This window comes from Carassius gibelio, chromosome B1 (assembly GCF_023724105.1).
Source record: "Carassius gibelio isolate Cgi1373 ecotype wild population from Czech Republic chromosome B1, carGib1.2-hapl.c, whole genome shotgun sequence".
In the NCBI taxonomy this organism is placed as follows: Eukaryota; Metazoa; Chordata; class Actinopteri; order Cypriniformes; family Cyprinidae; genus Carassius; species Carassius gibelio.
Window position 1 is genome coordinate 6,956,469 of NC_068396.1, and position 72,089 is coordinate 7,028,557.

The window sequence follows — 72,089 nt, forward strand, 5'->3', positions numbered from 1 at the left end:
CCTTTGTTTGAATGGGGATAGTTAATTTGCCTGACAAAAGTATGACTTCCAATAGAGTGCCTTACAAAATGTTTGCAGAAGTGTCCTCCTGATTCACCTTAGTCACAGGTTCCCATATCAGTTGTCAGAATGACACACTTTGGTCTGTCAGAATTAACGTTGTGTATATATTTCCTTTTTCCAGGGCGATATGATCTGAGATTGCCTCAGATTAGATGCAAAGCATGTGAAGCCACTTGGAGTCCTGGAGTGGATGACCTGATCAGTAATGACTACTGGCCGGCCACTTCTCACTATTCAACTGTGTATGAAACAGATGTCCTTTTTTCTTTTGAAGAGCTGAAGATGGCAGCACCAGGGATATCTAGCCAAGCATTTCTTAGAATGCTGGATCAACGCACTGTTCGCTTTGGCCGTGTAAGTATTTGTGGTAATAATTGCTTAAATCCATAAATTATACCATTAGGGCATGATGGTGATCATAGTACACTTTAAAGGGGGGGTGAAATGCTTGTTTTCACTCAATATCCTGTTAATCTTGAGTACCTATAGAGTAGTACTGCATCCTTCATAACTCCAAAAAGTCTTTAGTTTTATTATATTCATAAGAGAAAGATAGTCTGTACCGATTTTTCCCAGAAAAACACGAGCCGCTGGAGGCGTGACGTGTGGGCGGAGCTAAAGAATCATGAGCGCCAGTAAGCTTTTGCGTTGAGAGCATGTGGAAGCTGTGACATTACCGTGCACAACTCCGTTGATGCTCTGTAAAAATAAACTCCATCCACTGGTCCCTTAATGCTGTTTTATTTTGGTAATCTGTGCATGGTTGTCTTGCCCTGGCAACCAAAAACACACTTCTTTTGTGACTTTTCGCCACGCTCTCGCTCTGATCAGTGAATCGCTCTGATCAGCGAATGTCTGTGCTCAGCCTCGCTGTACGGGAGCGCGCGCTCTTCCGGGAGAAGTGCCCTTAGGACCCATATAAGGAAATTCCGCTCCATCTAACGTCACACAGAGCCATATTTGAAAAAAAAACTTTTCGAAACTCGTGACAAACCGGAAGGAGTATTTTGGGAACAAAAATACTCCTTCAAACGTACAACTTAATTTTTGAAACTTTGTCCATGTTTAGCATGGGAATCCAACTCTTTTAACAGTGTAAAAAACTCAGTATGCATGAAATAGCATTTCACCCTCCCTTTAACATTTACACTGTTTAGGAAACAAGTTGTTAAATTTAGACCCTTTATAAACAACCATAAACTCATGTTCTCTTATCAGCAGTTTGCACTGAGACATTTCTGAAAAAAAAAAAAACAGGTCATTCTGAAGATCTCAACTTCAACTCCATTGGCTACAGACTTTGACATCTCCTCAATTTTAATTCCTGATCCCAGAAGTGTTCCCTTTGATTAATGGCCCAAACATTGCACAGGCTATATGGAACAATATGGAAGCTGTTGTTGCTCTCTTTGTGTATAGATTTAGACTGAATGTCAAACAATATCCTGTATTTTTAATGGCCAGGTCCCCCAAATACATCAGTGTATAGTGTATGAGTGAAGTCTACACATTGTTTATTTCCTTTGATATGTAATACAAACATTCCAAAATGTATCCATTTAGAACATTTTACTTCAGTGTAGTAGATTGTTTAATTTTGATCTGTTTTACTGTTCTCCTTTGTTCTCTTTTACTGAACTCTTCTTTAAAACAGAATGGAAACATCACAGCAGACAGCGTCCGGAAAAGCTTTTTGGAGTGGGAAGCTGTCCGATTCGAAGTAGACAAATTATGCCAGGAGGACCACTTTGACTGCCCAGCATGCAGCCCAGACATGCTTGCAGTATCCGTTGATGGAAACCGTAAGCACTACAGATTCAAGAGTGCAGCTAGGTACTGTGTGTGCATGGACGGTCCATTACTTTGAAACTAACTGCTGTGAATTGAAAATCATATGAATATTTAAACTTAACATGTATCTCTTTTATTTAAATCGGAGGAAAAAGCCATCTTTGATGGCGTGTTCATCGCGAATGATGATGACGTCGCAAGATTCGTGGACTATGTCCATACCTCGACCAGTCATGTACACTTGCTCAACTTCACTATATTTACCCATAAACACCAAGTCCTACAAAGTACTTTGTTTGAACAAGTTTGGACCGTTAACCATCTTCCGGTCCCATTGCCGCGGCCGCGATCTGGGGCTCGTTCTGGCGGCCAACAGACGAGAACCACTTCCGGCAGTAGCACGAGTGGTTTGAGGGTCACAGTGGTGGCAAACCCTGCAGGGAACCAACCCTCTGGGGACCACCACTCCTCTAGCACGTCCGATCCAGTGGAGCAACCAGAGTGTTCGCGTTCTCAACTACTTAGACGATTGATACTAGCACAGTCTCGAGATCAGTTGTGCGAGCACAGGGATGTGGTGCTCCGGCACCTGAGCCTGTTGGGCCTCGAGGTCAGCTGGGAAAAGAGCAAACTCTCGCCATTGCAGAGGATCTCTTTTCTCGGTATGGAGTTGGATTTGGTCGAACAAACAGCACGCCTCACAGAGGAACGTGCGTGGTCGGTGCTAGCCTGCTTGAATACGTTCAAGAGCAGGACAGCGGTCCCACTGAAACTCTTTCAGAGGCTCCTGGGGCATATGGTGGCCACAGAGGCGCTTACACCGCTCTGCCTATTACATATGAGACCGCTCCAGCACTGGCTTCATGGCCGAGTCCTGAGGTGGGCGTGGAAGCGCAGCACTCACCGGGTCCAAGTTACACCGGCCTGTCGCCAAACCCTCACTCCGTGGTCAGATCTTGCATTTCTCTGGGCAGGGGTGCCCCTAGAGCAGATATCCAGCCATGCCGTGGTTTACAAGCATGCCTCCACCACCGCCTATGGGGCCACGTACAACGGGCATGCAGTCTCAGGAGTTTGGACGGGCCCGCAGCTGCAGTGGCACATCAATTGCCTAGAGTTGTTAGCAACGCACCTTGCCTTGAACCGTCTCAAAGGTCTCTTATGAGGCAAGCCTGTGCTGGTCCGATTGGACAACACTGCGACTGTTGCGTACATCAACCGCCATGGTGGTCTGCCCTCTCGTCGCATCTTGCAACTCGCCCGCCACCTCCTCCTTTAGAGTCAGAAGGTTCTGAGGTCACTTCGTGCCGTTCACATTCCAGGCCTGCTCAGTCGTACAGTCTTGAGCAATGCTCCCGGGAGAATGGCGACTCCATCCCCTGACGGTCCAGCTGATTTGGAGGTGGTTCAGAGCCGCTCAGGTAGACCTGTTAGCTGCTCCAGAGACCTCTCACTGCCAGGTTTTCTACTCCCTGACCGAGGGAACTCTCGGCATGGACGCACTGGCACACAGCTGGCCGCGGGACCTACGCAAGTATGCGTTTCCCCCAGTGAGCCTTCTCGCACAGACATTGTGCAAAGTCCGGGAGGACGAGGAGCAAGTCTTGCTAGTAGCGCCATATTGGCCTACTCTGATCTGGTTCCCCGAACTAGTGCTCCTCTCGACAGCCCCTCCTCGGCCGGTTCCTCTGAGGAGGGATTTACTGACTCAGAGACGGGGCACCCTTTGGCACCCGCGTCCAGACCTTTGGAAACTCCATGTTTGGTCCCTGGACGGGACGCGGAGGTTCTAGGTGACCTACCCCAAGAGGTAGTTAACACCATCACTTTGGCAAGAGCACCGTCTATGAGACACGCCTATGCCTTGAAGTGGAACCTGTTCGTTGAGTGGTGTTCTTCTCGCCGAGAAGACCCCCGAAGATGCCTGATTGCGGTAGTGCTGTCCTTTCTGCAGCAAGGATTGGAGCGAAGGCTGTCTCCCTCCACCCTCAAAGTCCAGGTTGCCGCTATTGCTGTGTACCATGACCCCGTGAATGGGAAGTCTTTGGGTAAGCATGACCTCATCATCAGGTTCCTTAGAGGGGCCAGGAGGTTAAATCCATCCCGGCCCCCCTGTATACCTTCTTGGGACCTGTCTCTAGTGCTTAAATCACTACAGCAGTGCCCATTCAAGCCTTTGCATTCAGTTGAGCTAAAGTTTCTTTCATTGAAAACTGTGCTCCTGCTTGCACTGGCCTCCATCAAGAGGGTAGGGGACCTGCATGCATTTTCGGTCGACGATTCGTGCCTAGAGTTCGTGCCCAAGGTTCCCACTACACCCTTCAAAGACCAAGTGGTGAACCTGCAAGCGCTGCCCCTGGAGGAGGCAGACCCAGCCCTGGCTTTGCTTTGTCCTGTTCGAGCATAACCCTGGCTTATGAGGCTCAGGATGTGCCCTGCCCATTCAGGTTGTGAGCTCACTCAACTAGAAGTGTTGCATCCTCCTGGGCGCTGGCTTGTGGCGCCTTGCTGACAGATATTTTATAGAGCTGCAGGCTGGGCGACCCCGAACACGTTCGCTAGGTTCCATACGTAACCGAGACGTTTTTTTCTTCAGAAATGTAATTAAGTCCAAGTAGTCAGTTTAAACTGTACATGAGTGAAGTACAAATCCCCCCAAAATAATACTTAACTGTAAGTACAGTAATCAAGTAAAATTACTCACGTATTTTACACCTCTGCATACTTGGCATGGAGAATAAAAACAGAGTTAGGGTTAGAATAAGTGGGGACTGAGTGTATTTCATGTATAATGCAACATTTTCCTGATAATTAAGATCAGAAGCCTTTGATCATGAAGACATGAGGCCCACATTGCACAACCAGGCCTTCGATTTCCTACCACTGTCATGGGCCTTAGTAAACCGGCCCACAGTCAAGTCATTCAGTGTCAACAGATTGATGTCCTTAGTGTCCTGGAACGCTCCCTATTGTCAGGGTAACATAGGAAACCTACCTCTCTCCCTGGTTTTATGACAAGAAAACATTTTAACAGTAAAAAAAATGTTTTAACAGTTTCCCAGGCTCATGTCTCCGGTCTTTCTGATCTCTTAAGTCTGATCATCTTATGTCATGCACATACTGTATGTTGATTGTTGACCCAGAGGAATGATGAGGAAATTATTTGTGAAATTTGACACCAATCTGTCTTTGTATGAGGCAAAGGATATGAAAAAATGCCTGAGCCTGAAAAATTAATTGCTGACCCAGGTACCATTGATGAAAATTGATAAATGTGCCTCTTCTCTTCATTGGGAATGTTTGAAATGTCTTAAGAACTCTCTTGTTCTGAAAAGACAACCATGATAACAAAAACAAACAGTGTTGTATGCTAGCGTTCAGAGGTAAAAAAAGGATTCAGTAATACATCCTGTCACCAGGGATAGGAGCCCATTTACTTTGCTCCAAAATTACCATCAATACTAACTAAAATTTTCAGCATAAGTTAGTATAATGCCAATTTGGTACTTGTTCTGGTTGCCTTGGCTTTAGCTTTTTTTAGTTGCTTAGATTGGCTTGCTAATCTGCCTTAAGGTTGACGAGGATGTAATTTTCTTCTAAAAAGAAACTTTGTTGTATTATTTTCCTGTTATCACTGTGAAGCTGCTTTGATACAATCTGTATTGTAAAAAGTGCTATAAGCTGTAAATAAAAGTGACTTGACTGTCACTACATGCAACTTTCATCTCACTTTTCCCATCAAATACAGCACAAAGTCATGACACATTAATTATTCAGTGCAGTCAATGATTGACAGACAAATCATAAAATGTAACAATAGTGAATTTAATTATTGAGAAATATATACAAAACAAATAGTAAAACAGTATTAGTCATCAGGCGAATTTGCTGGCCGGCTCCCAGGTGTCCTCCCAGACTCTGCCACTGTAAAGAGTCCAAATGTCATCTTACACACAGCATATACAGTACAGCTCACAACTAGTCTTCTGGCTCAAGTTTGAAGATATGTCATCTGAAGCTGAAAAATAAAGGTTTACCCTTTTTCTGTGGGATAATTTATTTTGGTTTATTTTATATGGTGTTTGTCAAGCAGCAGTCATTTAGTTCAAGTGAAAACTGGACTCAGTCTCTTGGACACAGTCATCCCTACAGTCAACCATTTTTAAATGGTTAAGCCGCTTTAAAATTGGCTTAACCGTGTTGCTATACAAATACTCACCACAACGGGGTGGGAACAGAAATGTGATTAAAGGCCTCTATGTCGGCCGCAGAGGGGGTCAGCAAAGACGCAATGTTACAACAAAGGCATCTGCGTCGCATCTACATGTAACTATGAATTGGGATTAAGACCCCCTCAGAGCTGAAGTGGACTAGAAAGTGATCTGCATCATCTCTAAGTGAACTCATAATGTGAACACAAAGAAAGAGTTGTTCACAGGCCTTTTAAATTGTACTACATTTGGTTCAAAATGGGAGGTTTCACAAAAAAATAACTGTATGCTGTTTATCTAACTGTATATCAAACACTGTATAAAATAACCCAAATAGAGTTAGCAAATGTATAGGGCAAACAGGTTAGAATGTATTTGCTTCAGATGTCATATGACCAAACTTGAGCCAGATAACTACTTGAAGGCTGGTGTGCACATGTTCTCATGTTTTTAGCTCAGTTCACTTTAAAAGGGATCTGAGTATGCTTAGATAGTTCCTTGTGCCCAAAACAATTAGCAGTCCCACTTTTACTTCAAAATTCACTTTGAAGGCTGAAAGGGACCGGGTTTTAAAACACTAAGACTGTGTAGCTATGGACTAAATTACATCAGCCATCACTTACCAGGAAGAGCAAGGTAGCCAGCGCACTTTCACCTCTGCTGCCTTCCCCTGCAGAAACACGCACACACACACACACACACACACACACACACTTAATCAGTATAGTGAAGTTACTGTAATGGTTTTACCATTCAAATAATGATGTTTTTACTTAGCTCTCTATACTGCCGTTCTTTGGAACATCATTTAGTTGACAAGAGTACTTATGTATTTTTTGTAAGCTCAATTAAAAATAAGAATATGCTGTTACATTCCATTTGCATTGTTGTTTTTGTTTAGGATTTACAGTATGTCCCTTACAAATAATAAGTTAATTCAAGTTTTCTATTAGTATAGTTATTTTAAACAAACAATAAGAAAGTATACTTTATGCTTAAATTTTATAATTCTCAAAAATATACTTTATGTACTTTGTAGAAATACAATTATTACACTTAGGTGTACTTGACTTATACTGAGAGAAAAGTCCAATTATATTTGGCCTTTACTTGTACTCTATCTTTTGATCGAGATATACTTAAACGTATAAGTATTCAAAGTATAATTGGCTTTTAGTTTTGTTAACGGTTTTTATCTATTTCTATCTAATATTTTATCTATTATCTATTTCTATTAAATAAACTTTTTTTCTTTACATAGTTTTCATATACAGTCTTATGAAACTTGTGAAAATATCATTTAGAATATTGATATAAAACAGATATGATTCTTATTCAGCATATCTGAAATTTTGTCTAGGCTAGTCCACTGGCATCAGTACATCAGAATTTACTTTAATTATACTTTACTCTTTCCCCACCATTGACTGAATTTTCCAGCTATCCATGTTTTCACTGTCATATGATAGGATCCGCTATGGCACATAATTTAGTAGAGGCTCCACATGCTGCTGAGCCTGAGAGACGATTGTACATACCCTGTGTGCAGAATTATTAGGCAAATTAGTATTTTGACCACATCATCCTCTTTATGCATGTTATTCACAGGATGCGCATAAGTGCTCTGTGCCGCTCTGTTGTGGCACCTTTGGTATTATAATAATTTTCTGAGCAATCAAAGATTATTAATATTCTTTCCTGTTCTGTCCTGTTACTGTCTTTATTACTGTCCATTTAAAAGAAATGTATTTTATATTTCTATATACTTGTTTTTATTTTAATGCATTTTACAACAATAAAAAGAGCAATGTGTACATTTTACCAGATTTTAGACTTACTAACTTTTATTTGTAAATAAAATATTTTAAAAAATATATTAAATTTATATAATTTATAAAAAAAAATTCTAGAATCTAGAGTATCTTTAGCTGGTGAATTATCCACTTACCAAGTTTATAATAGCATTTTTTGTCATAGATTAATATTTTTTTTTTCATTTGTTATTTTTCATCCAAATGAAGTTATGTATATGTAGGAGATTGTGTTTAATACACACACGAGTGAGGATCAGGTCAACACAGAGAAGTATAGAAATTATACATTGATGAAAAAAAAACATTGCTGGTATAGGATTGCATCGGTATCGGCAGATACTCAGAATTTTTGGTATCGGATCAGTCCTTAAAAAATGGTATCATTGCATCCCTAGTCCTATCTGCCACACCTCTTTCTTGTTCCACCTGGGTCTCCGGCAGAGGAGGCAGATGCACTAACAAAGAGGCTAAAGACTGCAGTCACTTTAAATTTTAATATTTACATTTTTAAATGATGTGCGGCTCACACACAAATCAATCTTTAGAACCGGTTCTTATAGTGAACTGGATGAAACAGTTCAGCAAATCGGATTGAAATTTCTGAAATGGTATAGAGCTCCGTCAGTGCAAAACTCTTGTTCTATTATTACTAGTATCCTTCCTTTAAGAAGCAGTGAAGAAGTGTTTAAAAACATTTTGAGATTGGATAAAAAATTATTCTCGAACCACTACGTTAGTTTGGTATTGGCTAACCAACAAGTGAATGCAAATACATTTTCATCTTGGAACCTTTATTTTAAAAACATCTTTTTCTTCATCTCAGACATCCTAATTTGCAGTTGACCCATATGCTGCTGTTTTAGCCTCTGTTTGACTATTACTGTAGGCTACTAGTCTGTGCCATATACTGTATATGGGAAATCACTGTAGACACTGGAATAGAGGTTCAGGCTCAGTTTGCAACATTGAAGTTTATTTACTGAAATAAGATGCACATGCCGGTCAAAGCCAAAGACTAAGATACTCACAGCTAAATTCTGAATCCAGAATTTAAGTTTACATTTATGCATTTAGCAGGTGGTTTTATCCAAAGCACCTTACATTAGAGAAACATAAGCAATTTGTCACACAGCCAACAATATTCATGGTGAGCAAAGACAGGTTTATTAGAAAGCTACACTGGGAAATGCAGAAATTACTTTGTGTCAGTAGCTATCAGTATCCTCCAAGCGAGCTGAACAATCTGTTTAAGAGCCTTTAGTAACAGAACGTCAATGTTGTCATCTGTGTCGATTTCTTTGTTGTAGTTCTTCACAGGGAATATGTTTGTCAGTGGCAAACCTAATTTAGCACTGCACAACTCCATCTGGACAGAAACAGAATGATAGAAAATAAGAAAATCTGAAAAAATACACATGACTATCGATCAGATCAACATAGGCTATTATGTAAAAGTCACAGCAAGTGTCACATGAATGTCTTTGAATGATATCACACACATTCTTCTTGATTTTCTTACTAGTGTACATCTTCCTCAGATCTTTTTCGACCAGTGGACATGCTTCATCCATTTTTGTCATGACAACCACTTGAGGAATCCCTACAGGAAGTGTAGAGACAATGTAAAACTTAAATATTTTTCTAAAGATTTTGCAAAAGTGTGGCAGCATTTGTTAAATGCTTATATGTTTAGGCTATAAATGTTCCACATACTGGGCCATGGGCAATGTAAATAATCAAGCTGGAGGGTTACATCATGCCCTGTTTGTACTTGCCATGAACACACAACTTGTACAGTATGTGATGTTGTCCACTTACACAATGATAAATCATCTAACCCAAACCCAACCCACTATCATTATACTGACTCCTCTCTCCAATGTAATGTAATGTATGTGAGTTCATGAGTGAAAATCATTTAGGGGGCAGTTTTACCCTTATCACTGATTCTCTGGCGGATGATCTTCAGCTTGTCAATAAGACGATCATCTGTGTATTGGAATACATGTGCAGGTATGATGTAAACCAGGCAGAAACACTGGTCGGAGAGGTTGGGGTTTTGGTTGAATAGTTGATCCTTAAAATTGAGTTGCTGCTCTTCGTTGAACTAAGTTTGGAAATTCAGCTAAATGTGTTATATATTACACACATACAAATCTGTAATTAGATCAATTAATTAATAGGTTTATTACTTTATAGCCATCCTTCACGTGACCAAACACAGCACTGATGATATCTTCTGTTTGCGACCCTTGAAATGCTTCAGGTTCCAAGCCCATGATGTCTTTGAAGATGAAAGGCAATGTTTTTTTCTCACTTTTGATGTTGAATTATTTGAGCTGCAAATCATGACCAAACATATTTGTGAAAAGTTTTGAAGAAATCCTCATACGTTAAGCCAAAATGCTTACAATGCCCAAGTGTGGGTCAGCTGGATATTTCTGATTCTTTTGTAAAAGACATGCAGCTATAGGTTGCAAATACCTACGTTTTGAGTGAAACTATGACTGTAACCATCAGCTGAATTAACTAGTGCTCTAGAGGAGATCCGTCCTTGAAAGGCGCTATTGACTGAGTTAATAAAGCTGGATTTTCCGGCTCCAATTGGTCCAGCTACCAGGATCTTGATGTCCTTTACATCTGGATGACTTGGAGAGAAGTTTTCCAGCTTTTCTTTTAAGTATATCTTCTGTCTGTTAAAATAAAACACAGATGTTTTGTTATGTGGCACAAATGAGTCATATTGGCTGTCTAGAATATCGCCATACTTTGCTTAATTTAAAGAAATTATATAACACTAATTGTCCATAAGAAGTAAAAATACAATTCTGCACTTATTTATAGGTCATTTTAGGTCATTAGACCATATTTAGATCTTATTTGTTTAAATGTTCATTTTCCACAACCAGTGTTTGGGGTAACGAGTTAGAAAAGTAACGGATTACAGTAACTACACAAGACTACTACAGACAGACAACTTGGATATAATAACTATAATACAATACAATATTATATTATATTATAGTGTATAATATTATACTCTACATAATAATAATGTACTTATACAGTAGAGAGAGACAGAGCTAGAGAGAGAGAGTGGGGGGGGGGGGGTTACCGGATCTAATACATACATAGCTGGTTTTCGTGCACTTCAGCAAGTCATTGACATTTTTACATGCATAAAGACAACTTAATTTGTTTCTTCTTCTTTAAATAGCTTCATGAGCATTTGATGATTTGATTTAAGTAAAACGTACTCTGTTACTAACGTAACCTCGGTTCCCTGAAATACGGGAACGAGTACTGCGTCGAAGACGCATATGGGGAAAAACCCCTTTTTTCTCCTGAACTGAAGCCTTATTCAATCACGCAGTGAAACTGCACAGCCATTGGATCGTGCAGTGCTATTAAAACAAACCAATGGCTTGGCAGCGGTGCTGCACGAACCTATGGCAGCGAAGCCTGCCAAAGCCCGCCGAAATGGGCGGAGAATCTGGCTATATATTGGCCGCTTCGCCACAGGAATTCAGGTTAATTCGACTGAAGCGACGACTGAGTTGTGCAGCCTATTTAGCATGGCAAGGAACGCAGTACTCTTTCCCGTATTTCAGGGTACCGAGGTTACGTTAGTAATCGAGTACGTTCCCTTTCAATACTTCACTCGTACTGCGTTGAAGACGCATATGGGAACCCAGTTCAATCACGCCATGCTAAGAAGGGAGGACGACCAACGCAATCACACTTGATTTGTTAAACCAAGATATGACAATAGCAACTAGGGGCAGAATAAGCTCAATGAGGTTACGTCTGGCCTAGCCTGATCATCCGGTGTTCGTATCGCCTCACTACCCAAGGGACCGAGTGCATACGAGTAGAGTTTGAGCCTTGGGCAAGAATGGCCAAGAGCATGTAAATGAGGAACAAGAAGATGACCTTCACACAGAAAGTACCCTAGCATGAAGCACCGGGACGTCTAGATTGTAAAATCTAGCAAATGTGGACGGCGAGCTCCAGCCAGCCGCCTCACAAATTTCTGCGATAGTCACACCACTAGACCATGCCCAAGACGAAGACACTGCTCTCGTCGAATGGGCTCTTACTCCAATTGGGCTTTGCAGGCCCAGAGAAGAGTAGGCTAGCTGGATTGCATCAACAATCCACCTTGAAAGTCTTTGCTTAGAGACCGGTAACCCTCTGGTGCGGTTTCCAAAGCATATGAAGAGCTGTTCTGATCGTCTTATTGGCACAGAACGCTCTATGTAGACTTTTAAAGCCCTCAATGGGCAAAGTAGATTCAGCCTTGGATCCTCCTCTGTGTTTTGTAACGCAGAGAGGGTGACCACTTGTGCTCTAAAGGGTGTGGAGAGCATCTTTGGCACATAGCCATGCCTCGGTTTCAGGACGACCCTCGAGTCATTAGGCCCGAATTCTAGGCAATTAGTGCTTATCGAAAGTGCTTGCAAATCACCCACACGCTTAACAGACGCTAGTGCCAACAGCAGAGCGGTCTTTAGCGACAGGGCTTTAAGGCCTATGGACTGTAGCGGTTCAAAGGGGGCCCCCTTCAGGGCTCTCAGCACCGTGGGCAGGTCCCAAGAAGGGACGGTGGGAGGGCAAGGCGGATGAAGCCGTCTGGCACTTCTCATAAATCGAAGTAGTTTCTGCCCACCGACTGGCCTGCTATAAGGGCGTGTGACGCCGCTATAGTTGCTACATAGACCTTGAGCGTGGAGGGGGATCGTCCCTTCTCCAAGAGCTCTTGCAAAAATGACAGTTTCACTGATATGTCACAAGAGGTCGGGCTTTCACCATGGTCTGAGCACCATGTGGAGAACACAGACCATTTGGAGGCATAGAGGCGTCGAGTAGACGGAGCTCTAGCCTGTGAAATTGTGTCTGGCATACGCTCAGGGAGTCCTGCGGGCTCCCGTCGAGCGACCAAAGGTGCAGAGACCACTTCTCTGGGTGTTGATTCCAAATCGTCCCATCCGCCTGAGAAAGGAGGTCCCGTCTCAGGGGAACGGGCCATGGGGCTGCAGTCAGCATCTGCGACAGGTCGGCTATCCAGTGCTGATTTTTCCAGAATGGGGCTACAAGCAGAACCCTGCATTTCTGGTCCCTGACCCGCCTGATTACTTGGGGAATCAGAGGAACCGGAGGAAAAGCATAAAGAAGACGGTTGGGCCAGTCCAGGGACAACGCGACCTCGATCTTGGAAAAATATATTGGGCAATGAGAGTTGTCTTTTGAGGCAAAGAGGTCTATTTCCGCTCTGCCAAAGACCTTTTTTATATCTTCTGATCCGTCTGCGGGTGGAGTCTCCACTCTTCTGAGGAGACTCCGCTTCTTGACAGCATATCCGCGCCCTTGTTCAGCTTGCCCGGAAGATGCACTGCTCTCAGGGACCCCAAATTGCTTTGGGTCCATTCCAGCAGTCGCGACGTTAGTCTGAAGAGACGCGTCGATGACAGCCCACCTTGGTGATTTATGTAAGAGACCACCGTCATGCTGTCCGATCTGACCAGCACGTGGTGGCTCTTTAGGTCTGACAGGAAGCTCTGGCAGGCTCGTTGAACTGCAATCCTCTCGAGGCAGTTGATGTGAAGCCTGCTCTCCTCTTTCGACCATTGGCAGAAAGCGGGTTTCCCTTCACACAGCGCGCCCCAACCCTTGTTGGACGCGTCTGTGGGGATCACTTTCCTTCTGCAAACCATACCAAGTGGAGCACCCCGTTCTTTCCTGTCGATCAGGATGACGGCGGCGGCACAGGGTCCAGCACTATCTTGGGCCGGGGTCCCATGCGCTTAGGAAACTGATACCGTCTGGCGGCCGAGCGAGAACGGTGTCGAGGCTCGGGTTTCACCGGCTGGGCTGCAGTGGTAGCAGCGGGCGCTTGCTTAGGAGGCTGACGAGTCGGCACCTGTCTGGGGTGACTGGCAGCAGCAGATGAAGCGCGCTTCTGCAGGAAGTGTCGCATTGCCTGGGACGACTTCTGCGCCTCTGTGAAACACTCGGCGAATCCCTCTATCGCCGGGCCAAAGATGCCGCTGGGGGAGATCGGTGCGTCTAGGAACTGGGCTCTGTCAGCATCCTGGATCTCCATAAGGTTAAGCCATAAGTGGCGCTCCAGGATGACCAGGTTAGCCATCGAGTGCCCAATGGCCTGGGCGGTGCTCTTGGTAGCACGCAGCACCAAGTCTGTTGCACTTCTCAGCTCCCTGAGCGTGGGGACATCTGGGCCAGACTCGTCGGTGGCGGCGAGAAGTTTGGCCTGGAGGACTTGCAGCACCGCCATAGAGTGAAGCGCCGCAGCTGCTTGCCATGCCGATGAGTAGGCACGCCCGGCGAGCGCCGACGTCGTACGGCAGGGTTTGGACGGATGGTTGGCCTTGGCTTTCCATCCAATAGCTGCTGGTGGGCAGAGATGCACGGCCACAGACTCGTCCAGCGGCGGCAGCCGTTCGTAGCCTCTTTCATCAGCGCCGTCAATTGAGGTGAGGGCGGATGAAGATGAAGTACGCAGGCGCGCTGAGTAGGTGAGCTCGTCGTGGACCTCCGGGAAGAATGGAGCAGTTTGCTGACGAGGAGCTTGCTGGCGCCCCGGCAGAAACCATTCATCCAGACGACTACGGGCTGGTTCCTCTGGAGGAGACCAATCCAGACCCAGCTCATCCACTGCCCTGGAGAGAACGCGGATAAGCTCGGCGTCCATCCCGAGTTTCGAGCGGTTTGGTTCAGATGACATCGAGGGGGCGAGGTCCGGCGAGCCCGACAGCTCCTCAGCATCTGAAGCGGCTAGAGACATGCTATTCTCTAGCAGTTCCTCCTCAGTCCCTCCAAACAAAACCAGATCACTCGCGGCAGCAGTTCAGCGGAGATAAGCGAAGCGATGTGACGTCGTCGCTGAAGGAGAAATAATCTGAATTCCTGTGGCGAAGCGGCCAATATATAGCCAGATTCCCCGCCCATTTCGGCGGGCTTTGGCGGGCTTCGTTGCCATAGGTTCGTGCAGCACCGCTGCCAAGCCATTGGTTTGTTTTAATAGCACTGCACAATCCAATGGCTGTGCAGTTTCACTGCGTGATTAAATAAGGCTTCAGTTCAGGAGAAAAAAGTACGAGTGAAGTATTGAAAGGGAACTCGCTTCATATCACCAGTGGTGGACGAAGTACACAAATCAAGTACTTGAGTAAAAGTACAGATACATATGGTACAATATTACTCCAGTAAAAGTAAAAGTACTCCTTTTTCAATTTTACTCAAGTGAAAGTACAAAAGTACTCAATTTTTTATGTGCTTAAGTAAAAAAGTACTGCAAAATAGATGTTTGTAATTTTATATAGGCTACTTAATTGTATTTTATTTTAGCACATTTTACATTTCCCATCCTACTGCTCAAAATACTTTTTTTTTTCAAAATAACCACTATATTGAGTCAAGATATATTTTTGTTGTTGATGATAACTTTTATCCAAAGAGATAGAACTATTTGCACTGTATTTATCAGTGGGACAATATTCACACAATAATTTAACGGGTTCTCTTGCAGGTCTCAGCAGCACAAATTATGTGCCCAGCTACTATATCTGATTCAAATATTATGCAAATTAACAGTGAGCGGTGGTTTCAGACATTACAGTGCTTCACTCGCACTGACTCTTATTCTGCCTTAAAGAATAAAAAGACCTAGCTGAAAGCGGAGCGATTCGACCAATCAGATGAAAGCAGCGTTTCAGCTCCGCCCACAAGTGCGAATAAAATATTGAAGCCATAAACCGAAAGGATCAAAACGTACACGGGCCACTGTCTTGTCCATGTTCTCTCACTTGAATCATCTTCTTGAGATGTGAGTCTCTGACCTTCTGTAAGCCCTGCCTTGTTCACGCAGTGATTTACATGGCGGGAGGGGGCGGAGATGTGATCGGCTCGGAAAGCATTTTCAATGTGCACATTGAATTTTGCTACATTCATTGCAGGACATTGAATGAAAATGCAATCGTAAGTGTCTTGACCATGAGTGTTAATGCATTTAAGAAAAATAGCATTTAAATTATCATTTTGCAACAGTTTTTGCTTGAACGTGTTAGACATATCTAATCATATCTGTAACACATTTTAATTTTGCAACTTATAAAGCGTTAAAATTAGTATTCATTTTACATATTAAAACTGGTGTATGAAATGGCAAATTCAACTTATGTAATTTAATTTTCATTTTCATTTTGCACCAAACGTTGCACAAATGTATTGGAAAATGTAAATATAAATACAGAAATGCATCGCCATTTTACATATTGCATATTACATTCCAAATTGAATAATGCTACCCATATGCTTCCATATTTCATAGGGCTATTTGTAGAAAAAAATTGAATAAATTAAGTCTTTTTATGAATTTAAATAATTAGACATGCTAAAACACTGAATTTGGTAACAATAAAACATATGGTGAAGAAAAAAATAAAACATATAATAGGGCCCTAAACATGTAATTTTTGTTAAACTTTTAATAAATTGTTGTGAAAATGTTATGTGGAAGTGTTATGATTTAAATTAATTAGACATGCTTTTTGATTAAAAAATGGAATCGAGAAAAATTAAAATGGAAAACTGAATTTGGAAAAAAAATTAAACTGACTTTGGGAAAAAATAAAACAGATTTAATAGCGCCCTAAAAAGTAAAGTAATAAGTAGTGAAGTTACTTTTCAAATGCAGTAACTAAAGTAATCTAATTACAATTTACAGAAGTAACTAATAACTAATTACTTTTTTGCGTAACTACCCCAACACTTTCTGTTGTGCTCTCAGTGCTCTGCTATATGGGAGTGCGTGCTCTTCCGGCAGAAGTGCCCTTAGGACCCATATAAGGAAATTCCGCTCCATCTAACGTCACACAGAGCCATACTCGAAAAAAATTTCCGAAACTTGTGACAAACCGGAAGGTTTGACTGACACATTCTTGTCCCATGCTGTTCATTATAATCTACATGGGCTCACAAAATAAATAATAGCATATGAAGTGAGTTCTAGTAAGAAAGTATTTAGTATTATGCATGTGTTTGTAACGCCTCTTAATATCTATTTTATTTTAATACACTATATGAAATGAGGATGAATAATAATTATTAAAAAAAATCACTTTTAAATTATTCAATTACTGTCAATAGTCAATGAAACTGCAAAACCAGTTACACATGAATAAAATGCATTAGTCAAAAAACAATTGTGTATCAAATTTTTGGTAGTTGATGCACCATTTGATAAGCTGGTTCAGGTCTGTTTGGGGCTGGAGCTGAAGCTAAGGTTGGAAACCCTGGAGAGCATGCTGTACTACAAACTGTCGTTTCCACATAACTAAGCAGGTTAACAGTTCTATTATGACAACCATGCAACATGAGCCAATCAGCTTGTGGCAAGTAGATTAACCCAGTGAATAATATCAGTTTGCATTAGAGACCCATCAGCCTTTGCCACTCTAGAGTTTCATGACAGAACTTGGTATTTATTATTAAAGCCAATCAAATAAACGTAAAGTGAAAAGAGCATTGAGATTTATGTGCTTACATATTGTTTCTAAGGTCGGCTCGGATCACAGGAAATCATGCTGCTAGAGGATCTTTTTTTTGCTACCAAATTCTGTGTTTTAGCATGTCTAATTATTTGAATGTATAATAACTACTTGTATTTGTTAGACTGAAAAGCAGAACATCCTGTGTCTGCTGTTCTTTGCTGCGCTAGCTATTTTTTGGGACATAGTCATTACTCAGTGGTCATAAGACGTAGCCTACCACTGCCATATTAGGATATTTTAGCTCTTGCTACATTTTCTTATTGCTCAATATTTCACTTCTGCTTGACTCTATACGCATCGCATAACCAATAAAATGGAACCTAATGGAAAAAGCCGGAGAAGAAAGAAAAAAAGAAACATCCAGCATTGAAGAATCGGAAAGTGAAGGAAGTGAAGAAAGGGAAAAAGAATGAGACAGGATATAATGAATGTAGTTGTTAGATCTGAAGGATACGAAGGAATAAAGAAAACTGACCTGATTAAATTAACAAAAATCAAAAGGTGAAATACATGTATGTTAGAATTCTAAGAGAGGGGAACTTGTTAATTGGGTGAAATAATAAAGACCAAATGGAGAAGGCTAACATATGTTGGAAAAATAAAAGTTCTTAAGGTTGTAATAGTGGGAAAAAATGGATGCAAGGGTGTGATCTATGGATATCCCACTCATGTTAATGTAAGATGAATAGTGGAAAGCATTAAAGTGGAAACTGGAAAAGTGAAAAGTGTAAGAAGAATGACGAAAGGGGTAGAGAAAAAGGAAACAGAATCTGTACTAATCGAATTTGAGTAGAAAGAGATACCAAAGCAGGTTTGTGTTGATTTTGTAAGATATAATGTTAGAGGCTACATAACAAAACCAATAAGATGTTACATATTGTGAAGAGTTTGGACACATAGTCAAAATGTGCAAAGGGAAGCAAAGATGAATATGGGAAATGTGGTGAGGAAACAAGACCAAAGTGTTGTAAATGTGGAGGTAATCACAGTGTAGTGTACTTGGGATGTGAGGTACTTAAAAAAGAAGTGGAGGTGTAACAGATAAGGTGAAAAGAGAAGGTATCATATGGGCACTCAACGGCCAAGAACTCCCCAAATTCACCCTCACCACTGGACCCATAACTCTCCTTACCTCCAGAAAACACACTGAAACCATTTCCCTTCCTCCTCCTGGACTCCCCCGTGGCACCCATTGTCCTAGGTCACACTTGGCTGGTTAAGCGCAATCCACGAGTACTCTCTTTCTATTCCTGAGAGTGAGGCCATGGAGAAATATATTTCTGTTTCTCTAGCAATGGGGTTCATCCGCCCTTCTTCTTCTCCAGTGGGAGCGGGATTCGTTTTTGTTGGTAAGAAGGATGGAAATCTGCAACCTTCTACTAATTTTTGAGAGCTGAACAACATTACGGTGAAGAATACTTATCCGTTGCCATTGATGTCTGCAGCCTTCGAGAGGTTACAAGGAGCATCCATCTTCACAAAATCGGATTTATGAAATGCTTATCATTTGGTCTGCATCAGGAAGGCATTTTGAATATTTGGTTATGCCGTTCGGGCTTTCCAACTCTCGGTCAATCCGTCATTATTGACGTGTTGAGAGACATGGTGGATCAGTTCATATATGTTTACCTGGATGACATATCGATTTTTTTGTGCAACATGTCAGGCGAGTACTCCAGAGGTTGCTAGAGAATGGGCTTTTTGAAAGTGAAGTGACATTCAGCCAAGTATGGTGACCCATACTCAGAATTTGTGCTCTGCATTTAACCCATCCGAAATGCACACACACAGAGCAGTGAACACACACACACACACACTGTGAGCACACACCCGGAGCAGTTAGGGGTTCGATGCCTTGCTCAAGGGCACCTAAGTCGTGGTATTGAAGGTGGGGAGAGAGCTGTACATGCACTATCCCCACCCACAATTCCGTCCGGCCCGAGACTAGAACTCACGACCCTTCGATTGGGAGTCCTACCCTCTAACCATTAGGCCACGACTTCCCACAATGTGAAGGCGGAGAAATGCATTTTTCATGCAGACATTGTCTAATCTGAGGAAATACGTATGAATCCTGACAAGGTTGAGGCTGTGGTATATTGGCCAAGTCCAAATTCCGTAAAGCCCTACAGAGTTTTCTAGGGTTCGCCATATTCGATCGCCGTTTTATTCGCAACTTCAGCCAACTAGTCGCGCCTCTGACCGCCTTGACACCCCCCTAGAATGACGTTCAGGTGGTCTGATACACCCGAAGCTGTATCTACCAACCTCAAAAGTTGCTTAATTTTGGCTCCCTGATCCCACATATTAGTTTGTGGTTGACATGTCAGAGGTGGGAGTAGGTGCAGTGCTTTCCCAACGCGCTTCCTCAGACAACAAGCTGCACCCTTGCGAGTTTTTGTCCCATCTTTTATCTCACGCCAAACTATGACATTGGTAACAGAGAATTGTTGGCCGTCAAGTTAGCGCTAGAGGAGTAGCATTGGTTTGAAGGGTCGGGGGTACCTTTTATTGTCTGGACTGACCATAAGAATCTAGAATATATTAGAACTGGCAAAAGACTCAACTCCAGGCAAGCTCGGTGGGCACTTTTTTCAGACATTTTGACTGTTCTCTATCATACCGCCCTGGTTCCAAGAACATCAAACCCGATTCTTTGTCGCACATTTTTAATCCACTCGAATGCCCGGTGACTCCCGAGTGTATTTTACCTGAGAAATTGGTTATCTCATCACTCGTATGGGAGATCGAGTCGAAGGTCAAGATGGTCTTAGAAAGGGTAATGCCTCCGCCTTGGTGTCCACCAAATCGGTTGTTTGTTCTGGAGGGGTTGCGATCTGACATTGTTCAATGGGGTCATTGCTCCAATGTCGCTTGTCATCCATGAGTAAGCCATACTAGGTGCTTAGTAAAGCAATGATTTTGGTGGTCACTTATGGCTCGCAACATTCACGAATTAGTTTTGGCCTGCTCAGTTTGTGCCAGTGGTAAGACGTCTAAGCGACCTCCAGATGGCTTACTCCAATTGCTGTCTGTCCCTTCAAGACCCTGGTCCCAAATCGCACTAAATTTTGTTACTGCCCTCCCGCCCTCTAATGGCATGACAGTTGTTTTGACTATAGTGGACCAATTCTTGAAGGCGGCACATTTCATTCCCTTGCCCAAATTATATTCGGCCAAGGAGACAGTGGTTACTGTAATTGATCACGTCTTTCATTTACATGGCCTAACAATGGATGTTGTCTCTGACAGGGGTTTCCAATTTGTGTCAAAATTTTGGCAAGCATTTTGTAAATTATTGGGTGCTATGATTAGCCTGTCTTCGGGTTATCATCCCCAGAGCAACGGTCAATCTGAGCGTGCCAACCAAGATTTGGAGAGAACGTTGTGATTGTTTGGTCTGCACGAATCCTTCATCCTGGAGCCAACAACTCTCTATGGTTGAGTACGCACTTAACTCGTTACCAGTGTCATGCCCGGGCGTCTCCCCGTTTGAGTGCAGTATAGGTTACCAGCCACCAGTTTTTCCTTGACTGGAATTTGAAGTCGCGGAGAGGAATTGGCTGCCTGCTAGGGATAAACTGCATCACTCCCTTATTGATGATTACAATAGACAGGTGGGATCGTCAGGGAAAACCAGGACGCTTTCCTAGAGCGGAGGGTACTGTCTCTGTTAATCACTATGTGGGTGGGGTTTTGTGTGTCTCTCGTCAGCAATGATCATTTCATGTGGGTGTCTCCGTTAATTGTTCATCAGCCAAAGCTGCCAATCATTACCTGCTCCCTATTTATTGCCCTGTCTTTCATTTTGTGTCTGTCAAATCCTTGTTTGAAGCTCCCTGTTCCATGCCTGGTTTCTCGTCCCTGTTTGTACCCATTCTTCCCAACGCTGGATCCTAAGACCTCTGGAACCCCATCCACTTCTCTCAACACTGGATCGCTCATCTCGGTTCCTGCGTCACACTCTCCTGCTGCCTCATCTCATCACTTCTTTCTAGACACCTGTGACATCATCTCTCTTCATTCCATTTGTTCCTGCTGTTTACCACTGTTTCCTTTTGTGCCTCTCATTAAACATACTATTACTACTTGCAATTGCTTCCTCACCCTCCTTACCAATACACCTCTTTATCAGTCTGCATTTCATTCCATAACCTTACAGTATTGATGCTGTTTCTTGTCAGATGATTGTGTTACATGTCTCAGTCCCTCCATTGAAACTGTGTGCACAGTATACTGTCCACGTCCAGAAAGGTAAGGAAAACATAATCAAAGTAACGTTAGTCCATGTGACATCAGAGGGTCAGTTAGAATTTTTGAAGCATCGAAAAACATTTTTGGTCCAAAAATAGCAAAAACTACGACTTTATTCAGCATTGTCTTCTCTTCCATGTCTGTTGTAAGAGAGTTCAAAACAAAGCAGTTTGTGATATCGGGTTCGCGAAATGAATCATTCGATGTAACCGGATCTTTTTGAACCAGTTCACCAAATCGAACTGATCTGTTTTAAACGGTTCACTTCTCCAATACGCATTAATCCACAAATGACTTAAGCTGTTAACTTTTTAATGTGACTGACGCTCCCTCTGAGTTCAAACAAACCAAGTAATTCAGTAATTAATTTACCCAAACAGTACACTGACTGAGATGCTGTGAAGAGAGAACTGAAGATGAACACAGAGCCGAGCCAGATAACGAACAAAAGACTGACTCGTTCATGAGTCAAGAACCGGTTGCATTGGTTTTCGGATCACCAGTAGTTCTTTCGGACAGTTCAATTCAATAAACCGGTTTAAGAAAACGGTTCAACGGTTCTTTTGCGCTCGACGTTATGGCGTCATTGGCGATGATTGCCCTTGATTCAAGCCTTCGGTTTAACCGTATCATCAGCTCCTCGGTTCTCGAATCGGACGCGTCTGACAGAAATGGTTCTTGACTTGAGAAAACGAGTCAGTCTTTTGTTCGTTATCTGGCTCGGCTCGGTGTCCATCTTCAGTTCTCACTTCACAGCAGTTCAGTCAGTGTACGTTTATTACCCCGGAATATTTGTTTGTTTGAACTCAGAGGTAGTGTCAGCCACATTAAAAAAAGTTAACAGCTTAAATAATTTGTGGAGTAATGCGTATTGGAGACGCGAACTGTTTAAAACAATTCAGTTCGATTTGGTGAACTGCTTCAAAAAGATCCGATTACATCGAATGATTCATTCACAAACCTGATATCACAAACTGCTTTGTTTTGAACTCTCTCAGAACAGACACGGAAGAGAAGACAATGCTGAATAAAGTAATAGTTTTTGCTATTTTTGGACCAAATTGTATTTTCAATGCTTCAAAAATTCTAACTGACCCTCTGATGTCACATGGACTACTTTGATGCTGTTTTTCTTACCTTTCTGGAAAGGACAGTATACTGTGCACACAGTTTCAATGGAGGGACTGAGAGCTCTTGGACTAAATCTAAAATATCTTAAACTGTGTTCCGAAGATAAACGGAGGTCTTCTTGGAACGACGTGATGGTTAGTTATTAATGACATAATTTTTGGGTGAACTTTCCAGTCTTTTGTTAGTTATCTGGCTCGGCTCTGTGTTCATCTTCAGTTCTCTCTTCACAGCAGTTCAGTCAGTGTACTGTTTAAGTACATGAATTACTACAGGATATTGGTTTGTTTTAACTCAGAGGGAGTGTCAGCCACATTAAAAAAAGTTAACAGCTTAAGTAATTTGTGGATTAATGCGTATTGGAGATGCGAACCGTTTAAAATGATTCAGTTCGATTTGGTGAACTGGTTCAAAAAGATACAGTTACTGTACATCAAATGATTTGTTTGCAAACAGGATGTCACAAACTGTCTTGTTTTGAACTGTCTCACAACAGATACGGAAGAGAAGACAATGCTGAATAAAGTCGTAGTTTTTTTGTACAGTGGCCGAGAGAGCTCAACGTGCTGCAATTTAAGAAAAGACATGCAAATTGAAAAAACAACAACAGCAAATAAAAAAAACATCTTCATCAGTTTGACAACACAAATGTTGCAAATCCTCACAGCCAGTAGCATAGCCAGAAAAGAGACTCTGGGTGTGCGTATGAAAATCTGGGTGTGCCACATTTATTGTCAGATTACTGTGCAAAATTATGGGATAGTATTTTTGTCGCACTGCTTCCGTCCAACCATACTCCTAGTGGTAATTTGCAGGTCGTGTCAAAATGTAGTTAATTGCTAAATGTAATAATTTTCTTCCAAATACAATCATTTTGAACTTCTGGTACGATACTTAGACATTTCCAATCTGGCAACACTGTCTGTTGATGTTGGGCCCGGGGAGGGAGAAACATCCTCATCAGGGCTGCGTTCAGCCCCAACAAAACGTTGCACAACATTTTTTAAACAGAAACGGTGATGCGTAGAACACACTGTTCTGATGACGCAAGTGTTGCATCTATGGCAGCTGAGAAGGCCATTATTTGTGTTCTTTAGTGAAGGATTTTCGGAGCCATCTATTTAGCCTCACATACTGACTTTATTTGTAGTTCAAACGGTTTTAATACCCTGCATTTTCTTTCTCATTTGTAGGAAAAGCACTTAATTAATATTGTTTATTTCTTTACCAAATGTCATACACTTGCAATGAAGCTAAAAATATAAACAACTACATCATTATGTTGATATGCTATATTTTTACAATAAAACTTATGACAAACATGTCTTCTAATATCCTCAGTTGTTGCGTATACCGAGCTGCAATGAACACATTTGTACATTATTTTCCTTGAAGCCATTGTGCGAGTTCACTTTAATACCGCGTGCTTTATATACATGTTGCTGCTGATTGGACTGCAGTTCTGACACTCCCACCAAACAAGAGAAAACGCATCTCAAACCCCGTTGCACAGGTTGTACACAAGGGGCAAGGAACTCGACCGGAAGTTGAAGTCGGGTGGGGGCTGCCATCTTTTAGCAGAACTTCACTTGCGTTAGCATTTCCATTGACTCCCATTCATTTTGGCGTCACTTTGACAGCGAATAACTTTACATCTGAGGCATTTAAAGACTCTGTTTGTCCATTATTTATTTCTAAAGATACACGACAATGTATAAAGGGCTCCATTACCTTCTATGTTACATTATGGCCCCGTATAAACAGTTTTTGTAAAAAATAGGCTAACGATTGCGTCATAACCACTCGGCTCTCTGTCGCATTACCGTACAGACAGGAGGAGAAGCTCGCAGGCAATTAACTTAATATGGCGTACTGGCGTTACATTTTAAAATACTATACAAAATAATTAATCAGAATACTTACTCCTGCTCACTCACGACAAAGAACTCCCCGCTCAAGCTCGCCGTCTCTGCAAGATTAACGATGGCAGTTTGCACGCACAGCCACTTAGAAGATTTACATCTGGCAGACAGGTTGCTGACGTCGTCAAGCTTCGTTTGAGTCTGCGCGTCAGAAACGGAAGTGCTAAAAAACGCTAAAACTGGGCTTCACTTATCTCAATTGAGTTCCAATGGGGTCGCTGTGTCCATTTCTTTTACTGTCTATGGTTGTACAGCGGTGCAGGCCGTTTCCAGGAAACATGACGTTCAACCCGGAAACCGTAGCAAACCGTTGCAACTTATATTGGATTCTTATTTCTGTGCACTGAGAGTATAGCCGCGTCCGAAATCGCATACTTCCATACTATATAGAACGTACTTTTCTAACGGTCGAGTAGTAGGCCTACGTTCAAATTCAAATGTAGTACCCAGTACGCAGTATTCGATTTCGGACACAACTCATGATTTAGAATGTTCAGTGGCGTCACTTAACTGCCAGATTCAAACAGCTTTTGCGCGTTGGCTTCACTGAGCCAGAGACGGACGCGCTCAGCGCTTGTCATATATCACAATTAATATGCAGTGTTTTCAACCACATAAAGTTAATTTTAGGTTTCATACATTTAATATACATAATCACTAGTAAAACAATACATTGGTAGTTTGTAAAATACACACTGATGTCTATGGAAGCAGCAAAAACTATCTAATCAAATGTAATTTGCCGACATGTTTTATTCATATATCAGACACACATAGCAGAACAATAAAGTTTACTCTATTCTTCGTCCAGTTCAACAGCCACTTACTTTCATGTATTTCGGGAGAAACTGGGGAATTCAAGTGCTGTATGTTAAATCCGGCTTACAGGATTCTGAACTGCAGTGCTCATCTCGTTATAGATCAAGACAATTTATAAAGGTTTTTAAACGAAGAATCGGAATATCAGATAGTTGACATGGTAAGCAAGTTTGTGTATATATTTTAATAAAAAATGAAAAACTAAATAAAACGAATACCGATACATCTGTTAGCGGCTGCGGTGTGTCACCTGACAATCATAACGCGTCGCCATGGAAACAAATTAACATTTTTGTAATTTACGCGTGAATGGGTTGATTTAAAAATATGATATATATTCTAAGCAAAAAACAATAGCCCAAGTTTAGTAAACATTTTTTTATTGAGACTATAAAAATTTATTCTGCATCTATTTTTAGGTGTGCCAGCTGCCACTGTGGGTGGCACAGGCACACCCTGGCACACCAGTGGCTACGCCACTGCTCACAGCACATGCATATAACGAAACACGCTGCAAATCCTTCACAACACATGCATTAACGAAATGCGCTGCAAATCCTCACAACACATGACAATGGAAATGTTTCAAGGAGACCCCAAAAAGTGTTGGAACCAGCTGGGATTTGGTTATCGTGCAGTGCCTACTGGTCAGTGGAGTTGTTGTTGAACTTTTTTTTTAAAACACCCTGATTGCATGATTCCTTTATCTTTTGGATATTATTAGCCCAAATAAAGCTGAATAATTATATGATTAAATGTAAAACATTATTTAAGATGGCTAATTTTAATATCTTCAGCTAAATATAATTTCAAAGTTAATGAAAATAAATTTGCAAAGCTTTATTAATCTTAATGTGCATGTGTTTTGAGGATTTGCAGCGTTTCGTTATATGCATGTGCTGTGAGGATTTGCAGCACATTTCATTATATGCATGTGTTGTGATGATTTACAGCATTTCTTAATTTGCATGTGTTGTGAAGGATTTGCAGCGCGTTTCGTTATATACAAGTGTTGTGAGGATTTGCAGCGCATTTCATTATATGCATGTGTTGTGATGATTTGCAACACGTGTTGTCAAACAGATGAAGATGTTTTCTTCATTTGCTGTTGTTTTTTTATATTTTCATGTGTTTTCTTAAGTTGCAGTGTGTTGAGCTCTTTCGGCCACCATAGGGCAGGCCTGCATGACATGTAAATTTGAATGTCATCAGCATAAAAGTGATAGTTTAAGCCATGACGCTGTAGTATTTGACCCAATGGTAAAATATAAAAAATAAACAGCAAAGGCCCAAGAACGGAATCCTGGGGCACACCTTGTTTCAGGGGGGCTGTGGGGGATCTAAAATCCTGAGTAGATATTTAAAACTGTCTATCACATATGAAGAGACAGGAAAGAACAGTACCAGATATACCCACAACTGAAAGATGAGAGATAAGCAAATCATGAGAGATGGTATCGAAGGTAGAGCTGAGATCAAGAAGTAAAGACAAATAGCCAGTCTCACAAGAGGGTAATACATGAATCACTACCTTTAAAAGGGCAGTTTCAGTACTATGTTGCAGACAAAAGCTGTACTGGAATGGGTCAAAGAGATTATTTGCCACTAGGAAAGACTGAAGCTTGGAAGCTACGGTACTCTCCAATAATAAGTTCTATCATGACAACCATGCAACATGAACCAATAAGCTTGTGCCATGACGGAACTTGGTATTTATTATTAAAACAAATTAAATAAATGGAAAGTAAAAAAAAGCATTGAGATTTATGTGCTGTCATAATGTTTCAGTTCATTGATTCAACCCAGGCTGTCATCAGTGAATGAAAATAATAACTTCAGCACTGCTTTTGACCAACTAAAATGCCTTTAGTACAAAAATATTGTTCCAATTTAGCAGACTTTAAGTATAAAAATCTATAGTGTGCCACAAATATATTTAGTTATACTAAAGTACATACAAAGAAATTAAGTACACTATTTTTTTTTCACTAAGGTAAAACTGACTACGTTTACATGCAGCCAATAACCTGTTCATTAGCAATAACCCGGTCGCGCACGGCCATGTAAACACCGGCAAAAACCCGGATTTGCTCATATCCCGGTTTTTAAAAACCGGGATATTATACCTGGGGTACCCCTTTTCTAACCCGAATATTTGGTCTTGTAAACGTGTTTCGGCATATCCCCATCAAAATGTGTGTTCTGCGCATGTTCTATTCGCAAGGAATCTCGGTCTTTTGAGTCTTTGGATACAGGAAGAAGAATCGGAAATGACGCATATTGAGTCTTACGTCCAGACGCTAACTGTGCGTCGCCGTTTACATCGGGATATTGGCGACTGATTACACATTCCATGTATACAGGAGTAACTCTCTCTGCTCACGCATGTAAACGGGTTATTCCGAATGTTTCAGAAACCCAAATAGTGACCTTAACCTGACTATAACCCGAATTTTAACAGCTTGTAAACGTAGTCACTGTTATTTTTTATTTTGTGAGCCCAACTGGATTTTAATGAACTGCATGAGACAGGAATGTGTTCAACGAAACTAATTTAGGTTTTACATCTAAATCCCTTTCAGTTTCTATTTACAGTAAATGCAGCCTCATCTTGTAAAACTTATGAACAACTTCTGTTTACAGGAAATGTACTCTGATCTTGTGTATTTGTTAAGAGCAGTTTGTGTTTCTGATTATGCTAAATGCTGCTTTTGTGGTTCATCTGCATAAGTGTGATTTTTTTAGTTAGGGTAAATGTATATTAGTAAAAGTTTTCAAACCTACAATTTTTTTTCACATTTTGTTATGTTGCAACCTTTATGCTAAATAAAACCAAAAAATATTTAAATGTATACATTTATAAACATGTAAATAAAAAAGAAATTACAAACAAAAGTAACTTATGAGCATAAAAATGAGCATAAAAAAGAATCAAAGCAAACAGACAGTGAGTAACTTATGGACGACTATATATATATTTTTTGGTTTTTACTTTATTATGGGGTATGGAGTGTAGACTAAAGAGGGAAAAATTATCGAAACCATGCAAGAATAAGGCTGCGACACACACACAAAAGTGCACTGGATGTCATTTAAAACTAGTTTTTCCACCTAATGGAGACATCAAAGCATGCAAACGTTACATAAGGCTTGCAAATATTAAAGTAATATTAAAAATGATACATGTATGACGGTTCTGGTGTGAGTCTGATTTTAGTAGCTTCAGCTGAGACAAATCAGATGTGCTCCACACTGTAAAAACTAAAGGTTCCTGGAGGCACCTTTTGGAGTTATTCACTTCGCCACACCAGTGGAACACTCTGAAGAGCCTCTAGGCACCGCTCTAAATGGGGGTGGTTCTCTGAGGAACTTCAATGGTTCCTGGAGGAACCCTTTTATTAGGATGGTCAGAATGGGTGCTTCAACGCACCATTTCCATAATTTCAGTTATTTAATATTCACCCACCACACCGGTTTATTTTTCCTGCTATTGACATTTATTTTTTTTAAACAATCTGAAAAAATAAAACAAATGCGAATAAAAACATAGTTTATTGATAAACAACAACAATATCCATAATCACCTTAAATAGTCGATACTGCACATCACAATCCCATTCATGGAAACATCAGTGTTAATATTGCTATAAACAACAACAACAACAACAACAACAAAAAACATTTACACCTTGGTAAAAATTATAAACAAATAAATGTGACTCAGTTATCTTAGAACTTTAAAAAACATTTAATGTACCTAAAACAATGATACAATTTAAATTAATAAATTAAATAAAATTTTAGACACAATGTAATTAATAGTAACATTTTCTTTCCTGTTCTAAATAGTGGTAACTGATTGGGAAAATTCACACAGGACATTTTTAGAAATTGAAAAGCCTCAAGATAGCTGTATTTAGCTTCATAAACCAGTTTCTCAGCAGCGTAAATTGTTATAGTTGGGTAAACTTCGAGAGCAGTGAATGGAAGAGTATCACAAATATGTGATACTCTGTGTGACGTTAGATGGAGTATCACAAACATCATTGACACCCTTAAGCGAGAGGGTAAGACACCGAAATAAATTTCTGAACAAATAGGCTGTTCCCAGAGTGCTGTATCAAGGCACCTCAGTGGGAAGGAAAAAGTGTGGCAAAAAACACTGCACAACGAGAAGAGGTGACCGGACCCTGAGGAAGATTGTGGAGAAGGACTGATTCCAGACCATAAGGGACCTGCGGAAGCAGTGGATTGAGTCTGGAGTAGAAACATCCAGAGCCACCGTGCACAGGCGTGTGCAGGAAATGAGCTACAGAGAAGCAGCACTGGACTGTTGCTCAGTGGTCCAAAGTACTTTTTTCGGATGAAAGCAAATTTTGCATGTCATTCGGAAATCAAGGTGCCTGAGTCTGGAGGAAGACTGGGGAGAAGGAAATACCAAAATGCCTGAAGTCCAGTGTCAAGTACCCACAGTCAGTGATGGTCTGGGGTGCCATGTAAGCTGCTGGTGTTGGTCCTCTGTGTTTTATCAAGGGCAGGGTCAATGCAGCTAGTTATCAGGAGATTTTGGAGCACTTCATGCTTCAATCTGCTGAAAAGCTTTATGGAGATGAAGATTTCATTTTTCAGCACGACCTGGCACCTGCTCACAGTGCCAAAACCACTGGTAAATGGTTTACTGGCCATGGTATTACTGTGCTCAATTGGCTTGCCAACTCTCCTGACCTGAACCCCATCTGAGAATCTGTGGGATATTGTGAAGAGAAAGTTGAGAGACGCAAGACCCAACACTCTGGATAAGCTTAAGGTCGCTATCGAAGCATCCTGGGCCTCCATAACACCTCAGCAGTGCCACAGGCTGATTGCCTCCATGCCACGCCGCATTGAAGCAGTCATTTCTGCAAAAGGATTCCCGACCAAGTATTGAGTGCATAACTGAACATAATTATTTGAAGGTTTACTTTTTTTGTATTAAAAACAAAAGTTAACAATGTTTCAAAAATTAAGTTGTACGTTTGAAGGAGTTTTTTTGTTCCCAAAATACTCCTTCCGGTTTGTCACAAGTTTCGGAAAGTTTTTTTCGAGTATGGCTCTGTGTGACGTTAGATGGAGCGGAATTTCCTTATATGGGTCCTAGGGCACGTCTGCCGGAAAAGCGCGTGCTTCCATATAGTGAGGCTGAGCACAGACATTTCACTGATCAGAGCGATTCACTGATCAGAGCGAGAGCGTTGCGAAAAGTCACAAAAGAAGTGTGTTTTTGGTTGCCAGGGCAAGACAACCCTGCACAGATTACCAATAAAAAAAAAACAGCATTAAGGGACCAGTGGATGGAGTTTATTTTTACAGAGCATCAACAGAGTTGTGCAAGTGTTTTTGTTTGTTCCCTGCATTTTGAAGATGCTTGTTTTACAAACAAGGCCCAGTTTGATGACGGATTTGCGTATCATTTATTTCTTAAGGATGATGCAATCCAAACGAAAAAGGGTCACGATTGTGTGTTGGAACCGCAGGCGGTGAGTAAAACTGCTTAAAATATCTCTGCCTCCTTATTAGTGCGTCCCCTCCCATGCCGGAGACCCGGGTTCGAGCCCCGCTCGGAGCGAGTCGTTTCTGCTGCTGCTCTCGTTCAGTTTCAGCCTCAGGATCTGATTCTGGATCATAAATAAACGGCTGAATCTGACTGTAAGTAGGGCTGCCCCCGACTAAAGATATTCCTAGTCGACTAACACACCTGCATTTTAGCAATTAGTCGAATAATCGTTCATTTATGATATTAATATAAAAACTTGCTTATATACAAGGAAAGGTATAGTCCAAGTTGAAGTTTAACACTTCCATATGACAGAATGTGCTAAGCATGATGTTAGCACGTTCAAAAAATTAAGTGCTTAAAACAGAACAGTAAAGCGCTTAAAGTATACACCCAGCAAACACAGAACGTTGTGAGGACGTCGCCAGTTAGTCGTCATTTGGTCAGCGCGACATTACTTTATGGCAACGTTGTGAGGACGTCGTGGTAAAGTTCCATTTTTTAAAATCTTGGCTAACTTCCCAGAAACGTCATGGGCACGTACTCAAAAGACGTCGCTAGTTAGTCCCATTGGGGACATTGTAGCAACGTGGTCAGCTGGTCTTCAGATAACTTTTAATATTATTGCACTAGATGTATTATTATTATTAAGATACCATTTGAACAGCATATTCTTTGGGAAATATACAAAAAAAATTAATCAAGCATGTTAAAATAATTATATATATATATATATATATATATATATATATATATATATATATATATATATATATATATATATATATATATATGCCATCAGTTTAAGAACAATAAAATAAACAATTTACTTAGCAAATGGTGATAATGTTTGTTAATGAAAGAGAGTACGGGACAAATTAACATTTAAACCTTAAACTAGCAGCGCACGTCACTTTCTGAATGAGGTGCGCGACGTGCGCGTGCCCGTCATTTTGTAACGGTCAACTTCCAGCGGACGGACACGGAGGAAAGGTAAGTCCTATAAATCTACTTTTATTCATAGATTTTAACTGATATAACGTTAAATGCCATCAAAGAGGAGTAGTGTTTTGTATTTTTGTAGGTTTTCTCTTTCAATTTAATAAATAAATGCTCTGTTTGGTTAATTAGCTCAAAAGCAGTCTCAGAGGTGGTCTAAGGTAACGGTAACTGTTAAAATCGAATATAACCTTACCTAGTTTAAATTATTTGAAATTTATCACTATAAACTATACAGTGTTAACTTTCTAATAATTTAATTTTTAACCGTAGTAACGTTAATTAGTTTGTTTGAATGCCTGCTGCTCGAGCTTGATGATGCTCATGCTATCCATGCTGTGAACTTGAATATAAACCGATAGAACGTTAAATATAAAGTTTAACGTTAATTAGACCGAGGCTGCCGAAATCATGTTCAGTGTAACGTTATGTGGGATTAATAATTTCCCCTTTTCTCCCTCAAGTGGCAGGCTTGTAAATTCTGTCATCTGTTCATTATTGGTGTTGATGGTGTTTTTCACATGCATGCTTTTTAATGCTAGTTTAATTCTCAAATTGATCTGATACTTTCGTTCCACAAAAAGTAAACACATTTTTCACTTTCTTAGGGCCTGACAACCACCAGTTGAGTCCATGATTCAGTGAGTTCCTTATAAGGAAATATATTTGTTACCACCTAGTAATTTAAATGTATTATTTATTGCTTTAAAATGAACACATATATTTATCATCAGGGGAAGAGACAGTCTGGGCAGCAGCAACAAGACAACTATTACAAGTAGAGATGGGTTTCAAGAACTGGTACTAATTTGGTTCCTGACTTGTTCAGTACTGAAAACATTTACATAAGGTACAGGATCAATAGTGCTGCTATCAGTATTCTTGTAACATTGATTCATTACCCTTTAGACACAACCACATATCCTCCAAATCATCTCTGCGTGGATGGCAGCAAGGATCCAGGATCAAGAGATCATTCATCATGGAGACTGTTCCACAGGAAGCAGTTTCTCCTGGGTGAAAAACTAAACCTGGTTGTTTCAGCATCACTCAGGCAAGACTTATTACTTTTAAATTGATTTCAGTTGGTTATGTGTTTCAGGTCATCCTGACCATTCTGCTGTTCTGGATGTAAGGCCGTGCTGCAACTACATTTCTCGTGGTTGAAAGATTTGTGGAGCGGTATCCAGACATATAACGCCCCATCACACGGGGCGTCAACGCCTCGCGTTTACTTTTAAATGAAGTGACGTCAAGCATGGTGAAATTAATTCTAGAAATTAATTCTAAATAGAAGTTGAAGACTTCTCAAGCGCCAATGCAGCCGTCCTCCAGTCAGAACATCCTATGCAAATACCCTAGCGCAGACGCAAGCCAATCGAGTGCATGCAATACCAGAAAACTAATGTGATTGGCTGTCACTATGAGAAGAGACAGTAATTCTGATCCGATATCAGTGTCGTTTTTTGCAAAAAAAAATTTAAATCAATGTAGAATTTTCTATACTTCTGTGTAGGGATGTCAATTTTCAATCATTTCCATGATCGATCGTTGTTTAAATTAATGAACAAATAATCGATTAATCGTTAACCTTATATATAATATAATATATATATATATATAAAACTGTAAATATATATATTTTACAGTAAAGACCAAAAGTTTGGACACACCTTCTCATTCAAAGAGTTTTCTTTATTTTCATGACTATGAAAATTGTAGAGTCACACTGAAGGCATCAAGGGCTATTTGGCCAAGAAGGAGAGTGATGATGACCTGGCCTCCACAGTCACCGGACCTGAACCCAATCCAGATGGTTTAGGGGTGAGCTGGACCGCAGACAGAAGGACAAAGGGCCAACAAGTGCTAAGCATCTCTCGGGGAACTCCTTCAAGACTGTTGGAAGACCATTTCAGGTGACTACCTCTTGAAGCTCATCAAGAGAAAGCCAAGAGTGTGCAAAGCAGTAATCAAAGCAAAAGAAGAACCTACAATATGACATATTTTCAGTTGTTTCACACTTTTTTTGTTATGTATATAATTCCATATATAATTCCACATGTGTTAATTCATAGTTGTGATGCCTTCAGTGTGAATCTACAATTTTCATAGTCATGAAAATAAAGAAAACTCTTTAAATGAGAAGGTGTGTCCAAACCTTTGGTCTCAAACTGATATATATATATATATATATATATATATATATATATATATATATATATATATATATTAGACGGTTTCATCGGATGCACGCGCCTGGACCTAAGTTAACTTCCAGTCTGTGTTGTGTATATCGGTCTGGCTGCAGTGCCTTCTACAAACACAGTTAAAGGCAAGGTGATGAGTAAACTGAAGTTGGGCTCAGGTGGTTGTGCTGCGGGAAGTGTTTCCCATACATTTATTTATTTTTGGAGACTCGCCACAATTTTAAAACTGATCGATTTTCAAAAGGGCTTCGTTAAATAAAAATGAGTAACGTTACGTACTGCACGTTTAATAATTCCTAACATTTATATGTTTAGATATCAAAACGAGGCACAGGTGTTTTTATATCGCTGTATTTCTGAAGGAAGACTTGCATGTTATATGCCTGATAAAGCAGCGTGTGAGCGTAGCTCTGCTTCGTTTACAGCTGTTACTGGGGAAACCTCAACTTTATGTCTATGCTTTAAAACATCTCCTGCTGGCAAAGAATGAATTTGCATTTTCATCAAGTCCGCCTGATCCACGCAGCAAACATTTTTTGTTTGTTATCAAAAAATATCTACTCTAGAGGGACTTGGCTGTTGTTATTGATTCTATTTGGAAGTCTACCGGTTAGGTTAGGTCCACAAAAGCGCGCATGCGCAGTAACGTTTGTTTATGTTGTTGCCGTTGAAACCGTCTATATATATATATGTATGTGTGTGTGTGTGTGTGTGTATAATGTAAGTGTGTGTAAAATACATTTCTTTTAAATTCATAGCACAGTAATGAAGGCAGCAACATGTGGTAGATGGGACAGAACAAGAATCTTTCATTGTGCTAATGTATTATAATACGAAAGGGTATGGCTCCTATACAGCGTGCATCGCGTAAACACAACCAGTGCGCAGAATGATGCACTTGAAGCAACACAGAGTCACAGCGTGTAGCATTACTCACAGAAATGTTCAAAACACCAAAGGAAGAGATATTGTTGTGTATTATATGTGTGCAATATTTTGAGCCTTTTCTTTTAACAGTTTTAAATATCAGTTATTGTGCGCTCTTGAAGAGAGTTTCATTGTTTTGACTGTAGTAACTATGATAGGATGATACGCTAATCTGCCAATTCAATACTATCCCGATACTTGTGTGCCGATTCAATATATATTTATAATTATATATATATATATATATAATTTAGCATTGTGATTATAGTTATATAACTATTGTAATTCGTGACTTATCCAAATTGTCTGTAAAATGATGTTTGTTTCTGTAGATTTGAGGGAAAGATTAAAAACAAGGAGGTCTGGGAATGACTGAAGGGATCTGACAGCAGTGAGGGAAGGAAGTTATCACCAGAATGTAAGTTCTTTGAGAATGTGTGCATTATTACAAGTTGAGTTTTCATTTAAATGTGGCAATGTACACAGCTGGTCAAAAGTTTTAAATATATTTTAAAAGTTTAATTTATTTCTATAATGCACAGCTATATTTTCAGCATTAATTACTCCAGTCTTCAGTGTCACATGATCTTCAGAAATCATTCTAATATGATGATTTACTGCTCAATAAATTTTTCTGATTATTATCAGTGTTGGAAACAGTTGTGCTGCCCAAACATTTTGTCTACACTACAGTTATATTTATTTATTATTTATTTTATTTATTTATTTTATTTTGGGGGGGGGGGGGGTGGCTAATAGCAGGAATGCATAAAATTGAAAACCAGTGGTAGAGAAGACTTTTGTAATTTTACAAAAGATTACCTTTTTTTCAATGTTTTGAACTTTGTGTTTTATAAAATAATAATGAAGAAAAAATTCAACTTTCCAGAAATGCTAAGTTTTCTTCCCCATCATTTCTAATATGCGGTGCGTTTCCCTAAAACCAACTTTGGTCACAAGTTCCTTCTTTACCAATAGAGTTCAGTGGAACTAAAAACCGTAGTAAGCTAACTGCAGATGTGATTTACATCATGTATGTCATGAGCAGATGTACACTTTGATCATAGCGCCAATAATGCGATTAGGTGCATGTAAATGCACTGATTTGTGATAATCAGCAATGTTTCCTGATCAGCAAATCAGTATATGAAAAAGATCATGTGACACTGAAGACTGGAGTAAAGTTACTGAAAAATTCAGCTTTGCCTCATAATTATTTCAATAAATATGTTTAAGTATATTCAAAAAAAGAGTATGAAAACTGTTACTTCTTTCTTTCTGTTTTCTTTTTTTTTTTTTTACATTTTTTTTTTTTTAATCAAATTAATCTAGCCTTGGTGAGTAGAAGAGACTTCTCTTGAAAACCATAAAGAAAAGATTCCAGGATGAAGAGGAGGAGGAAGAACACGTTTAACAATTTTCTATAAGCTTGCCATTAGTTATAATAAAAACAATGAACATGACTACAATAATATGCTAAATGTTATTAAAAGATTCCAGTTTGCAAGAAGTCTGAGTGTCTGACTCTACACTAGAGGAACTCTTTTCTGAAGAAGATCAGGTGCTGAGAAGAAGCCTTGTTCTACAGCAAAACACTGCATCAAACCTCCTGTCCTTCCCTCAGAAGAGCCTGTCTTCTGCTGCTGGGGTAAGAAACACCCTCTTCCTCTTCTCTATCAGCTGTCCAGCACCTAACTCTGCCTCCTCAGCACTGTCTGAAAGAGTCATCTCCACAGTCAGTAATCACAGATTCTTCTGAGAAAGTCGATATGTTCATTTTCTTAAAAAACTTTGTTTTTTCGGGTGGGACAAATAATACAGGAGAGATGCTAGAAATCTCTATATTGTTCATTTTTCATATCTTTACGCTTTATGAATGTTTTTCTTCTGAGAAGCTCAAAAATTATGGTTCTTTGGTAATTGCTTTATTGTTTAGGTTTATCCTCTGATAGTGAGCACAGAGCCCTGATCATGACATGCAAGAAAAAGAAAGAAATCATGTCCATGATTTACTAATTCATTCCCTCTATGTACTAAAACGTGCACGATTACTTTTACATTTCATTGATTTGCTAAATCGTATGCACAATTTACTAATTCGTTCTCTTGATGTATAAATAGTGTACACGTTTTAGCAAATCGAGGGAATGAAATATAAAATCGTGCGCATGAATTAGCCTAAATTTTTTCCTGCATGTCGTGTAATTAAAGCACATCACCACCAGACATTTATACCAGGAGCCTCATATACGACGCTCAGTTTTACTTTGTGCAGTATCTCTGTGCAGTATCTGCTGAATTGTTTCATATCTATTTATCATGTATTTTTCGTTGCACTAAATTATGTTGTATCAATAAGTTTACTGATAATTATTTTTAATTTTCACTAATAACGTCATTAACCATCTCCCCATCTTTAAGACAAAAATTCTCTATTGTTTATATTGTGTAATCTATGAATTGATGTGTTTAGTTTTCTGTGCTCATAACTTAGTAACATTTTGCATGGTTAAAGAACAGGTGCGATGTTCAAAATGTTTTTATACAAAGTAGTGCTGAATAAATATTGATTTGTGAATGAATGCAGTGTGTTTTTGTCTATTTTATATTAGAATGTAATGTTTTTGTATTTGTTTGCATTGCATGTATGTAATTAATGTATTAACTATGAATCCCCTATAATTAGATTACAATTAGATTTCATAAGGTTTATTTTTTGCACCAGAGATGGATTGAGTTTATTAGTTCTTTATGTATTTCAAGGTAATGGTGAGGTGAAAATATGAATTACCAATATGATCCTGTAATGTCACGTCCTCATAACGTGCCAGTTTGGTCGTCAGGACATACTCATCACGTTCCAGTGACGTTCCAGTATAACGTCGCCACGACGGATATGGGAATCACAAAGTTACGTCACTGGAACGTTATGTGGTACGTCGCTGAGACCAATATGGTATTTTATAGGAACGTCCTCATAACGTGTCAGTTTGGTCGCTGGGACATACTCATCACGTTCCAGCGACGTTCCAGTATAACGTCGCCACGACGGATATGGGAATCACAAAGTTACGTCACTGGAACGTTATATGGTACGTCGCTGCGACCAATATGGTACTTTATAGTAACGTTCTCATAACGTGCCAGTTCGGTCGCTGGGACGTACTCCTCACGTTCCAGCGACGTTCCACTATAACGTCGCCACGACGGATATGGGAATCACAAAGTTACGTCGCTGGAACGTTATTTGGGACGTCGCTGCAACGAATATGGTCTGGTCCAGTTACGTCGTCACAACGTAACTGTGTTAGCTGGGCAGGGCTTACAGACACAAAAATCAGTGGCTGGAACGTTATAGGCTAATTAACATAAAAACAGCAATCACAGCGCCTGTGCATTTAAATAATTTATTATCAAAAATACAAACTGTAACAGTAACGTCCAAAAAAAAAAAAAAAAAAAAAAAAAACAGTTTTGAATAAAATAAAATTCGTTATTTAAAATAAATTAAATAAACGTATTAGTAACTTAGGCCTAGTACAAAACAAGGCAAAAACAAAAACAAAACAAATAAATATTGTAGCAAAAACGCTGTTTGGTATAAATTCACAGTGGAAAATGAATATAATTTGTATATTGTTCAAAAAGAAAATTAAAAAAAACGAACAATTTAATAAATGCACATGGCACATCGCACAAGGCCAAAACTTAGAATAAAAAAGAAGGCGGCAAACAAATCAACAGCCTAAGTATTTGATTAAATTGTTTAGAACAACTATATTTAAGACAAAATGTGGAACAAATAATTTAAAGAACACTAATAATCAAAAATATCAGAGCAAAGCCGCAAACTGCCATTAAGACGACGAGTCTTGAACTGAAACAGCAAATTGCAAACCTCAGACTATATTTTCTTACAGAATAAAAAACAACTTCTGCATTATATGAAAACGAATAAATACAAATAATATGTATTTATTTATTTGTATAGCCTAACCGTTATAAAAATACCTGTTTTTTTAAATATATAGCCTAACAGATAGCAAACAGAAACGCTACAAAAAGGAAACTAAGCATTCTTACCTAAGCTTTCAATTCGATTTAATTTTTTTCATATTATGTGAGAGGAACACCAGCTTGTCTACATAGCCGCATTTCCACTGTCGGGCCAGTGCGAGCCAGGGCTTAAAGCGGGCCGGGCGGGGCTCATAGCCCCGGGCCAGTAGCACCGAGGCCAGAATAGCGCAGGGTTTCCACAGTGGAGCTTGTTGGCTTTTTCACAATGAAGCCGGCCTCTGAAAAGATCAGTGTTGGGTATAGTTACTTTGGAAAGTAGTTAGTTAGGTTACAACGTTACCATCAATTAAAAGTAATCAGTTATGATACAGCGTTACCTATTCATAAAAGTAACACGTTAGAGTACTCATGCGTTACCAAAAATTAAAAGCCGTTTGCAGCGGCTCACACATGACAGACACAGCCCCCGGCCCCTTTAAATGCACCTAGAAGTCGTGACTCCCGACAATGAATAACGTCAGTCATCCGACTAAATTAACACTGCAGGATAACAATAACAGGAAAGACAGTCAGCAATAGGCTATTCCACATGGCGTTTTATTTATTTATTATCACAGAACATATTATTAATCAAAATTCGCACCTAACGTTACCCAGCCCGGGTAGCCTACTGTAGCCTATATTATGAGCACCACAAGATAACTCCTGATTTTTCTTTAACTTTAAATAATGCAGTTATCAAAGTACAAGTACACAGCAAAATCAGCAGTGCTAATTCAACACCTACAGAGTTAAATTCAACACTTTAAAAGTGTCTATATTGGTCCACACTAGATCGAGTTAAAACTACACTTTACAAAGTGTTAAATGTTTAACACTTTGACAGAGTTGCAGCAACTCTCTAAAAAGTTAACATTTAACACTAGTCAACACTGGTTAGTGTTGAATTTACCCAACACCAGTGCGTAGTGTAAAAATTTAACACCAAATGTGTGTTTTTCTTTCAACACTACAGAGTTGTTGCCATATTAACACTATATAGGTTGCAAAGTTTAACATAAAATGCAACTCTTTTCTAATTTGTGATTTGTAATACTATTGGGAATCAATTTACCCCCCCCCCCCCAAATGCAACTCATTAAAATTATTTACAAAAAAAAAGACAAAAACAGGGAGATTGTAGTTCAAGTGAATCTGTATATTAAAAAAGCACACCATCCACAACAAAGCATTGGCTTTACATTAACAAATGGACAACCAATCCTCTAGCACAGGTCACACAAAATGGCAATGTGGCACTACATATGTTTTTTCATCCATCTCATTAGAAAACTGTTTGTCATACGGTCTGTAATAAATCAACTCATCAATAGAAATAACAGAAAAGGAATCATCTCTCTCCTCAATACAATATGCATTAAAGTGGTCATCAAAATAAAGTGTGTCAACTCTGCATGTCAAGATAAAAGCTTGATCTTCATTAATAATGATATTTGTGATCTTTCTGAACACAGGAATTTCCATATCTGTTGTAATACACACAAACATACCAATTTGATACTCCGTTCCAAAGTTTTTCACCCAATTAGTAGTTGACACATCAGAAAATGCATTCACCTGAAACTTAGCACTTAAATTCTCACCACCCTCCAAGTTATCGATCATTTCTTTCCTCACTGGACCAAACTCAAATCGCTGAAAATTAAAATTCTCCCAGTGATAAGCTAACTGTCTCTGGTGTTGTTTTACCAAGGTTTTTGTGATATTTTTGAAATTTTTAACAGATCGTTTAAAAACATTATGTTTGGCCTCAAACCTCATGCACCATACATGGATAAGTGGACCTATTTTACGAATGCACCTTGGATAATGGATCATAAAATGATGCTTTGGGATTAATCTTCTGTCAGGAAACAAGGATCTGAACAGCTTGTGGTGATCATTAATCAAATGCTTCAAATAATACGTCAAACCATTGGTAACAACTGGTGAAAACACTATATTCACTATCTGAATCAAGAGGAGGAGCAAGTTCCAGTAACTGTTATTTCTTTCAATTACATCACCAAAAATCAGGGGAGCATTTCGCACAAGACACCACGACTGAATTGCATTCAATCCCAGATCTTTACTACTCTCATCCATTTTCAACCCACTTGGTCTGTTTTTTCGCTCAATATAACCGTAGTTGAAACTTTGGATCCTCTGTGACAATGTTTCTAAAGACAGGTTCTTGTTATTGACCAGGTATTGAAATACTAGTTTCAATTCGTACTGCACTACACCTTCAAGTAAATCATGCATGATGTCAACTGCATAGTTATCAGAGATGTGGTAAAAACATAGTGTATTGAGCAAGCATGTCTTCTTGACACCAAATGTTGATGCCAACATAGGATTTTCCTGTAGAGATGCACAATGTTCTGCATGCATTTCTTTTGTACGGAAAATTAAGCAAGGGTTATCTTCAGTGAAGACAAATTGTGACTCTTCCTTTGTAGTTAAACAAAATCTACAGAAATATGTTGCACTGAAGGATTCAATCAAACCAAACAATCCGTGCAAACCTAGATTATCACCTGTTACTTGAATAACAGTCCCTCGCAATGGTGAGTCTGAGAAAGGTACCTCTATTCCTTGCATTTCTAGTGTTTTAACATCATCAATGAGAGGCTTTAGTATTTCATCAAAACTATATTTCCTCAGGTCTTGTGAATGAAAAAGTGCCACAACATGAATATTCATCAGAACAGAATTACATTTTGGGGGCAGGTTCCTCAATATAAAGTAAATGCAACCAAGCTTGTGTATCCCTTTCTTTGAACCCAAGGGATTTGCCGTCTCAAAATCATCGTAATAAAGCTGAATCTGTAGAGCATGTTTTTGCTGGGAAAACAAATCATTACTTTTGAAGTATGAACCATCACATATATCTTTATAAACACCTTCTTTATGTTGCTTGACTTGAAGGAAACTTTCACATAATTCACTATTCTTAAACATAGATTTCAGGGTTCCCAAGATGGGTACATACACAAATTTATCTGTTACAGGGATCTGATTGTAAACTCCTGTTGTCCGATCTCTCCGCAAATCAAAACGCACCCCAAGAACATACTCTACAGGTTCAACTATTTCCCACTTTTCCTCAAAGAACTTCTGTCGTTTGGCTGCTGTATTTAAGACTGAGAAAGGATTTTCCAATTGATCAAAACAATTTTCCACCTTTTCTTCCAAATCGGTTGCTTGAATCTCTGAAGAAGTACAGCTGAGAACAGCTTCTCTTGTTTGCTCATGAATGTCATTTACAAGCTCTTCCATTGACCCTACCATTGCTTGGACAGTGCTCTCAGCAACACCTGATGCTTGCAATTGTGCTACAACAGATCCACACAGGTTTAACAAATGATGCTTGTCAACAGAGGTCCGGCTAGTTACTGGAGTGTCTGTACAGAATGCCTGAGAACTTGAAGGCTCATCACCTTCACTTTGAGCGTCCACATTGTCAATAGTCTTTGGTGAACAAGTGGCCCTGTGCAAACGAACGAGGTGTTTATTTGGTGAACAAGTGTCCCTGTGCAAACGAACTAGGTGTTTTTTGAACCCTGAATACGTACAAAATGATAAAGAACATCCCGGTTGTCCACATTTCAAACGTAATGTCTTTCCTGGATATAATCCATGGTGAAGTCTCAAATGCTGACAAAGCAATGCAGAACTTTTCTGGTGTGCCTTACAAATAAAACATATGAGCATATTTGCAAACAAGGACGTGTATCAGCTCAAATATTAGTGTGAAACAGCCTTGCTCTGAGTTCCTTTACCCTGGGACTTTCCTTGGTACTTCCCAAGTCGATGTTAAACACTGTGGTTTGGATGAATGTGTAGAAGCTGTTGAGGGATTCATGGTAGTTAACACTGAAGATGAAGTGTGCCTTGAAAAGCTCATCGAAAGCTGCCAGGGATGTTTGCGCCTTGCAAGGGATGGCCTTCTGGTCAACGATGACATAGAACCTCTGAATGTTGTTCTTCTGTTCACCCACACAGAGGAGGAAGGGCTGTCCTGGTTCCAAGCTCCCTAGGAAGGCCTCAACACTGGCTCCAATCTGTGACAAACACAGAGACATAAAATATTAATTTAAGTTATGCAACACAAGCAACGGCAGTATGAGAACAAGTGGATGAAAAACATTAAACACAAAATACCTTAAGATATCGCGCCACATGGTTGACAGCTTGATATGAGCTAATCTTAGCACTCTTCTTGTGGCCTTTTGACGTAGGGGGGAGCAGGTGAACCAGCAGTAGAACACTTGACAGGTCACTGTCCCAGCCTAGGAGCAAAGTAGAATTAGGTGTAAGATGTTCAGAAACATTTCTATCTTAAAATATTATTTAAAAAAAGACAGATTATGCCAAAGACAATACTTAAGGTAAGATGATAAGAATCTGTTGTGTAAATGTTTTAAAGGCAGAATGAGGCACACTTACCAGACTCATTTGAGTTTTGCTGCGCAGACAAGAGTTCTTCAACATGCTCATTAGAAGTCCGGTTCTTGCAGTCTGCCAGGAGCCTGGGTTTGAAGTACGTCGGCCATTTTGCCAAAAATCTGCCAGAAACTTCTTCTCCAAACATCATGGTAAAATCTTGGTCAATCTACAGAAGAAACACCTTAAATCCTTGATACTGAAAGAATATTGAGTCATAATTGTTCACTTCAAAAATATGCTGATCAAACAAAGGTATGTCTTTCTTACCAAGCCGGGGATGTCGAGAAACCGCGGGAACACATCCAAGACTGTTGCAGAGTTTTGCTGGTCCTGAACTAGCGTCTGGCGGTATTGAAATGTTGCCATCATCTTATCTTTGACAACTGACACATCAGTTGAATGTTTCAATAAGGATATTGCCTCACGGCATTCCTCGCCGAACAGTTGCTTGTCAGCCAGGAGAAAATCCCTCTTGCTCTTTGGACCATACGTAGTGCTGGTGGAGCATCTCCGAGATTGAACTGCAGTGTTGCGCTGGACGGTCTTTATCCTCCAGGCCAAGTAGCCAGACCCACTTTCTGCATCATAGTAGTGTTCCTGTAAAACCCAAAAAGAACAAAAGTATGCAACACAGGGGTCACATCACCAAATGGCAAAGTAAGAAAATAAGAACATACACATTATCCATACATTGCAATATAAGCCATTAATAAAAAATAAAAAAAAACTTACATATCCGTTTCCAGAGTATGGATCACTAAGGTTGGGAAATAGAGTGGTGATGCCAACAGCATATTTTGTTCGCACATGGGTTGGTGGTATTCTCCTTTAAAAGTAGAAAATATATTATTGTTCAAGCTTTTTCCCCCTTCAAGAGGGATAAAAATATGGACTTAATGCCTATCAAACAAAACGGTAACACTTTACTTGAAGGGGTGTGTTTATGACAACTGTTAGCTCAATTATGACATTTTTAATGCAAATATGACATTGTTTGAGATGTCTTTGTCATGACATTTGCATAAAAAATGTAATAATTGAGTGAATGATACTTAATGACAGTTGTCATAAACAGGCATAAAACCTCATGACATGTGACATGTCATGATTATGAAGGTGATGTCAGTCTTATGCACACCCTTCAAGTAAAGTGTTACCAACATGGTATACTTACCCATGTACTTCCATCATGTCTGCAACCAGGAGGTTTACCATTTGTCGCCGTGTAGCATCCGTCAATGTCTTTGTTTTGTCATACTCGTGCAAGATTTTTTCTCCCCCCGGCTTAGAATGGAGAACGTTTCTCACCATCTAAAACATGAAGAAGAATCACAAAGGTAGTCATCATGTTAGACATTCCTGCAATAAAACCACAGCACTTCTACAGAATCTTTGTGTTTGAGGAATAATAACTAATTTCATTTATTATTGAAATTCCCCAATACCTCATTTGCTGATTCCCGCTCAATGTGGGTTCTTTTATATACATTGTTTCTATCATGAATCACTGTTGCATCTGATGAATCAGACGCCACAGAGGATGACTGGTCGGACACAAGCAACTCTGACGTAGAATGTGAGAAATCTTGATTAAGCACAACTGAAAGGCATTTAAAAGAAACATACATGCTCAAGAACCTCTAACAACTTATTTTAGGCTTGACAACCAAACGGTCTAGCATATTAGGGCACAACAGGCTAGTTCAGCTTTAATTGAACTTTGAAAAACAAACACTCTAACGGAGCAAAGTCTTACCTGTAGACTTTTCTGTGGACACATGAATGATAAGATTCCCTGCTTTTAAAAGCTCCTCATACACATCCGCATCCACTTCTGTCCCAGAATCATCTGTGACATGCAGCTCGGTCTGCAATGGAAGACCTAACTTTTCTATGACTGAGAGAATATTAGATTTAGGAAAATAAAGAAAAACAGTGCATTTCCCATTATTAGTAGTATTAAAAAAATGTTAACAATTGTAGTATTCTGAGCAGTGTCAGGTGTTTTTCTTTTTCTGCATTTTGGATTCTATATTTGGACTGCTTGACAAGAAATTATTACTGCCCAACACAAACACAACTTGGTTTCTGGGGCAGTATAACCAGATTACAGTCCCATTGTAAATGGAAAATAAATTTTAGAAACTGATGACTTCAATGTAATGAAGTGATGAAAACCTTTCTGAAGAAATGTATTGTAGTCTTCATAGCCCTCTTCAGTTTGGGCAACTTTAACATACTTCTGAGTTTCACCAAATCTCACTTTGACCAACATGATGTGCTGTAAAGAAAAAAAAAATACATTCAGAAACGTAATGAATGAGAAAATGTGCACGTTACCATGACAAGCACCAACACAGAGGAGGTAAAGCTAATAGAGAGAGGAGAGTTCACATAACGTTTACAAACATTTCATAACATTTCGCTAGGAAATGTGACTAACCTAAAAATAAACCTGTACACTTATTTACACGATATCATTAGAAAATAGTGACGCAATATCAACAATCATAAAGGTTCACATTAAACATGATAAAGGAAGCCTAAACGGTATTCTTAAAAAATGAAGGTGGATGCTTATATCCAATTCTTCCAAATTGCACAATGCCCTGTACGCAACATCTTGCTATACAGCAAGTGCAAACTTTTTAAACCTGGGCAGCAAGCACAGATAAACTGTTCATGGAAAAGAAACAAGCGAGCCAACCTCCATGACTGTGCGTTCACAGTCACACCAGACGCGCGTCAAATTCGCGCCTGCCGTGTCTAAATAATTTGAATCCATTCGCGCGTCAAAAAAAAAAAAAAAACACGTTTGAAGCGAAATTTACGCGACGGAGACGAAATCCGTTGGGGGCCATCTTTTTTACAAGATATTTGTATATTAGCGGGAAAATATTTGTAAAATGGCAGCACAGCAGCTTTCTAGCTGGTTAGTAGGTCAATAACGTGACTCAAATGTGAAATTTGTACATCTTACCAGGTTGTACAGTCTCCTCACTAATCCTCTTCCAAGAGAGGTGATTTTTGCTCCTGTCTCGAAGCACGAATGAGGCGTATTTGCGTCTACCGCGCCGCGCTCATTTTACCCGCCCAAAGCCAGAAAGGTTTACGTTACACACTTCCGAACATGTGCACCTGATTTAGTTCAGCTAACGTTAAAGTTAGCTATAACGTTAGCTGAAACCCTCACATAAAACGTGTTGCAACTATTTATACTGACCGTAAGCTACCTTCGTCCAGCTGTAGAAATGATTAGGTGCAACATATGAGGTTAACTTACACCAAGCACGTTAAACATGTTAATTTATATTTGAAATACAACACGAAGTTACAAACAGCTAACGTTAATTTCACCATATATCCTTATCCTGAAAAAATGCTAACGTTACTTCGATCTAATTTGACTAACGTTAATGGACCCCTTTAACTTACTGGTTGTTCTGATTTCCCAATAAGAAAATTTTCACTGTATTTGTTCCATACATTGAGCGTTACGTGAAATTGTACACATAATATATCCTTTTGAGCGTGGTAATAACTGTTGCATGGTGAACTGATTAGCTAGCACTATCAAACTAACTAGAATATTAAGCATTAGCTAACTTAATGTTACCTGTCGGGAAAAATAGGCCCACCACTACAAATGTAATTAAATAAACATAAGTTACTGGTTTAAATTTACTTACTTGTGAATGCTCCCACTCACGAGCGTGTCCAGTCCGATCCAGTCGAGTGAAAAAAAAGCTGTCTGGTTTCCCGCCTCACTGCAGGCAAGTAACGGAAATGATAGATAACACTAGCTTTTGAGTTGAAATCAACACTGTAGAGTTAAACCATCAATATGGCATTTAACTCCCAGTGACAACACCAACTCTTTTTGAGAAATAACTTTCTTGTAGTTAAATTAGATTCAAAAAGAGTTGAAATGACTCTAGATTTTTACTCTCAACTCTAACACTGAAAATCTAACACTTTTGATTTTGCTGTGTATGCTTACTTGTAAACACAACCTTAAACAGGCTTGCAGATTTAAATCCATTTAGAAATGATGAACAACCAGCCAGCCAACGATCTAACAGAAATTAACAGCTGCCTGTCAAACAAAAATGATAACAAACCGAATTAAATCCTTCATTGCCACACAGGCAAATGACAAATCGCTTAATAGCCGAACTAATAATTATTAAAGTGTCACTCACAGTCACAAGCCTAAATTCGCTTTAACACAGTCCTCTTACATTTACTCTTCAAAGTAGTGATTAAAACGTAGCGTTAAATTTGAGGTAGAATTTTTGGCGGTCGACAGAAGCTTTTCACCAAAGCAGAGTGTGCATTTTACCGTTATGTTCTTTTCTTTTTCGTTGACAAATTGAAAATAATGTGCGTACTTCCATAAACCAAACGCTGTCCTCTCTGCTATCTTGCCGGGAGTTCGAAAAAAAAAAAAAAAAAACACACACACACACAGGGTCAGGCGCAGGGCACAGACGCATCACAGCCATTGACTTTACGATCACAGAGCTTCGGCTCCGCTGATACTGTACATCCGCAGGTGGCACAGTAGACCTAGGACTACTGTCTGACAAAAAGCAGGCTGCAGTCGGGATTTTCCTTTCCTTAAAATAACGGATTACTTTTTTTTTTTAATAACGAAGTTACTGATTACTTACGCACGAAACTAACGCGTTAAGTTACAAATTTCAGGAAAAAAAGTAATTAGAGTACTCTAACGCGTTACTTTGTATTACCCACAACACTGGAAAAGATGCGCTCTGATGGAGTGGATGTGGAAGGGATACAGTGGAGGCGCTTAGCTGCTTTAGCGAGCTTTGGATAACGATGTTATTTTTTTTTGCCACCATGCTTATGTAGTGGGACGAACTTGGGTGTCTCCTCTTTAAATTTGTTTCATCAGTTGTCCAATCATACACATTCACGGTTATATAAAAGGGGACTTTTAATGCACCGTGTTGTGCTCACCTCTTGTGCGTCATTGCTCGAGGCCCGCCCCTTCCTGACTTAGACGCTTCCTGTCTTCAGGTATGTGCTTGCTAGCGAATGCAAATCAGTGGTGCGCTTGTGGTAACCAGCATTATTTTGAATCATAGTTTCCGACATATAACCATCTCATGTTGCTTGGCGACTGCTTTTAAATGCACTTCCGCTGCATTTCCACCCCTTCTTGCCGGTTTGATGTCTGTTTGCGTGTGCGGCTGGACGTGTGATCATAGCTACGATAAAAAGGTATGTGTAGCCATCCCTGTTGATTTTTGAGGTGTTTGGTGCGACGAATCAATGCTCTACTTAATCCTTTTTAGGTGGAATAGTTTTAAGGAGGATTCATTCAGTGCAGCCTGTGGGGCAACGTATTTTGATGCTGCTGCTTTGTTTATGTTTGGTTCATGTCTGTTTTGCAATCTAACGCAGAGGCGTGAGTTGGCGCGGGTATTGGTCCTCTCCATTTGATCAACTTTTCTGCGCTCTGCCTATTGGATTGTGAAAGTTGTAATTTGTTTCAGTTTGTCTTTTTTTTTGAATTTATTTATTTCATTCTTATTCATTGTTATATTACATTTTGTTTTTTTTTACTTTGCCTGATTTATGATTGTTGCTTTGTTTTTTTTGTTTTTTTGTTTGTTTTCATTTAATTGGCACCTGGCCATGAAACTGGGGTGAGTATTCCCCTCCAGCTGAGTTAATTCTTTACAACTTCCCAGATGTTTTGATTTGGTTGGTTTAAGTCTTTATTTGTTTTCATTGTATTTCATTCAACTGCTAAGTATTTCATTATTGTTGTTATTATTTCTATTTCTTTGATTACTTTTCTTTGAGAATTAAATTTGATTAACTGTGTCTTTTGTTATAGGAACCGAGGCTTCAGGCAGACTGCTAGTTGGCCCTTGTGTGCGGTGGTGGGACTCTGTCAAAGAGTGCAGTGTGTTCACGCTTGACCTTACCGTGTGTGTGTGTGTGTGGTGCGAATTGTGCACTTGGTGTTATGCTTCTGGCAATATAGTAGCCACATACTCATTAAGCTAGCCTACCTGCCTTAGGTAAGCCTCGGTTTCCTTTTGTTTTGTATGCCTCCTCTACTTCCGTCCATAGTGACTTTTTAAAGATTAATATTCATATTTATTGTTGAAATAAACATTTTGTATTTTTGGTATCCACGTCTCTTGCCTCTGTCTTTGGAAACCACATTCCTGTGTGCTTTTAGTAGGTGATTGATTTACAATAATGTTCCCTGTTAACAGGGTGGCGTAGTCAGCTGAGTTACAGTTTGCCCAATTAACTTCCCGCCACATTTTGGCGTAGTCGGCAGGGTTGTTTCTCTTTGTTGGGCTGAGACGTGGATGCTTATTGTTATTTGGCTAAATGTTTAGCTATGATTTGTGGATGGATTAGTTGGTGATTTCTTGTATTGTGTTTTTTTTTTTTTTCTCTTTTAATTTTTTTTGTGTGTTTAGAGTGTGTGGAACAAAGCAGCAGTGTCATTTCAGTGGACTTGGAGTGTCCAAGCAGTGGGTTCCCATAGCTTTTTGTTTGGTAAGTTTCCCTTAAACAAATGGAAGCGGAATTGCAGGAATTAAGGGATCTTGTTGCCCAATTAAGGGCGGATAATGAGAAATTGCGTCAGGAGCAGAGTCATGCTGCTCCATCTAGTCCTATAGCTGGCCCCTCTCGAGAATCTGTAGTGCCACCTACTGATCAAACAGTTAGTGCTAGTGCCACGTTAACTGAACGCCTTGTGTTTATTCCAAGGGATAGAAAATGTCCAATATTCGATGGTAGATCGGGTATTGGCATTAATGAGTGGATCGAGGAAGCAAAAGCTTGTATAAGAACTCGTAATTTGTCAGTGGCAGACCAGGCATTTTTCCTATTTGATCATTTAGGAGGGAACGCACGTGAGGAGGTTAGACATCGCCCTGTTATTGAGCGTGGAGACCCAGAGAGAATTTTTTCCATTTTGCAAGAGCTATATGGATGCTCCCAGTCTTATGTTGCCCTGCAGGAAGCCTTTTTCTCTAGGAGGCAACAGGAAGGCGAGACCTTGCTGGAGTTCTCATTGGCCTTAATGAGCCTCTTAGAGAAAGTGAGGCAGAAGTCCCCAAATGCCATGCCAAATGCAGAGATTTTATTAAGGGACCAGTTCGTCGAATATGTTTGTGACACTTCTCTTCGCCGTGAATTGAAACAATTGGTTCGTCAACAGCCCGATTCTACACTCTTGGAGGTGCGTGGCGAAGCTATTCGTTGGGAGCGGGAGGGAATGCCGGGCGGAGCAAGGGGTCGAAGCCTTTCTGTCCCTTTGGCGCACGGGTTTCAGTATGAAGTCCAGGGCCGTTGTAGCTCGTCTGAGAAGTCTGAAATGGGGGAGCTTAGAGAAATGTTAAAGTTACAACAGGAGCAATTAAATCAGCTTACCCAGAATATGGCCCGTCTGCAAGGCCCCCATTCTCGTCCTCGTACCCAGCCTTTTCGTAGTGGGCCAATTATCTGTAGGCGTTGTCAAAAACCAGGCCATTTTGCACGGGAATGCGAGGGGGAACGTGTCATGCCCCGGTCACCATTACGTTCTCGTGTTGATCAAGCCAGTGGAGGTGTGCAGTCGCAAGCTAATGTGTCGGAAAACTAATTCCCGCCGTGCTGAAGAGTCACAGCTCGGCTGGGAAAATGACTGACTCACACGGTAAGAAATCTAGTTCAGTTCCAAATTTAATGTCTCCTTGCCCGCATCTGAATGTTTCAATTGGTGGCGTGTTAGTCCCTTGTTTAATTGACACCGGTTCAATGGTATCAAGCCATGGGGTCATGAGCGCTTGAAGTCATGTTCCTGGTTGCAGCTAAGGGCTGCAAATGGGCTCTCAATCCCATATATCGGTTATATGGAATTGGATATTGAGCTCTGTGGTAGGATAGTTCCGCGATGTGGGTTGCTGGTGGTCAGGGATCCTCCTGGTGGCTTGCGCTCTCAAGTCCCTGGTGTGTTGGGGATGAATGTACTTGGGCGATGCTACCAGGAGCTCTTTGGACAGCATGGCCCCTCTTTGTTTGATTTTCCTCTGGTTTCTAGTGCACCACTTTCAGTTTTTCAAGCCTTACAACACTGCCATCAAGGTAGCGAACAATCTCTCGTTGAGTGTATGACTAAGGTAAGGGTGCGCGGTCCTCGGGCATGTCGTGTCACAGGTGGTACTATTAAGTTGGTTGCAGCAACCTGTGCAGAACAGTTGGTAGGTAGTACAGTACTGTTCGAGCCCATTGAGTCTGGGTTACCTGAAGGGTTGTTGGCATCCCCCGCCTTGGTGCGAGTGATTGGAGGCTCAGTTTATGTGCCAGTGGTCAACATAGGCACGTTTGATGTCCTCCTTTATCCACGCAGAGTATTGGGTACCCTGGTTAGAGTGAATGTTGTTAGTTTGCCAGCAGGTGTCACTGAAGTTAGATCCACTACAGCAAATGTGTACTCTCAAGCCACTCTAGCAGTTAGTGCCCCCGTTTTAGAGCAGATTGCAAAAGTAGATCTGACTGCATTACCAGAACTGGAACAGGGAAAGGTGAGGGCCTTGCTTACAAAATATCAGACGGTATTTTCTGAACATGACGGTGATTTGGGATGTACAAGTCTTATATCTCATGACATCCCACTCTTAGATGACATCCCTGTGCGTCAGCGACATCGCCGGGTGCCTCCCTCTGAGTATGAGGTTGTTCGAGCCCACATCAATCAGCTGTTGGAGTCTCAGGTAATAAGGGAAAGTTGCAGCCCATATGCCTCCCCAATCGTCTTGGTAAAAAAAAAGGATGGTAGTCTACGCTTATGCGTTGACTACCGCCAGTTAAACGCCAAGACTAGAAAGGATGCATTTCCTTTGCCTCGGATTGAGGAGTCGCTGGATGCGTTGACAGGGGCCTGTTGGTTTTCCACTATGGATTTAGCTAGTGGTTATAACCAGGTCCCTGTCACAGAGGGGGATAAGCCGAAGACCGCTTTTTGCACCCCATTTGGCCTGTTTGAATGGAATCGTATGCCCTTTGGGTTGTGCAATGCCCCCTCTACCTTCCAGCGACTTATGGAGAGGGTATTCGGGGACCAACAGTGTCAGTCCTTACTTTTATATCTAGACGATATTGTGGTGTTCTCCACCTCGATCACTCAACACTTGGAGAGGTTAGAGGTTGTGTTAAGCCGCCTAGAACGGGAAGGGTTAAAGGCTAGGCTAGAGAAGTGTGCCTTCCTTCAGCAAGAGGTGAAATATTTGGGTCATGTTATCTCTTGCAGGGGTGTGGCAACCAACCCTAGAAAGATCGAGGCTGTGGCCCAGTGGCCTCGTCCCTCTAGCATTGCAGAGTTGAGATCCTTTCTGGGTTTTTCCAGCTACTATCGGCGGTTTGTGGAAGGGTTTGCCAAGTTGGCTGCCCCGCTGCATAAACTGGTGGGGGAATTTGCTGGTGTAAATCACGGAGGTACACCAGTTGACCCTCCACCAGTGGTTCATCTCGGACGTGCTGATCATGATTGGCCTTGCGCCTATCAGCCATGACCTGCAACCGTTCCGTGCACCTGCAAAGGCCACCTGGAGCCTCGTTTGATGTTCCAAGACCCAGTCATTCACACTACCCTCTCTTAGCTGTAGTTCTCTCCCCAACAAAAAATCTATGGGCAATCGTGGCTCCTGACCAAACATCAAGAAGTGTGGCGATTCCCCTGTGGTCTGATGAGGGGTGCTATTATAACTGAACACTACCTGGGGAAGACACGCTACCCAGTCTCGTTTCCTGGACACTGGCAGAGTACGCAACAGATTGTGTAACGTGCGGTTAAAGCGTTCACACTGGCCGTTGCCAGCCGGGTGATAAGGGGTAGTACGAGACTTCACCACACCATAAAGCTCACATAACTGACGTATCAACAAAGACTCAAAATTTCGTCCCTGATCCGAGTGGAGACGGCCCAGAACACCGAACCTGTAAAACCATTCGGTCACCAGGGTTTGTGCCACAGTCTCCGCTCGCTGATCCCTCGTTGGAACAGCAAGGGTATACTTGCTGAAAACATCAGTCATCACCAAAACATTTTCGGTGCCAGAGCTTGTGGGTTCTAACACTGTGAAGTCCACTGCCAAGATGTCATTTGGCCTAGATGACATTAACCGCCCCATAAAAGTCTGAGCCAATGGCTGGGTGTCCTTGGCTGCCTGGCACCGGTCACACTCTTGACACCAGCTTGCCACATCCAAGGACAAACCCGGCCAATAACACCTCTGTTGCACTAACTCCATGGTGCGCTCTCTGCCCTGGTGTCCATGTTGTTGATGCAACTGTCTTAACACCTCTGGTCCCAAGGCAGCAGGCAAAACCAATTGCAACATCTCTTCCTTACCATTAGGGCAGTAAACCCGACGATACAGCATAGCATCTAACTCCCTCAACCGATCCCACTGGCGGAGCAAGGTTAAGGCCGCCTTAGTCATTTGGCGCCGCTCATCAGGCCCTGGGCGATTTCCTTGTCTCCAAAATCGCAGCACTTCCCAAATAACTGGGTCCGCTGCCTGCAAAGAACGCAACTCACCAGCAGAATAACCAGGCAGTGTAGAGACCATACACTGGGTCACTATGCCCACAGAATCTACCCCAGTTAATGACCGCAACGACTCAGGAATTACAGTGCCTGGGGTCAAACCATCCAACCCACCAGGTTCCAGAAGATCCCTCCGTGACAGCGCATCAGCATTCCGATTACTCTTACCAGATCGATACTTGATCTCGAAAGCCGCCAGCTGAGAAGCCCAACGCTGCTCAGTCGCCCCCAACTTTGCAGAGGTCAGATGGCTAAGGGGATTATTATCCGTGAATACCACACACTTGTTACCCAACAGATATTCACGGAATTTCTCCGTCATGGCCCACTTGAGTGCAACACTTATGGTCCCGAATCGACCTTTGTTTTATCTGCCAGGTACATTTTTAGTTCATCCTTCTCTTGCATGCTCCTCCTCTTCAAGTGCGCTTTGGTATACCGAGAGGCACGAGGCACGTTGATCTCTCGTTGCTTTGATGTCTGCGCAGCCCCTGATTGCGTAATTTTTTCACGTGATTTTTTTTTTTTGCGACTAACCACCTAATGAAAATGTATTCGACCAAGCCCTCTTCATATCGACTAACATTTAGTCGACTATTTGGGGGCAGCCCTAACTGTAAGCCATGTTTTTTTTTTGGATGATGGTTTTTCCCTCACGGTGATGTCACAGCTTCCACATACTCTCAACGCAAAAGCCTACTGGCGCTCGTGATTCTTTAGCTCCGCCCACACGTCACGCCTCCAGCCGGTCGGGTTTTTCCGGGAAAAATCGGTACAGACTATCTTTCTCTTATGAATATAATAAAACTAAATACTTTTTGGAGTTATGAAGGATGCAGTACTACTCTATAGGTACTCAGGATTAACAGGATATTGAGTGAAAAGGAGCATTTCACCCCCCCTTTAAAACAATAAAAGACCTGAAATATTTCATCTAAAATATATGCAAGTTGAATTTTTATCATTACATTATGGAAAATAATGAACTTCATCACAATATGCTAATTTTTTGAGAAGGACCTGTATTTGCATTCTCATTTACTCAGATAGCAAAATAAAAACTCTAGCATTTTCACAACTTTCAAAGGAAAAAAACTGACAGAGACTGAAGAGAGAACAATGTCAAATTTAGCATCCCTCCCAAAGAGTCTGGATTAGAAGACCTTGCATTAGCATTCACTATTGTTTTCTGTAACTTGTTAAGAATGTGATATAATACAAAGTATAGTGTTATAAACAGTTTTGGGAAGGTTACTTTGAAAATGTAATAGGTTACAGATTACAAGTTACCTGATCACTCCTTCTGAGTGACCTTGCTCTTGCACTTGGTGTTTGGGCTCGATCTTTAGGCTTATTGTTGAACTTGTTGTTGTTGTTGCTGAGGCTCCTCCTCCTGTTGCCCTTCCGATATGGGCGGAAATCTCCTGCAGTGGCTGGTGTGCACCCACGTAGCTCTCTCTCCGACCTTCACTGCCGTGTGTGTTCTCAGCAACACTTGGAATGGCCCTCGCCACCGTTTCACCCTCCACTTCTTCCTCCTCAGGTCACGAATTACCACGTGATCCCCTGATCTTATGCAGAAACATCTAAGCAACCTTCCTCTGGGCAGCTTTCACCTGCACACAACTGTTGGATAACAGACTAGACATTTCTTTGCTGTAATTCAACATTTCATTTTCACACACATCCGTTGATGGAAGCCTGCGTTTTTCCCCCTTCTATTCCCATGGACGGTGGTCTACCAAAGAAAATTTAGAATGTGCTCAAATTTGTTTTGACTCTCTTTCTCATTCTCATGTACAATAACACGGTTGGGAGTGCTTTCACCCATGATCGTCCAGTTTCCTCACAACACTTTGCCAATTTGTTCTTTACCGTCTGATTTTCCCGTTCAATAGTGTCTCTGCTGGCCTAATGTCAAAGGTGCAATGTGTTCTCATTTCAATTCCTAAGAACTGACCCACCTGTTTTATTGCCTCATTGACCAAATGTGTACTCAAATGGACATTTTCTAGGTCTGGTTGGGATACCAGTAGCGTTTTGACACCTTGTGCCACATTGTGTGTATTACAGATCACATCCTTTAAAAAAAAAAAAAAAGTATCAGCGAATATAGAGAAAGCCCTTGGTAAACCACAATTCTTTCATCTGTGCAATCATTCCCCCTTTTGATACATGGTCTAACCCATGTGTCAACTTAGCATAATGTTTAAAAAAATAAATGTTTGGGAAAACAGGGCGTTCCAACAACGGATCTCCACACGCTATTAACAGCCTGATGCCTTCCAGTTGTTTTTTTCTCAGCTCCTGTGGAAAAAGACTGCATGCTCTGTAAACAAGGAGAAATGTAAAGATTAATGTCAACTTGTGCGCAAGTGGCTCTTTTACTATTATCTTGATTCTGATCCTCAGCCATATCAGCTCTAGCATTTCCTGTTGAAGTGAAACCTTTATCATTAGTATGCACTGCGCACTTAAAAATCACAATTTTGTCTGGCAATAGAATAGCCTCGGGCAGGTCCGATACCAGAGACGCGTTTAGTATCGGCCTCCCTTCCAATTTCAATAATTTTCTGTGCTTCCACAAAGCACTAAAGTCATGCGTGACCCCAAAAGTGTATCGCTAGTCTGTGTATATCGTCACGCATTTATCTGCTGTCAGTTTACAAACTTCGATCAATGCAACCAGTTCTGCTGCCTGCGCAGAATAGTGTGATGGTAATTTGTCAGATTTCAGAGGTTTCAAATTCAGTCGTTACAGCATGACCCGCTTTATTCTGCCCTCTGGGGCCGGTTTCACAAAGCTATTCAGACCGGTCTATAGTGTTAGACAAGTCTAAAATTTACTCATAGACTAGTCTAATGCAAGTTAGACTGTTTCACAAAGATAAAGACTGACTTAATTTAGACCAAAAAAATTAGACACCTTACCCCCAGGCTAACTTAGGTCTAAGACTCTGTTACCTTGGCAACCAGCAGAAACAAACAGCAAAAAGAAAACGAGAAAATGGCTCATAATTTGTGTTTGCTGACAACGTTATGGAGAGAGCTATGAGAAGGGAAAGGGTTTTTAGGGACCGCAGTAACCTACTGGAAATGTATATATTTGCTGCTGTCCGTGGCTGAGGGAACTCCGCCGGTTACGTCAGTGTTGACGGCTCCACACATTCCACTTTCCTGTCCTCCGCTTATCCCCCAGAACATCGGCAACTGTCCACCATATATATTCATCACCATTTCAGTGGTGTCTTTAAGTTTCTCTTGGGGTCCTCCTCCCATTTTTGGGTATTTCCTCTTAAATATTTCCTTTTTGGCATCTTGCACCATGTTTTTGTATCTTTTCTGTACGTCGGATTAATGCTGTTTACTGTCGCGGCAATCTTTTTCCAAATTAAACATTTCTTCTTGTTACTACATTCTCCTCCGCTAAATTTCCCTAGTAAAATGTCCTTGTAACTATTATACTCCTCCAACAAACACATATTTTCTGCTGGGGTAAACTGAACCGACCGGTTACATGCGCTTACTCGATCCGCCATGTTTTTTGTTTTGAAAAGTGTCTTATTTTACCCAGAATGCACTGCAGTGTAGTCCTACTTGAGATAGTCAGAGTCTTAAGTGCTTTGTGCAATGGTCTGAATTAGATGTCTATCTGAAGTCTGACTATCAACTATATCTAAGTCATAGTCAAAGTCTATCTTTGTGAAACCGGCCCCTGTTTGTGGATCTTTCGAGGCAGACCCATCCACAAAGAGGACATTGACACAATTATCAAGCGGTATGTCTTAAAGGTCTGGACTTGGTGTGCCCACCTGTTAGAGTGCTGACAGACAACAGTGATGTTCCTCGCCATCCTCCTGTGTGGGCAGAAGGGTGGCAGGATTCAAAGTTGTGCATAGTTTTACAGTTATATTTGGCATGTCTAACAAAATCGTATGATACCTCAGCCATCGGGCTGTTGACAAATGTGACGTTCTCTACTCTTGCAAAATCATGGATACTGCGTGTGGAACCATTAAAGTCAAATCAGAGTAGCCTACAAATTCTCTTGAGGCCATCACAGCCAGCTCGGCCGCTGCCACTGCTCTCAGTGGAAGTCCTGCAGCTACAGCATCAAGTTTCGTTGAAAAATAGGCCACAGGTCGCAGTCTGTCACTATGAGTCTGCAAGAGAACAGAAGACATAAAACCATTCTTTTCATCAACCATCTGTACAAGTGGGCGGTTTATGATAGCAGACATTCCAAACTGCAAAAAGTCATTTCAGGGAGGTACCTCCCCCCCCCCCCCCCCCCAAAAAAAAGGAAGATCTGAATGGGAGAACTGAGATATATTGGAGCAGACTTCCCTGCGCTTAGCCTCCCTAACATGTTGTGGTCCCTAACAGATATAGCATAAAATATTATTTCTATAAGGCCTATGTAATTATTAGTTAATTATGTTTAAATACGTAGATTACTTTTACTATTTATATAATCTGCTTATACAATTTATGTAAACTACTTTTATTTATTTTCCATTGCAACTTTAAACGGGTCTAAAGAATTTGTTGTTTTCATGTAGCCTTGGCAACTAGCCTGAATAATATGCAGATGTAATGAAACTTGTCAACTCACCTCAACATGCCTTTTGCAATCATATAACCCGCCATGGGCAATGCTTGAGCAAGACTGTCATTATGTTTGACACCTATAAGACAGGGGTACACTTTCGTGTAGTCTGCCGTAAAATGTGTCTTATACTTTTTTTTGTCTTTTTTTTTTTGTCTTTTTTTTTTTTTTGTCGCACTCTCCCTCTGCCATGGTGCTCCTGTTTCTAGATAGACATAACTGATTAATTGAACTGACAATTGATTGGTTGATTTTCAGAAACAGGCCAATCATGATGCTCTCTGTCTGACATGCGCTTCGCACACACACACATTAGCACACACACGCAAGGTCTCTCGCTCCCTCTCCCTCTCTGCCATGCGCGCGCTACACGGTTTGAAACACAGTATCTGTTTCGCATGCGCGCTTTTGCTCGCTCGGTCTAGATTCCGGGAGATTTTAACTAATTTGCGGGTCTCAGGGAGCTGCTTTCAATATGCGGGAGACTCCCGGAACTTCCGGGAGACTTGGGATGTCTGTGATAGGAAGGCCTAACTTTGGAGCCATACCAAATTGCACTTTCATGTTATCAAATGCTGTTTTGAGGTATTTATTTGGGGCTGGTTAGTAAAGGTTTGTGTTGACGTATAAATGGTATGCTCTCATTTGTATTTGTATTTTTGTTGTTTTTTTTGGGACAGGCAATCCAGTCACACTGTGAAATGTCATGTGACCTAATCAGTGACTGAATGAATGCACGTGTGTTTTTTTTTTTGTTTTCATAAAAAGGCACCAGTCAGAGCGACTGTGCGGTTGGTAAAGACGTATCTTCTCGTCTGTTATTTAGCGTACTCTGACAACAGGTTATGGGCCCAGAGAGAGGTATAAAACGTTTTGAGTGTTAAGACACTGGGTGAAAGTCGCGACGGATAAAGCGTGTACCCGAGTCTTTCAACATGAGAAGAAGAGAAAAAGAAACCGTGACAAGCCGATGGTCTCGTTTAGTCTTTGATGGAGATGAGAAAAACTATGAGCTATGGGAGACAAAGTTTTTGAAACATCTTTATTTGCAAGGACTGAAAGAGACTATTTTAAGTGAGTCTTTTGAGGAAGACGAGGGAGATACAGCGAAAAACACCGAAGCCTATGCAGAGCTGATACAGTCCCTGGATGTCAAAAGTTTGTCGCTAGTTATGAGGGAAGCAGAAGACGATGGAAGAGCAGCATTGAAGATTCTTCGGGAATATTATGCTGGCAAAGGAAAGCCTAGAGTAATTAACTTATACACAGAGCTAACGTCACTACAAAAGTCTGCCAGTGAGTGTGTTACTGATCATGTTATCAGGGCTGAGACCGCAATCACCGCTTTGAGGAACGCAGGTGAGAATCTGAGTGATGGACTTTTAATGGCAATGGTTCTGAAAGGACTTCCAGAGACATTTAAGCCATTTGCCATTCATGTTAGCCAGAGAGATGATAAATGGACTTTTGCGGAATTTAAAACAAGGCTTCGAAGTTATGAAGACATCGAAAATATGCGGGCAACCATATCCGAGGACAATGTTATGAAAGCAAGAGTGCAACCTGGCAGTAAAACCGCTTTAGCGAGTACAGCTGTTTGTGGTGCTGGAAGTACCAACATTGTGGCCTTTTGTACCACAACGGTGACAAACAAAGCAAGAACATGTCAGCGTAAACAGTGGTGTAGTCAGTGTAGAAGTACCACTCACCGCGACGCAACATGCAGACGGGGAAAGCAGCGAGATAACGCACAAAAAGTTTCCGCAGAGCCAAGTGACAAGGAGTATGCTTTTCGGGCAAGCGAATCTGAAATGCGGGTACAAAATACCAATAGGAAAGGCCTAATGGTGGACGCAGGTGCAACCTCACACATCATCACGGACATCGAGAACGAGAGAGTTTTGACAGCAGTTTCCAGGCCAACACACACTGCGTGGAATTGCAAAGCACAGAGGGGTATATTTGGTGGACAGCACAGGACAGCGAGTCAAAGCAATGCTAAGAAACGCGCTGCACATCCCAACATATCCACAGGACATTTTCTCTGTGAAAGCAGCCACATCGAAGGGAGCGACGGTGATCTTCAAAGAAGGGAAGAACATTCTGCTACATAAAGACGGTACCAAATTACCCCATCCATGTGCACAACAAACTGTACTACTTGCACACAATAGACAATGAATGTGTTGATCAATGTAAAAAGTGTTATGATTTGCAGACATGGCATGAAATATTAGGGCATTGCAATCATGGGGATATAATTAAGTTAGAGAAAGTTGTTGACGGTATGCAAATTAAGGGTAAGGATAAACCTATCCCACGCTGTGAAATTTGCACACAAGGAAAGTTTATTCAAACTACAAACAGAGGGCCAGATGCAAGAGCCAAAGCAGCCCTAGAAATGATTCATACAGATTTAGCAGGGCCTATAGACCCAGCATCTAGAGACGGTCATAAGTATGCACTATCTTTCACAGATGATTACTCCAGTGCAGTGTGTGTTTATTTTTTGAAAAACAAGAGTGATACAGTGACTGCCACAGAAAAATTCCTTGCTGATATGGCTCCATATGGAAAGGTAAATTGCATAAGGTCTGATAATGGTACAGAATTTACAGGAAGGGAGTACCAGGCATTATTAAGCAGAAACCGTATTAGACATGAGACCTCAGCGCCGTACTCTCCACACCAGAACGGCATGGCTGAGCGGAATTGGAGAACTTTATTTGACATGGCTAGATGCATGTTAATAGAAAGTGGGTTACCAAGAACATTGTGGACATATGCAGTCCAGACAGCTGCTGTAGTGAGAAACCGATGTTTTAACAATCGCACTAATCAGACAGCTTACTTTATGTTGACAGGTAGACAGCCTAACATTTCAAGGATACAGAAATTCGGAGTAGCATGCTATGCTTACATACATGACAGAGGGAAGTTAGGAAAGTTGGATTCAAGGTGTGAGAAGGGTATTTTTGTTGGATACGACAAGAATAGTCCGGCATACATGATTTACTATCCTAACAGCAAGAAGGTACAAAAATGCAGACTAGTGGAGTTTGTATCCAAAAGTACTGAGACTATACTGATCGATGATGATGACGATGGTTTTGAGACCAGAAACAATCCTCTCAGAGAATCTGTGAAATCAGAATCAGATGTTAGTTCACAAAGTACTCAAGAACCAGTAGTGTACAGTATAGTAACCAAACACAACAGGAAGAAGATAAACCTGAAAGGAGAAATCCTGCAAGAGACCGGAAAAAGCCAACTTATTTAAGTGACTATGTTTGTGGTATTGAAGGAGATGTGACTAATATTGATTACTGTTACAGACTTGTGTGTAATGTACCCCAGACCTACAAAGAAGCTGTAACGTCAGTAAATGCAAATGAATGGGTTAAAGCTATGGATGAGGAAATGCACTCATTGAGAGAAAATGTTACATTTACCCTGAATAACCTGCCTGATGGTAAAGAAGTAGTGGGGGGTAAATGGGTCTATGCAATTAAGAAAAATAGTGATGGATCAGATAAGTATAAAGCACGATATGTTGCCAAAGGGTACAGTCAAGAGAAAGGTGTAAAATATGATGAAACTTTTTCTCCAACTGCTAGCATGACTAGTATCAGAGTGTTGATGCAAAAAGCAGTTCAAGAAAATTTGATTGTTCATCAGATGGATGTAAAAACAGCATATTTACATGTGCCAATAGAATGTGAGATTTATCTCAAGGCAATGAAAAATTGGTGTGTAAACTAGAAAAATCACTGTACGGGCTTAAACAGTCTGGCAGAAATTGGAACAGAATGTTACACGAATACCTATGTGAAAACCAGTTTGTTCAAAACCCAGCAGATCATTGTGTTTACACAAAAGTTACAAAAACGGAGAAAGTTTTCATAATTATTTGGGTTGATGACTTGATTATTGCTGCCAGTGATATGAGTGTGCTTAAAGATGTGAAAGAGATGCTCATGTTAAAGTTTAGAATGAAGGATTTAGGAAAACTCACACATTTTCTTGGCATTAACTTTGAGCAAAGTGCTGATTTTGTCAAAATGTCACAACACGGGTATGTTGAGAAACTACTTGAAACGTTTGACATGCAAAACTGTAAACCCAGAGCTGCCCCTTGTGAGCAGAAACTAAGTTACACTGAGAATGCTGATGTAATGGGTGATGTCAGGAAATACAGGAAAGCAGTAGGTAGCTTAATTTACCTGGCAACCTGTACAAGGCCAGACCTAAGTTTTGTAGTGAGTAAACTGGCACAATATTTTAATAAGCCAACTATAGAACCGTGGAATACTGTAAAGCATGTTTTGAGATATTTGCAAGGCACCAAAGACAAAGAACTGTGTTACAGGAAAGGTGCAAATGAGAAAGTTATACATGCATACAGTGACGCAAATTGGGCAGCAGATGTAAATGATAGACGGAGTACTACAGGTTACTGCATTAGCCTAAACAAAAATGGTCCATTGGTCTCATGGAAGACCAAAAGGCAGCCTACTGTTGCACTTTCCACATGTGAGGTTGAGTATATGGCATTAGCTGCAACTATACACTGTGTGCAGAATTATTAGGCAAATGAGTATTTTGACCACATCATTTATGCATGTTGTCTTACTCCAAGCTGTATAGGCTCGAAAGCCTACTACCAATTAAGCATATTAGGTGATGTGCATCTCAGTAATGAGAAGGGGTGTGGTTTAATGACATCAACACCCTATATCAGGTGTGCATAATTATTAGGCAACTTCCTTTCCTTTGGCAAAATGGGTCAAAAGAAGGACTTGACAGGCTCCGAAAAGTCAAAAATAGTGAGATATCTTGCAGAGGGATGCAGCACTCTTAAAATTGCCAAGCTTCTGAAGCGTGATCAGCGAACAATCAAGCGTTTCCTTCAAAATAGCCAACAGGGTCGCAAGAAGCGTGTGGAAAAACCAAGGTGCAAAATAACTGCCCGTGAACTGAGAAAAGTCAAGCGTACAGCTGCCAAGATGCCACTTGCCACCAGTTTTGCCATATTTCAGAGCTGCAACATCACTGGAGTGCCCAAAAGCACAAGGTGTGCAATACTCAGAGACATGGCCAAGGTAAGAAATGCTGAAAAACGACCACCACTGAACAAGACACACATGCTGAAACGTCAAGACTGGGCAAAGAAATATCTCAAGACTGATTTTTCTAAGGTTTTATGGACTGATGAAATGAGAGTGAGTCTTGATGGGCCAGATGGATGGGCCCGTGGCTGGATCGGTAAAGGTCAGAGAGCTCCAGTCCGACTCAGACGCCAGCAAGGTGGAGGTGGAGTACTGGTTTGGGCTGCTATCATCAAAGATGAGCTTGTGGGGCCTTTTCGGGTTGAGGATGGAGTGAAGCTCAACTCCAAGTCCTACTGCCAGTTTCTGGAAGACACCTTCTTCAAGCAGTGGTACAGGAAGAAGTCTGCATCCTTCAAGAAAAACATGATTTTCATGCAGGACAATGCTCCATCACACGCATCCAAGTACTCCACAGCATGGCTGGCAAGAAAGGGTCTAAAAGAAGAAAAACTAATGACTTGGCCTCCTTGTTCACCTGATCTGAACCCCATAGAGAACCCGTGGTCCATCATGAAATGTGAGATTTACAAGGAGGGAAAACAGTACACCTCTCTGAACAGTGTCTGGGAGGCTGTGGTTGCTGCTGCACGCAATGTTGATGGTGAACAGATCAAAACACTGACAGAATCCATGGATGGCAGGCTTTTGAGTGTCCTTGCAAAGAAAGGTGGCTATATTGGTCACTGATTTGTTTTTGTATGTCAGAAATGTATATTTGTGAATGTTGAGATGTTATATTGGTTTCACTGCTGAAAATAAATAATTGAAATGGGTATATATTTGTTTTTTGTTAAGTTGCCTAATAATTATGCACAGTAATAGTCACCTGCACACACAAATATCCTCCTAAAATAGCTACAACTAAAAACAAACTAAAAACTACTTCCAAAAATATTCAGCTTTGATATTAATGAGTTTTTGGAATCATTGAGAACATGGTTGTTGTTCAATAATAAAATTATTCCTCAAAAATACAACTTGCCTAATAATTCTGCACTCCCTGTACAGGAGTGTTTATACTTGCATCAATTGTTACAAAACATTGATGGTATGGTGTATGAATCTATAGTCTACGAAGACAATCAGGGTGCTATAGCTTTAGCAAAAAATCCTGTCTATAGACAAAGATGTAAACATGTTGACATTAAATACCATTTTGTGAGGTCTGTAATTAATGAAGGCAGAATTAGTCTGAAGTACTGTCCAACTGAAGATATGTTTGCAGATGTACTAACTAAACCAGCAACAAAGCTTAAGTTGATGAAATTTAATTTGTTTATGTTTGGTTTATGAACTTTGTACGTATGAGTTGTGGACTGATGAAATAACAATGTGAGAGCAAGTGGGAGTGTGTTGACATGTATAAATGGTATGCTCTCATTTGTATTTGTATTTTTGTTGTTTTTTTGGGACAGGCAATCCAGTCACACTGTGAAATGTCATGTGATCTAATCAGTGACTGAATGAATGCACGTGTGTTTTTTTTTCCTGTTTTAATAAAAATGCACCAGTCAGAGCGACTGTGCGGTTGGTAAAGACGTATCTTCTCGTCTGTTATTTAGCGTACTCTGTCAACACAGTAGCTCTGCTACTAAATTTATTTCAAAATGGCAATCCATATACAGCTATGAACAGCTGTTCTTTCATTTTGGCTCAGTTTTCAACGTTGTTACGGGAAAGGACGAAGCTGATTGGTTAGTTCATGTCACATGACCCGAGGTGCGCTTGCTGCATTCTGAAAAGTTTAGATGTTTTTAACTCGATGCGGTGCGGACGCGCCTGGAAAAAACGGGCGCGTCGCACCGCTTGCGCGTCGCTTCCCTGCACAAAGAGAAGAGGATAAGATATACGGGTCCGTTGTGAATGTGTCTGTGAGAACAAATATAGTGTAGTTACAGTAACTACAGTAGGTGCGTCAGAAATTATTAAACCAGAGGGGACATGTAAATAAATGTGAGCTGAACACTCGCTTTTTTTTTCTTTTTTACAGATTGTTTCAAAGGAGCTTTACAGACATAACAGGGAAATGTTGTAATAATATGGTTAAATATAAGTATGTAATATGTCATACCTATTGCTTGACAAAAAAAAAAAAAAAAAAAAAATATATATATATATATATATATATATATATATATATATATATATATTATCATTTTTGCCTATGTAGGAGATCCCTGTCTATTCTAATTCTAATTCTAATGATGACATGAGTAATGATACATGGTGATATTATTAATACACATGCTTATTCTTTCTCTGTCTCTCTTTCTGCCCTACAGATACCTGAAAAAGGTGAATGCTGTAGCAGCAAAGTGTGGGACTACTTCTGCAAATACTTTAACTTTAGTATTATAATTTATTTACAGTACACACACAGACTGTTAAAACCAGCTTCAACTGGAAGAAAGTAAAAGTGTTAAATGTTTAAAATCAGACTGTTTTTTGATAATTAAAAAATATATACTTTTGATGTGCAATTGTTTAGTCATTGAGACCGTAATCTAAGGCTTTTTAAAAAAAACATAAATCCCATTTGGAAAATGATTTATACAGCCCACATACATAGAACAGGCAGATATTTTTATATTGAATGTTGTGTAAGTGCAGTTTATAGGAAATGGGTCTAATATCCATTTTATTTTCAAAATCTAAATATTGGCTTATAAATCGGCTATTTTCGAGTTACGCCATCGGCCCCCAAAAATCCATATCGATTGCGCTCTAGTGTATTTAATGCAATTTTCATGCACATCTCATCAGTAAAAGTGCTCATGTGATTAGAAGTACATCTCCAGCACATGCGTTCAGATCAGGGTTTTCACAACAAATCCTGCCCAGTTGCTTCTTAAAACTAGTCCAAAACTAGTCCTGATAACAGTGGAATATAGTTCCTCATATATGTCAAACCTATAGGAGGAAATTCTAAATTACAATATTCAAGGTGTTTATCCATTTGTCTTAAAAAAAGGAGCAGAAATATTTCACCTGCAGATTTTCCTCCAGTTTCCAAGTTGATGGTAAAACAAGTACTTTAAGTCATAACTTCTCTACACTGACACATTTTTTCATAGTAAAGTGAGGTAGTGATGCACCAAGACTTGATAGTAACAAAAAGTCAGTGCTTGTCAAGAAACTATACTTAACTGACTTAAAGCAACTAGCACATTGACAATGACCTGTTTTCTAATTTCAGTTTAAATGGGTGTATTCCTTCAGTTGGGCCTTTAGAACCTCATTGCAGGTTATTTGTTTAGATTTTAACAATAAAGCTATTTCGATAAATGGCAAACTTGATCACATCTCCTCAGAAAACAATGTAAAGTTTAGAAGAAAAGTTGCTACAGGACAAAAAGAGGCCTGCCCATTTTTATTTTAGAATTAGAAAAAAGCAAGCTTGCCATTTCAGTGAGATTGTACTGGCCTGGAATGGGGGTGGACGTTGATAAATGGTTCAAAAGGCTACTAAATATTTTCATTTTCAACATTGCTGTGAGACATATGAACTGATTTTGTTAACGGCAAGGATGAATTTAGTGGGGAAAGTCACCACCCGGACCAACAATGTAAATGAGTACATTTTTTGACCATTACACAAAATAGCCTATGCTATTCTGACTAAATATGAAGCAGTTGTGTACTGCATTACTTTATTTCAAAGGTTTGGGGCACCAGAGATCATTCTTTCAGACCAAGGCACAGAGTCTGGTAACCATGTTTATAGTTTATTGAATAAAGGGGAAAAAAAATCACTATGAATTAACATTTTCATGTGTGCATAGGGTTCTGATTTATACACAACATTTATGGTTCATTGCATACTTATTCTAATGTATGTTTTGCACACACCACACACAAAGATTTTTTTAAGCTTTCAGTTCATATAAATACAACAACAGCAAAGCACATAATAAAAAGTAAACATAAATGACCATAAATTAAACAGTATAAAACAGAAAAGCCAAAGCCTCAAGCATCACATTTGAAATCGGTAATAAAAAAAAAGAAAAGCAAATACATTTCAAGTTGAAAAACCTCTCGTCTTAAAACTATTTTAAAGATTTGTGATTTAGGACGGTATTTTGAACTATTTGACTTGCCGTACATCCAGTCGTGCTTCTCGCGCACGCTAGTTCTGATCGTACGTATAGTAACTCGGCAACTACGCAAGAATTATAGTATGTTTGCGTAAAGGGGAACAGACATTCTGAGGGGAACAGAATCGACTGCTAAACCGGTCCACATGTGAGCTATAATGTGAAAATTGGCCCGAAGCCCAGCACTAGGGGCATAAATAAGTCGGGGCCCATCGGACTCGGACTGAAATTAAGGGCTTTACATTTTCTATTCCGCCAAGATGGCTGCTCCAAATGGCGTGACGTCACGCAGAACGCCTATATTGTTACCCCCAGAACTCTACGACATCGAAAATAGTGCCTCTTAACCTTTACGCTGATAAAATCCAATGTGATTATGAATGTCAGCTCAGCTAGCAACACTGGACATCGGCCACACGGCAAATGTTATGGTGGCTCTGGCTGCTATAGTGTTGGCTAACGTTAATAAAATCTAATCAAAGGTAACACTAACTACCCAGTGAACGACCTGTTGCTCGCCATTCTCACTTTGCTTCGCTTCTTCTCAGTGGCAGCAGCGGCGGGAAACCGTAGTGGGCATGGCCAACTTGTCACTTCGAGGGTTACCAATAGAAAAACGCCTTTCATCCTGGTTGGTAGAGACCGCCCACTGAGCTACAGCTTCACGTGCAAATGAAACTTTTCAATTCGCAAAACTTTTCAACTTGCAAAACTTTTCAGCTTGCAAACCTATTCACCTCGCAAGCAAAATATTGTGACCCGCAAAAAAAGACAGCAGAAAAGAGAGCAAAAAGTTCTCGAAGTGCACAAGGAAAAATAAAGGTTTTCAAAGATTTACACGCACTGCAAATAATTATGTTATCAACTTCTTTATTTTTGAGCCTTAAGAAGACTTTTTTTTTGCAATATATATATTTTTTAATTACAAAATAATTAGTTTTACTCTCAAACACAATATGTTTGTTTGAATAAAAAAGACACAAAATTAACTCCATACATATCATGCTGATAGCATTTAAAATCAGTAAATTATTTCCATAATGCTGCCTTATTTGTATTTTTATCGGACATATATTCTGTACTTACTGTTTTTTGCACTTCTGGTTGGATGCTAACTGCATTTTGTTCCCTTGTGCCTATGTGCAATGACAATAAATTTTGCAATGACAAATTTATCCCCTATCAAAATTGTTGGGCTGATAAAAGCATGCACATGCCATTGGGATTATGAAGTCACATCCAAATCCCTTTCAGTTTCTATTTACAGTAAATGCAGCCTCATCTTGTAAACTTGTTATGAACAGCTTCTGTTTACAGCAAATGTACTCTGATCTTATGAATTTGTTAAGAGCAGTTTGTGTGTCTGATTCTGCTAAATGCAGCTTTTGTGGTTCACCTACATAATTCTACAATGTGATTTTATTAGGGTAAATGTATATTTGTAAATATTGGTAAAAGTTTTTAAAGCTTCATGTTTTTTTTTTTCAAATTTTGTTAGGTTGCAACCTTTATGCTAAATAAAACAAAACAAACAAAAACAAACTTTACAAATATATTAGAATTTAAATAAGAAATTACTAAGTAACCTAATGAATATATATATATATATATATATATATATATATAATTAGTATGTCTAACAGCAGAAAATCTGTTTTAATTTTAGTACAAAGTGTTAATATTTATGTTAGTCAGTAATTTGATTAAATTGCAGTCAACATGTTTGTATAGTATTAATCCAAAGTTCTACTAACTTAAAGGGACTATACATCCAAAAAAACTAATTCTCAAATAGCTCTAAACATGTATTAATTTCTTATGTCATGCAGTGAGGATGTTTCTTTTTATTCTATATTTTTATAATTGTTTTTTATTTTTATTTTTTTGAGAAGCAGGGACTGGACACAACAAATTACAGACATATTCTGTTCAGGGAATGTAGGACTTCAAACTGGGCATAAGGTTTACTTTAAGTAAACAGACCCAAAGCAAACAGACACTGGGTATATGGACAACTCTATTTGCTTTGGTTTTAACTTTGTGGTTATGGGGTATGGAGTATAGACTGAAGAGGGAAAAGATATAGAGCATGTTAGCATGAGGCTTCAGCATAATGTGTTAAAAAAAACAACAACAAAAATATTTGCACCTAATGGATACATCAAAGCAATGAAAAACAAACACAAAACAAATATCTGCACCAATGTGCATTTGGGAGTGTATACTATGCATGCCAATATGTAACCAACAGCTTGGATAACTGAAAAGAACAAGATCGTGTTGTGGTGGGTGGGAGGGTGGTGATTTTGAATTATGCATGCACACATTACAAAAGGCTTGCAAAAATGAAAGTGAAATTAAAACAGATACTTATATATAACAGTACTGATGTGGGTCTGATTTTAGTAGCTTCAGCTGAGACAAATCAGATGTGCTCAAGGATAGAGCTGATATAAATATATTGAAGAGAAAAAAGATGGGAATATCAGAGTCAAAACTAGTGCAATGGCCACTATCACCATCACCACCAGCACCATCACCACCAAATCCAGGTGAGAGGATCTTTTTACCACTTTTATTTTTAAATATCTATACACATATATTCTTAGAAAGACATTCTAATCTATAACTGTTGTTAACTGCTACGTATATATGACCTACGTATTTTTTTCGAAAGAACTGAAAGAACCATGGAGGAAATTTGACTGGGGGTAAGTTACAAATACTGTATAAGAATAATAATTATAAAGAAAATACACAATAAAAAAAAAAAAAAAATATATATATATATATATGTATATACCAAATGGTGATAAAAATATAGAAAACTATCCAATAATGAATGTGCAAACAAGCTGTTTGCAGATGTAGAATCCTGAGATGTGTTCTGTATTGTTCAGGTGCATAGCCTGAGGGGGGAAATAACTGTTCTCATGGAGAGTATTTAGATATAAGGTATATATAGGTATCTGCAGGATTATGATGATGCATCAGCCAATGTGTTATTAGGAAATAAACAGAAATATTTACCAATTTATTGTTAGCACAAAATGTAAAATATTAAAAAAGAGATCCATATAAAACATGATTCGTATAACAATTGTGGAATATGAACATTTAAACAAATAAGATCTAAATATGGTCTAATGAACTTAAATGACCTATAAATAAGTGCAGAATTTTATTTTTACTTTTTATGGGAAAGGTTTGTTAGATAATTTAATTAAAGTAAGCTATAATAAGTATGGTGATATTCTATTCCAGACATAGACAATATGACTTAATTGTGCCACGTAACAAAACATCTGTGTTTTCTTTTAACAGACAGAAAGAAGACCTAAAAAAAAAGCTGGAAAACGTTTGTCCGAGTCATGATGATGTAAACGACATCAAGATCCTGGTAACTGGACCGATCGGAGCAGGAAAGTCCAGCTTTATTAACTCACTCGATAGCGCCTTTCTGGGACGGATCACCTCTAGAGCACTAGTTAATTCAGCTGCTTCTGATCATAGTTTCACTAAAAATGTAGGTATTCACCACCTATGGCTGCATATCTTTTATAAAAGAACCAGAAATGTTGACCCACACTTGGGCATTGTAAGCATTTTTATCTAAGCGTATGAGGATTTCTTCAAAAATTTTCACAAATATGTTTGGTCATGATTTGCAGCTCAAAGGATTGACCATCAGAAGTGGGAAAAAAACATTGCCCTTCGTCTTCAAAGACATCATGGGATTGGAACCTGCAGCATTTGAAGGGTCACATACAGAAGATATCATCAGTGCTGTGTTTGGCCACGTTACAGACGGCTATAAAGTAATAAACCTATTAATTAATTAATCAAATAACCGATTTGTATGTGTGTAATATCAGCTGCAACTTGATCTCATGAGAATACGTGTGTATTTTTACGTTAAATGTGGTTCTACTTACG

At 40.1% G+C, this 72,089-nt stretch overlaps 4 protein-coding genes and 1 long non-coding RNA gene across 5 annotated transcripts in view; 2 read left to right on the top strand and 3 right to left on the bottom strand.

The window, feature by feature from the left end:
* Window positions 1-8,728: 8,728 nt before the first annotated feature.
* On the bottom strand, window positions 8,729-17,568 carry LOC127948639 (interferon-induced protein 44-like). The gene is made up of 6 exons (XM_052545222.1): window positions 17,445-17,568; window positions 10,368-10,572; window positions 10,072-10,218; window positions 9,815-9,986; window positions 9,379-9,479; window positions 8,729-9,245 (listed from the first exon to the last, which is right to left on the bottom strand). Exons 3-6 carry the CDS (start codon window positions 10,156-10,158, stop codon window positions 9,075-9,077), a joined length of 531 nt encoding a protein of 176 aa, XP_052401182.1. The 5' UTR covers window positions 10,159-10,218; window positions 10,368-10,572; window positions 17,445-17,568; the 3' UTR covers window positions 8,729-9,074.
* A 14,315-nt stretch (window positions 17,569-31,883) lies between these two features.
* LOC127948642 (uncharacterized) lies at window positions 31,884-37,822 on the top strand. The gene is made up of 6 exons (XR_008152137.1): window positions 31,884-32,747; window positions 32,841-32,907; window positions 33,016-33,123; window positions 33,209-34,022; window positions 35,573-35,658; window positions 36,573-37,822. It is a non-coding gene; the product is annotated as an uncharacterized LOC127948642 (long non-coding RNA).
* A 2,612-nt stretch (window positions 37,823-40,434) lies between these two features.
* Window positions 40,435-43,589, bottom strand: LOC127948635 (uncharacterized). The gene is made up of 2 exons (XM_052545218.1): window positions 43,464-43,589; window positions 40,435-43,363 (listed from the first exon to the last, which is right to left on the bottom strand). Exon 2 carries the CDS (start codon window positions 43,011-43,013, stop codon window positions 40,533-40,535), a length of 2,481 nt encoding a protein of 826 aa, XP_052401178.1. The 5' UTR covers window positions 43,014-43,363; window positions 43,464-43,589; the 3' UTR covers window positions 40,435-40,532.
* Window positions 43,590-43,595: 6 nt separating this feature from the next.
* On the bottom strand, window positions 43,596-47,504 carry LOC127948636 (uncharacterized). The gene is made up of 8 exons (XM_052545219.1): window positions 47,438-47,504; window positions 45,927-46,029; window positions 45,505-45,645; window positions 45,194-45,348; window positions 44,923-45,059; window positions 44,481-44,574; window positions 44,016-44,345; window positions 43,596-43,914 (listed from the first exon to the last, which is right to left on the bottom strand). Exons 2-8 carry the CDS (start codon window positions 46,021-46,023, stop codon window positions 43,723-43,725), a joined length of 1,146 nt encoding a protein of 381 aa, XP_052401179.1. The 5' UTR covers window positions 46,024-46,029; window positions 47,438-47,504; the 3' UTR covers window positions 43,596-43,722.
* A 23,035-nt stretch (window positions 47,505-70,539) lies between these two features.
* Window positions 70,540-72,089, top strand: part of LOC127948637 (interferon-induced protein 44-like) — a 4,420-nt gene continuing 2,870 nt past the window's right edge. The window contains exons 1-4 of the mRNA XM_052545220.1: window positions 70,540-70,705; window positions 70,831-70,864; window positions 71,478-71,679; window positions 71,825-71,971. Coding sequence (XP_052401180.1) covers window positions 70,630-70,705; window positions 70,831-70,864; window positions 71,478-71,679; window positions 71,825-71,971 — 459 coding nt within the window. The 5' untranslated portion in view covers window positions 70,540-70,629. The remainder of the gene's footprint in view (window positions 70,706-70,830; window positions 70,865-71,477; window positions 71,680-71,824; window positions 71,972-72,089) is intronic.

Coding starts and splice junctions, on each gene's coding strand:
- LOC127948639 (XM_052545222.1), bottom strand. CDS start 10,158: ATGGGCTTGGAACCTGAAGCATTTCAAGGGTCGCAAACAGAAGATATC. Junction 9,987..10,071: donor ACGTGAAGGATGGCTATAAA/GTAATAAACCTA, acceptor TTCCAAACTTAG/TTCAACGAAGAGCAGCAACT. Junction 9,480..9,814: donor CCAGAGAATCAGTGATAAGG/GTAAAACTGCCC, acceptor CACTTCCTGTAG/GGATTCCTCAAGTGGTTGTC.
- LOC127948635 (XM_052545218.1), bottom strand. CDS start 43,013: ATGCTCATATGTTTTATTTGTAAGGCACACCAGAAAAGTTCTGCATTG.
- LOC127948636 (XM_052545219.1), bottom strand. CDS start 46,023: ATGTTGGTCAAAGTGAGATTTGGTGAAACTCAGAAGTATGTTAAAGTT. Junction 45,060..45,193: donor AGCGGGAATCAGCAAATGAG/GTATTGGGGAAT, acceptor TTCATGTTTTAG/ATGGTGAGAAACGTTCTCCA. Junction 44,575..44,922: donor GACATGATGGAAGTACATGG/GTAAGTATACCA, acceptor CTACTTTTAAAG/GAGAATACCACCAACCCATG.